This window comes from Triturus cristatus, chromosome 2_1 (assembly GCF_964204655.1).
Source record: "Triturus cristatus chromosome 2_1, aTriCri1.1, whole genome shotgun sequence".
Lineage (NCBI taxonomy): Eukaryota > Metazoa > Chordata > Amphibia > Caudata > Salamandridae > Triturus > Triturus cristatus.
In genome coordinates this window covers 440,667,212-440,739,300 of record NC_140581.1, presented here as the reverse complement: position 1 = coordinate 440,739,300, position 72,089 = coordinate 440,667,212, and the positions used below count along the sequence as shown (strand labels likewise).

Sequence of the window (72,089 nt, the reverse complement as noted above, 5' to 3'; positions counted from 1 at the left end):
AACATCAAGGACACAATCAAAACCATGGGCACAATCCACTCCGGCTCCCCATCAGACCCTTTTCCACACCACATCTTCAACAAAGCCAGTAGCTCCATTGCATCCCACCTGCGCAACGTCATCAACCTCTCCTTCGAGACTGCGACCTTCCCAAATAGCTAGAAACACGCCGAGATCAACGCCCTACTAAAAAAACCCAAGGCGGACCCGAGCGACCTCAAGAACTTCCGGCCCATCTCCCTGCTTCTATTCCCAGCTAAGGTCATCGAGAAGATCGTCAACAGACAGCTCACCCGCTACCTCGAAGATAACAGCATCCTGGACCCCTCCCAGTCAGGATTCCACAGCAACCACAGCACGAGACCGCCCTCATCGCCGCCACAGATGACATCAGGATCTTGCTGGACAACGGCGAGACGGCGGCCCTCATCCTCCTGGACCTCTCCGCCGCCTTCGACACTGTCTGCCATCACACACTACGCACACGCCTCCACGACGCAGGGATCCGAGACAAGGCCCTGGATTGGACCACCTCCTTCCTCTTTGGCAGAACCCAGAGCGTCAACCTCCCCCATTCCGATCCGAAGCCTCCGAGATAATCTGCGACGTATCCCAGGGATCTTCCCTCAGCCCGACACTGTTCAATATCTACATGGCTCCACTCGCACGCATCGCCTGACAGCACGACCTCAACATAATCTCCTATGCCGACGACACTCAACTGATCCTCTCCCTCACCAAGGACCCCCTCACCACCAAATTCAACCTCCACGAAGGAATAAAAGCCGTCGCCGACTGGATGAAGTGCAGCCGACTTAAGCTGAACACTGACAAGACGGAGATCCTCATCCTCAGCTCCAACCCATCAGCCTGGGATGACTACTGGTGGCCCTCATCACTAGGGGCACCCCCGACACCAACCGACCACGCACGCAACCTGGGAGTCATCCTCGACTCAAAGCTCACCATGACCAAGCAAGTCAACGCAGTCTCCTGCTCCTGCTTCAACACCCTCCGCATGCTCCGCAAGATCTACAGGTGGATCACGACAGACACGAGAAGAACTGTCACTTAGGCCCTCGTCAGCAGCAGACTCGACTACGGAAACGCCCTCTACGCAGGAGCCCCGACCAAGCTCATCAAACGACTGCAAAGAATCCAAAACTCATCTGCACGCCTGATCCTCGACATTCCACGCCACAGCCACATCACCCCCCACCTGAAAAACCTGCACTGGCTCCCCGTCAACAAGAGAATCTCCTTCAAACTCCTGATCCACGCACACAAGGCACTCCACAAGACCGGCCCAGCCTACCTCAAAAGTCGACTCTCCTTCTACGTTCCCAACCGTCACCTCCGCTCCGCCGACCTCTCCCTCAGCGCCTTGAGACCCTCTCGGGTAAGTAGTGCGCTTTGCAAATCTTGTGATTGATTGAAGAAAGTCCCACATAGTACTTTATTAATGTACTCACTCATGGGCCCTATTTCCTGAAGTTGTTGCAGTATTTCCACATGTCCCAATTTAATCCCCTCAGTCACTATCTCATGCTTCTTCACTGAACAATCCCACCACTCTGTAACGAGTTTAAAGAAATAAACATAAGGACTTTACCCAACCATCAACTAGATATCGTAATCTCCCTAAGATCTCACATACCAGACACCAACTTGGCTTCAAGATAACTCTGCCCCTGACATCATTTTGACACTTCCATCAGGGTATTTTATTTTTCACAGATATCGTCCAGAGAAAACTGGAGGCAGACTGGCAACTATCTACTGCGCAAGCTTCTTGTGCACTCTCCTAGACTCACCTTCCATTGCTTTGGTGGAATCCAAGTTATATACATTGAGCTTTAGCCCCACCAGCTCTTTCTCTGGTGAATCGATTTACAACCCTCCAGGATCGCAATCTAAGTTCAGTAATACTGTGGCTGACAACCTTGTGCAATGCATCGCAAAATTTGGGTGAACTTAATTTTCATCATGATCAGTCTTCCAGTGTTGATACTATTACCCTCACAGAATCACTATGTAGTCTGGGAATGACACAGATTGTTTCATCTCCCATGCACACTACAGGTGATTTGTAAGACCTTATTCTCATGAATCTAAAAACTATTAAATTGTTTGATCCTATTCCTTTGGTGTGAACTGACCATCATGCAATACCATTTTATGTCCCATATCTCTAATTCAGACAGCTACACTAAATTAATTTGCAGTAGATAGAGGCTGGTCCAAAATTAAGCATGGTAAATTGACCAACACCCTCTCTGCCGCATCGCTAATGATAAAAATATTTCTTCCACTTCTGACAATAGAGACCAAGACAATAGTGGTCCAGGCCTTGGTGACGTCAAGACTGGACTCCTCTAATATCTTGTATCTGGGCCTTTCTAGCTGCCTTATCCAGCACCTGCAAGTAGTGCATAATGCTGCGGCCAGGGCGATCCTCAGACCCAAACCAAGGTCTCATATGTCCCCCCTTCTTAAATCCCTCCATGGCTGTGAGTGAAAGAAAGGATCAAATTCAAAGCCCTTGTTTTTTCCAAGGCCCTTCATGGAAAAGGAGCAAGCTATCTTAGCAAACGAGTTAACTGCTACACTCTAGCACGATCTTTAAGATCTTCCTCCTCTTGCCTTGCCCGTACTCCCAAAGTACGTTTGGCCTGGATGGGCGGCAGGTCATTTCTTTTCCTGGGTGCACAAGCTTGGAACAGACTCCCTGCTACTCTGAGAGCCATCCCAGAACTTTCAACTTTCAAGAAACACCTGAAAACATAGCTTTTTAAAACATAGCTGCGCATCTAGCTCCCTGCCTCACGTTTCTGTCAGTGCCAGGACACTCATTTTGAGTAGCTGTCACGTTTAACAAACACGTTTCATTCATTGCTTCTTCACTGAAAACTTCTTGTGATTTAGCATCTATGGTAAATAATTTCAGTGGCTGGAATTCTTCGACGCTAGATGTGATTTTTCCTCAAAATATGACATCATCTGTCCCATTTATTCTCTGATGAGTTATAAGTGATAAAACACCACTGTAAATGACTTGAACATAGATGCCGCATATCCTCTGATGATAATCCCAAAAGAACCTACAAAAGAGCCATAAAGGAATGTCAATGCTTAAACAGTGCTATGCACAATTCCCATTATCGTTCAAAAATTTGACGGTTCCATTAATTCTCCTCGCACCCTCTTTTCCATTGTCAAAATCTATCTTCATCTACACACATGTAATTCCATCCTGCTCTCAAAGAATGTCTGCTCTAGCATCTTGTCTTTCTTCCTGAATATAACCACCACTATATGCACACTGCTTTCCCAGCCTTCCTTAGATGTGTTCCCTTTCTTGGAGACTTCCCCACTTTCACAAACCTCTGTCTTGCACTCTTCTTTGATCTTTCTGCTTGTGAAACACAGGAGCTTCTTACCACCGTTAACTCCTGGTCTACAGTTGACCCAGGTCCATCTCACATTTGACAGCTTGTGAATTTTTATCTCTTTGTACCTCAATGGTACCAGATTCTTGGAAACACTCTTAAGGCGCCCAATCTCTCAAGAAATTATCCACGCACTCAAACACCCTTAGCAACTACCAGCCTGTTTATTGGATGTGTAGACAGAATATCGAAAACAGAAATATCGTGGGACAAAATATTGTGTCAAGAATATCGAGGACAAAAATATTGTGAAGGTAAATTTCTATAGGCAAGGAAAGTTTTGCTATACATAACTCCCCATATTTGTTCTTCGACGATATATATATATGTTCAAGGTACGTAGATGTGGAGTTAAGAATAGTAAATCTATACTTACCTATTTGCACTTACATTCTCGATTTTTTTTGGCCCTCAATATTTTTGACACAATATTATGTCCACACATTATTTCTGTTTCCGATATTCTGTCTGTAATCTGTTTTGCTGCTATCCCTCTCTTCGAAAATTTTAGAGAAAGCTGTTAACATCCAGCTCTCTAACTTCTTAAAACCAATGGTCTTCGTTGATCCCAAAGCACAGAAACAGTTTATCTGTGATGGCGGCACTGCTGCCTGGTACCTAGTTGATCCCTCAGTTTCTTTTGACGCAGTCTCTCATTCTGTTCTAATCTGTAGTCTTTTCAAACTTGGCATCCATAAACATGCACTCAAATGGCTATTCTCCTTCTTCACTGTCAGAACCTACAGTGTAACATCTTCCTTCCAGTACCCAAGCTACAACACTTTTCTGTGGGATTCTTCTGTTACACCACTTTATTTAGCATTTACATTACCCGTCTCAACTCTGTAGTATGACCTTTCGCACTTGACATCATTTCGTACATAGACACAACTCCAATATTTGTCTCTATCATAAAGAATCCTTGTGAAACTCAAACCAAATTCTATATGATAATTGAATGAAGACAAATTGCATTAATTATTGATAATTCTTCCATTTGGGGTCACGTCAATGATGGCCCACAGAATTTGGCGCTGCGCCGGTACACAGTAAATCAGCAAGAAATCTTAGCTTTCTACTTGACCATAACCTTTTTTTTTTTCCTGGCAGATCAAAGAGGTCTCAGCCATCTGTTAAGAGTACCTGGGCCAAACAGTAATATCTAACGTCCCCCTTAGTGAAAGCGTAATGGAGCCTGTATTGCTGGTTTAGGATAAACCATCCTGCTGCACAACTGTGCGCGTAAGAGGAGAGAAGAACGTGGCCTAACCTCCACTGACCCTAATTGTTGCACTTTGCAACACACTCCGATGAACCTAGCATTACATGGGTCTTCCTTTAGGACCGTGAGTTGAAGACAGTGAGTTCCTTGAGGTGGATTCGGGTAGCCCGCTTCTCAGAACTCGACAAGTTGTCTAATGTTTCTTAAAAAACGCTTCCAGATCACCTGCAGCAAACTTTCCATAAAATGGTTTTGTATGGGTTGGATGCCTCCAATATCATACTCAGGATCGTTCTCAATACACCGTACTGGCTGTATGTTTGGCAGTATTGATCCTGTTTAGGGGCCTCAGCAGGAAGCCAGATCACCCAAAGCACCAACTTGGATAGACCAAAGAAGGTTAGATTACAGGTGGAGAACCATGCTTTGCTCCCTGCTCTGTGATCTATAGCTGAACATCTTTGACAGCTTGTGTTTTGCATTTTGCTGACTTTGATCATGCTTGTAGTGGCTTTAGTTACAGCCACATGGCATTGTTATCCAACTTTGTTAGTGACAGGAATTGGTGACTGCCCCATAAGGTACCCATATGTACAGTAAAGTGTGGTTCCTTGATAAAAGTGTGGGCTGGATTGTCATATGGAAAACTTTAAACCACCGGATTTCCAGCCCTGAAGAATTACCTTTCACCACAAAACAATATAAGTACTGTTCCAAGACCTAATTTATTCTGTCTGTCTGTCTGTCTACACAAAAAGCCTTCCAGAAGTGAGAGGCAAAGAATGGCCCTCAGGCAAATAAAAGGCAGGGGGATACTAGTCATGGGATAATCCAAAATGATCTCCTTGGAGATGACATGTATTGGTTTGGGTGGGGTTAGTAAAAGCATCAAGGTGGGTACAAATAGGTACAACGACAGTAGACCTTCATTTATTTCATGGTTACTGTTACCATCTACCCAATGGTGGAGTTGCTTAGGAGCCCTCACCTCGGTGAACTTGTTTGAAATGCCATCAAAGAGTTGACTGACAGAGAACGATTCAGAGGCATGATGGGTTCTGCTCTCAGGTACTGACCTTCTCTTTCTGCCACTATCATGACCCTATTGGTTGCCCGCCCCTGTATAATAGGAAATAAAATTCAAAGAGGCACTATACAGGATAGCTTATACTGATGTTTGTGGTGTTCTGCATACACCGTCGCTTGATGACTAGCACTAAGAGGTGTCACCTTTCTGAGGAGGTGCCGGAGACCAGGCAGGCCTCCTTCCTGCAGGGGTAGTCCATGGTTATTGTGCACTGAATGGACAGGGCTTCATGTGGCACACTGACCGGAAAATGACAGCTCTGGAACTGGGTTGGAAAGAGTCAGAAAACAAACCCAGGCAACTAAATAAAAGTGACTTGATTAACAAATCAGATAGCTAAAAAAGTGGCCTGCGTGTGGAAGTCAGGGCAGTTGTGAACTTGTAAAGACGCACTGTACTGGTGTTTTTCAAGGTATAAGAGACTGCTTGCATTTGTGCTTTGAGCAGGCATGTTAGTGCTAATATCAAGGAAATCAACATGAAAACCTGGTCCACCAGACATTAACACCAGCACATAGACATCCAGAAAACTGGCCGACACACTGAGCTGTCAGGCCAGCCCTTCTGGCATTGCTAGAGTGTCCCATAGGCCAGCCCAACCCTGCTCTGGAAGGGCATTTGAAGAATGGGAAGGCTGCACTTCTGCAATTGAACACAGGGAGGGAAATCGAATTGATGATGATTGCATATGGGAGATGCTGCACAGAGCCGCGAGGATCATGCCAGCAGACCCAGCCCAAGCAAAGCAGGGATTATACTATTGTGTCAATTGCCGCCCTAGAGTCTAAATAGAGTTTCTGAATAACAAGTACTGAGTCGTTCGAATCCGTATCTTGGCGATGTTCTCTTCGCTGCCAAAGGTGACTCAAAGACCGATGGAATAATTGTAGTGGAATAAAGAGACAAGCGTGTGTCTGTTCGGGGGCCTCAAGGTTTCCACAAAGAACTCTGCAGATATAGGCAGGAGGGAGGGAACAGGGCTAGTGTGGGTCAGAGAGTAGATGTAACGAGGGTGGCAGCAAAGGAATGGTCTGCTTTACTGAAGAGCTCCAGGATCCATAGTTTCCAGGCCTCAACCATGATACTTCATTGTAAAGGTAAGAACTGCAATGGATGGAAACAAGGGGGCATGCTTGGTCTGGAGTCTTCCATGTGGTTCCCGCCCAACAGAGGACTCACGAGGGAGGAAACGTGTTTGCAGGGATCTATACCTTGAATGTAAGCTTATACGAATGTGTGTTGTCTTTTTGGTTAGGTAATGGTTACTTGTGTAACAGCCTTATACTGTTTTATAAATTGCGTGCTATGTGTGAAAAGAGATTAGCGGCTAATCCTTCTAGAAGGGGGTCACCCTCTCTCTTGTGCGAAGCAACAAAGAGGAAATATGCAATGTGACAATTATTTACCTCCAGGGATCCTTAAAACAAATCTAATATGTCCCTGCTACACCAGCTCCCTTTGGAGTACAAGGAGAGAAAGCATGCGTAATTGTTGGGAAATCATAAAATATTGATTTTAAAATACAACCTCATTTGTTTGGCTAAGAACTAAACTAAAATCTTTGTTAGAGCCAAAAGGAAATACAGAATGGGGGTTCAGGAATGCTTATAAGTGTATTTTTGCTGCTGTAGGTAGAAGTTAGAGTGTATTTGTGTATTTAACCCCTTCGCTGCTAGGCCTTTTCCCCTCCTGTGCTAAGCCTTTTTTGGGCTATTTGGGGTAGTGCACGCTTAGGCCCCTGTAACTTTTTGACCACATTAGGTATCCACGCCAAATTTGCGTCCTTTTCTTCCAACATCATGGGGATTCTAAAGGTACCCAGGGAATGTGGATTCTCCTAGAGGGTTCCCAAAAATTAGTCAAAATACAGCAAAATGTTTTTTTTTGTTGAGAAAAACGGGCTGCAAATGAAAGCGTCTGGTTTTTCTCTGCCAATGGTATCAAAAAAGGGTTTGTGGGGCTGAAATCACCATTTCTCCAGCTTTTAGGGAATTACAGAATTTTGTCAGAAAACCAACATTTATTACACAGTTTTGGCATTTTTCTGGGACATACCCTATTTTTGCTATTTTTTTGTGCTTTCAACCTCCTTCCAGTTAATGGTAGAAATGGGTACAAAGCAATCATGGATCCTGGAAAGCTATAAATTTTTTAAAAGTGGACAAAATTCTGAATGCAGCAAGGGGTCATTTGTGTAGATCCATCAAGGTTTCTTTATAGAAACTACCAGTTAAATATAGGAAAATGTAAAAATTAGTTGAAAAAGCAGCCTTTTGTGTCAACGTTTTCACCTGTAACTTCTTCTAATTATGACATCTCTTTGAAAGCAATGTACTGTTACATCCGCTGGACCTTCCTGGTTGTGGGTATATATAGGACTTGTAGGTTCACCAAGAGCCCAACGAACCCAGAGTAAAAAACTGAGCAGCATTTTGTAATGGTTTTTTATTATGTTCCGGGTATATAGCATTTATTGTGGGAAAATGTATACATGGAAAAATCGGTATGAAAGACACCTATGTATTTCTGAAATGGGAACAAATTACAGAGTTTAGAAACAGTGCATATTTGCACATTTTCGAAATTGCGAATACTCGTACTAGCATGAGAATTATTGGTCATTTTTCAAAATTACTTTTTTTTTTTACACAATGTCTTTCATTTGGAAGGGAGAAATGCATCAAAAATCAATAGGTAATAACAGTTGCTTTACATATCTGAACTACCCGAAGTCTCCCGATAAAAATGGTACCTCACTTGTGTGGGTAGGCATAGTGCCCACGACAGGAAGTGGCTCAAAACCTAACGTGAACACACAACATTTTCACAATGAAAATCTACAAATTTTTTGCGAAGAGTCTAGCTGTAGTTTTTGAACCCTAGCTCTGCCGGCACCTAGGGAAACCTAGCAAACCTATACATTTTTGAAAACTAGACACCCAGGGGAATCCAGGATGGGTTGACTTGACTGCCTCCCACCATGATCTGTTACCCAGAATCCCTTGCAAACCTAAAAAATTGACAAAAAAAACACATTTTCCCCACATTTCTGTGGTGGAAAGTTCTGGAATCTGCGTGGATCCATAAATTTCCACCCACCCCGTGTTCCCCAAAGTCTTCCGAGAAAAATGGTACCTCACTTGTGCGGGTCTGTCTAGTGCTCGCGACAGGAAACGGCGCAAAACGCAACGTGGTCACACCTCAATTTCGCAGTGAAAAATGACCCTTTTTTGGCAAAGTGCCTAGCTGTAGTCTTTGAACCCTAGCTCTGCCGGCACCTTGTGAAACCTAGCAAACCTATACATTTTTGAAAACTAGACACACAGGGGAATCCAGGATGGTGTGACTTGACTGCCTCCCACCATGATCTGTTACCCAGAATCCCTTGCAAACCTAAAAAATTGACAAAAAAGACATATTTTCCCCACATTTCTGTGGTGGAAAGTTCTGGAATCTGCGTTGATCCACAAATTTCTACCCACCCCGCGTTCCCCAAAGTCCTGCGAGATAAATGGTACCTCACTTGTGCGGGTCTGTCTATTGCCCGCGACAGGAAACGGCGCAAAACGCAACGTGGTCACACCTCAATTTTGCAGTGAAAAATGACCCTTTTTTGGCAAAGTGACTAGCTGTAGTTTTTTAACCCTAGCTCTGCCGGCACCTAGGGAAACCTAGCAAACCTATATATTTTTGAAAACTAGACACCCAGGGGAATCCAGGATGGGGTGACTTGAGTGCCTCCCACCAGGGTCTGTTACCCAGAATCCCTTGCAAACCTAAAAAAGTGTAAAAAAGAACACATTTTACCCACATTTCTATGATGGAAAGTTCTGCAATCTTCGTGGATCCACAAATTTCCCCCCACCCCGCGTTCCCCAAAGTCCTATGAGAAAAATGGTACCTCACTTGTGCGGGTCGGCCTAGTGCCCGCGACAGGAAGTGGTGCAAAACGCAACGTGGTCACACCTCAATTTTGCAGTGAAAAATGACCTTTTTTTTGCAAAGTGCCTAGCTGTCGTTTTTGAACCCTAGTTCTGCCGGCACGTAGGGAAACCTACCAAACCCACACATTTCTGAAAACTAGACACCCTGCGGCTTCCAGGGAGGTATGGCTTGTGTGGACCCCCCAACGTTTCCTTACCCAGAATCCCCTGCAAACCTGAATTTTAGCTGAAAAAATCACTTTATCACACATTTTGGTGTGGGAAAGTTGTGGCATCACCGGGCTCACACAAATTTACCACCACCCAGCGTTCCCCCAGGTCTCCTGGTAAAAATGGTGCCTCACTTGTGTGGGAGGCCCAAGTACCCGCGACAGGCAAGGGCCCAAAACGTAGTGAGGCGACATCAAAAGGGCCTATCGCAAAACCACCTGGTTTTGCAAGGGGTGTCACTTGGGTTTTTGGCCAGGTGCTCGGCGGCCATCTAGAGAAACCTACCAAACCCATACAGTTCTGAAAACTAGACACCCGGGGGCTTCCAGGGAGGTATGGCTTGCGTGGATCCCCCAACGTTTCCTTACCCAGAATCTCCTGCAAACCTAAATTTTAGCTGAAAAAATCACTTTTTCACACATTTTGGTGTGGGAAAGTTGTGTAATCACCGGGCTCACACAAATTTACCACCACCCAGCGTTCCCCCAGGTCTCCCGGTAAAAATGGTGCCAGACTTATGTGGGAGGCCCAAGTACCCGCGACAGGCAAGGGCCCAAAACATTTTTGATAGGCAATGTTGATTTCGCCTCACAACGTTTTGAGCCCTTGCCTGCCGCGGGTACTTGGGCCTCCCACACAAGTGAGGCACCATTTTTACCGGGAGACCTGGGGGAACGCTGGGTGCTGGTAAATTTGTGTGAGCCCGGTGATGCCACAACTTTCCCACACCAAAATGTGTGAAAAAAGTGATTTTTTTTTCAGCTAAAATTGAGGTTTGCAGGGAATTCTGGGTAAGGAAACGTTGGGGGATCCACGCAAGCCATACCTCCCTGGAAGCCCCCGGGTGTCTAGTTTTCAGACATGTGTGGGTTTGGTAGTTTTCCCTTGATGGCCGCCGAGCACGGGGCCAAAAACCCAGGTAACCCCCCTTGCAAAACCAGGTGGTTTTGCAATAGGCCATTTTGATGTTGCCTCACTACGTTTTGGGCCCTTGCCTGTCGCGGGTACTTGGACCTCCCACACAAGTTAGGCATCATTTTTACCGGGAGACCTGGGGGAACGCTGGGTGGTGGTAAATTTGTGTGAGCCCGGTGATGCCACAACTTTCCCACACCAAAATGTGTGAAAAAAGTGATTTTTTTCAGCTAAAATTGAGGTTTGCAGGGAATTCTGGGTAAGGAAACGTTGGGGGATCCACGCAAGCCATACCTCCCTGGAAGCCCCCGGGTGTCTAGTTTTCAGAAATGTGTGGGTTTGGTAGGTTTCCCTTGATGGCCGCCGAGCACGGGGCCAAAAACCCAGGTAACCCCCCTTGCACAACCAGGTGGTTTTGCAATAGGCCATTTTGATGTTGCCTCACTACGTTTTGGGCCCTTGCCTGTCGCGGGTACTTGGACCTCCCACACAAGTTAGGCATCATTTTTACCGGGAACGCTGGGTGGTGGTAAATTTGTGTGAGCCCGGTGATGCCACAACTTTCCCACACCAAAATTGAGGTTTGCAGGGAATTCTGGGTAAGGAAACGCTGGGGGATCCACACAAGCCATACCTCCCTGGAAGCCCCCGGGTGTCTAGTTTTCAGACATGTATGGGTTTGGTAGGTTTCCCTAGATGGCCGCCGAGCACGGGGCCAAAAACCGAAGTGACCACCCTTGCAAAACCAGGTGGCCATTTTGATGTCGCCTCACTACGTTTTGGGCCCTTGCCTGTCGCGGGTACTTGCGCCTCCCACACAAGTGAGGCACCATTTTTACCGGGAGACCTGGGGGTACGCTGGGTGGTGTGAAATTTGTGTGAGCCCGGTGATGCCACAACTTTCCCACACAAAAATGTGTGAAATAAGTGTTTTTTTCAGCTAATTTTCAGAAATGTGTGGGTGTGGTAGGTTTTCCTATATGACGGCTGCGCTAGGGCCCTAAATCCACAGGTAGGCATATTGCTAAAAACAACTATGTGCCTAGTTGACTTTCTGCCACCCGGGGGTGAGGGGGTTGCCCCAATATGCCCCCAAGGGGGGCAGAAACACAGTGGCTATTTTTTGGGGGGTGGGGGCATTGGTATGCCCATTCTGGGCAGCCCCCACACATAAAAAAAGCCAGCGGAATCGTTGGCGTCCAGTGGGCTTTTTGCCCCCCAAGGGGGGCAGATTGAGGGCTACTGCCCCTATCTGCCCCCCCCCCCCCCCCCCGGGGGGGCAGAAAGTCCACTAGATGCCAGGGATTTTTTTGGGAAAATTTTAATTAGGGTGGGGGTTGTTCAAAACGGGAAAGCCAATGCCCCCCACCCTAATTAAAATTTGCCTAAAAACATCCCTGGCGTCTAGTGGGCTTTTTGCCCCCCGGAGGGGGAGATTGGGGACTACTGCCTCATCTGTCCCCCGGGGGCGCAGGAAGGCTGTAATTTTTGCGGGGAGGGGGTGGGGGCATGGGCATGGCCATTTTGGGCAACCCCCACCCTAATTAAAATTTTCCCCAAAAAACTCCCTGGCGTCTAGTGGGCTTTTTGCCCCCCCGGTGGGGCAGATTGGGGGCTAATGCCCCCATCTGCCCCCCAGGGGAGGCAGAAAGTCCATTAGATGCCAGGGAGGTTTTTGGGCAAATTTTTATTAGGTTGGGGGCTGCCCAAAACGGGCATGCAAATGTCCCCACCCTAATTAAAATTTGCCTAAAAAATCCCTGGAGTCTAGTGGGCTTTTTGCCCTCCTGGGGGGGCAGATTGGGGGCTACTGCCCCATCTGCCCCACAGGGGAACAGGAAGGCTGTTATTTTTGCAGGGGGAGGGGGGTGGGGGCATGGGCATGCCCGTTTTGGGAGCCCCCACCCTAATTCAAATTTGCCCCCAAAAAACTCCCTGGCGTCTATTGGCCTTTTTGCCCCCCCTGGCATGGCAGATTGGGGGCTAATACCCCCATCTGCCCCCCAGGGGAGGCAGAAAGTTCACTAGGTGCCAGAGAGTTTTTTGGGTAAATTTTAATTAGGGTGGGGGTTGCCCAAAACGGGCATGCCAATGCCCCCACCCTAATTAAAATTTGCCCCGAAAAATCTCTGGCGTCTAGTAGGCTTTTTGCCCCCTGGGGGGCAGATTGGGGGCTACTGCTCCATCTGTCCCCCACGGGGGGGCAGGAAGGCTGTAACTTTTGCAGGGAGGGGGTGGGGGCATGGGCATGTCAGTTTTGGCCAACCCCCAACCTAATTAAAATTTGCCCCAAAATTATCCCTGGCGTCTAGTGGGCTTTTTACCCCCCCGGGGGGGCAGATTTGGGGCTAATGCCCCCATCTGCGCCCCAGGGGGGGCAGAAAGGCTGTACATTATGCGGGGTGGGGGCATGGACATGCCCTTCATGGGCAGCCCCCACCCTAATAAATTATGTGCGCAAAGTAAATATCCCTGGTGTCTAGTGGGCTTTTGGGGGCTACTGCCCCCATCTGCCCCCAGGGGGGGCAAAAAGACTAAATGACACTAAAAATATTTGGGGGGAGCAAAAGCCCTTGCCTAAGGGGCCGCTCCCCCCTCCCTGGTGTCTAGTGGGTGGATCCCTGCTTGGGGATCGCCCTCCTGGGATCCACTGGGGAGGGGTACCATTGGAAAGGGGAGATTCTCCCCTTTCCAATGATACCTCTCCCGTCTTTCTACGAGCCCGGGGGGCTGAGATAGCCCCCTGAGCACATACAAAGTGAAACTGAAATGAGCCTAAAGGCTCATTTCAGTTTCGGTTTCTGTGCAATGAAGACAGAGCGACGTGCGCAATAATCTTCATTGCACAGGAACCAGGGAGGGGGCCTCGGGAGCTGGGAAAGCTCTTCCCCAGCTCCCAAGGTCAAAGGGATTAAATAGAAATCCCTCTGCTGTCTGCAGCAGAGGGATTTCGTGCCCCTGGCCTCATGACGGAATGGTTCCGTCATGAGCACAGGGGCACCGATGCTCATGACGGAACCATTCCGTCATGAGCATCGAAGGGGTTAACCAAAATGCACAATATGCATACACAGAAGTACCTATTCCTCAATACTGCATATTTATTTGGGAAATTTGTCCAAATTCATGCACGTTTAGTAAACAAAGTTTGAAAAATATAAAAGATCCTGTAGGTTATCCAATTGGCATTTGCCTTACCATAGCGTTGAACATCTTTTTTCCTTTGACTTTTAGGGGTGTGTGATGTTTTAGGATCCTCAATATACCCTTGATCCTTCTTTCAACCCCACTAGGTTGAACATAGTTGAGGTTTGTTAAAAATGGGGGTCTCTAGTTGGCAGAGGTAGGTACCTTTGACCAAATAGGGACCCTTGCTTCTAGTCAGGGTAAGGGGGATACACACTTTAGATAACCCCTGCTCACCCCCTTGGTAGCTTGGCACGAGCAGACAGGCTTATCCCAAAGGCAATGTGTAAAGTATTTGTACCAACACTCACAGTAACACAGTGAAAACGCCACAAATGGACACCACACCAGTTTAGAAAAATAAAGTATCTTTATCTAAACTAAACAAGACCAAAACGACAAAAATCCAACATGCAGAAACTCAGTAGAATGTCTTTAAAATGGTTGTTGCAAAAATAAACTTGTAGATGATGAAATGCGACACTTTACTAACAAAGTACCTGGGATGTGTAACGCAAAACAAACAAAAGGGCCGCAGAGAAGGCGATGCGTCGATTCTTCCTGCACTCCGGTTCCGATGCGTCAAGAGGGCACCTCGATGCGTTGCGACGATCCGGTGCGATGCGAGAAAATGGCGTCTTCACTGCGATGCGACAAGATGGACGCCCGACAGCCGTGCAGCAAACTCAGTGGTTTCCTGAGCCGCGACAGGCCCTGCGACACGCTTCTCCGGTGATGCGACGGCACCCTCTGTGCGGTGGCATGCTTCTCCGGTGATATGACGGCAAACAGCAGCAGCGGCAACAGACACGCTTGCTCGATGATGCGACAGCAGCTGCTGCGGCGGCATCACGATTCTCTCTCGTTGCGTTGCGCTTCCAGCTTCCAACAGCAAAAAGGCCTCACACACAGTTACAGGCCCTCCTGGCAGACTGGAACTCCCAGCAAGGAAGTTCAGGGATTTGGGGTTGAAGTCCTTTTGTGCATGGGACTTCAGAAACAGGAGGCCAAGTCTTCTCAGGCCCTTGAAGACTTTTCTTCAGAGGGACACAGCACACAGCAAAGTCCTTCTTCAAGCAGGGGACACAGCACACAGCAAAGTCCTTTAGATCTCTCCTTAGTAGAAACAGCAAACTGCAGGCCAACCCCAGACACACAGCAAGGGCAGTACTTCTCCTCAGTCTCTTCAGCTGATCTTCGTTGTCAGGGATTCCTCTTGATCACAAAGTAGTCTAACTTTCAGGGGTCTCATTTCTCATATTTATACCCCTAAAGTCTTTGTTCTCTATGTGTGAGGGGTCCTGGACCCAGTCCAAACCAGTTCTGGGTGTACACTGCCAGTGCACAACTTCTTCCTTTGTCAGTGTGGGCCAGGGTCATCAGACGCACCGCAGGAGGTGGAGCCAGCATTGTGGAACGCAGGCACAGCCCTATTCAGTCCCAGGTGCTACTCCTCCTACCACTCCAAATGCAGATAGGTCTATTCAGCCTAGTGCTGACTCACCCAGCCTCCTGGAGCCATTCCAACCCCTGTCACTCTCAAACCAGACAGTCAATCCACAAACAGGCAGAGGCACACAGAAAGGTTGAACCAAAAAATAGCCACTTTCTAAAAGTGCTATTTTCAAACACTGAATTTAAAAACCATCCTTCCTAAAATTTGTGTTATTAAATTCTGAGTTCAGGAATACCAGATTTCACATTTCTATCTTGCTTCTATGGGAAGATATGCAGGTAAACATGTTACACAGCATTCCCCATTCTGCCCTATGGGCAACATAGCCTTTCAATAGTGAAAAACGAAATTGGCAGTATTTCACTATCAGGACATGTTACCCACACTAGTACATGTCCTACCTTTCACATACACTGTACCCTGCCCAGGGGGGTACCTTGGGCCTACCATAGGGGTGTCCAATGTGTAAGAAAAGGGAAGGGTAAGGCCTGGCCAATGGGTGCACTGACCAGGTCGACATGGCAGTTAACAAACTGCGCACAGGCACTGCGGTGGCTGGCCAGAGACCTCTTTTCAGCGCTACTCATGTGGGTGGCCGAACCAGTGCTGCAAGCCCACTAATAGCATTTGAATGACCAGCCCTGGCACACTCAGTGAACTTTACAAGGGACCTACTGGTGAAACTAATAAGCCAATCATGGATAACCAATCACAATCATAATTAGGGCTCCCGGTTTTCAATTATTACGGATTTTTACATATAAATACAGACGGAAAACTATATTTCCTTTGTCTGTATTTATATTTAGAAACGGCAAAATACTAGCAAATGTTGCCACGCTGCCGTGCTCCAGTGCACAAGACCATGTACATCACGCGTGACGCCAGACACAGGAAATGCGCTCAGTGCAGGTCTTTAACAGAATCATCCCGGAGCATGCTGTGGCCAAGGGGCTGTGAAGGAAAGCTTGAGGGCAGGAATGAGGTGCTCGCTGCCGGGTATATGGGGGGTCGCTAGCCTGATGCAGGGCAGGTAAGAGACAGTACGGAAACCGCATCTGAGGTTACAGCACCGCGGAACTACGCTCAGTGCTGAATTACCGCCGCTGCAACCAATGTCCGTGTATTTTGCTACCGACGTTACTTAAGGAAAACAATGTGGTGGTTTGAGAACAGGATGTGTCTCAGCAGAAAGCATAGGTGTGTGAAATACATCCGCTGATGTTTCAGCTGAGGAACATGTCGTTTATTGCAACCCGAGTCACCCACATTCCAAATAAACAATTCTGCTGTCCCGTGTAAAAGGCAGCTCTTTACGTTTTGGTGTTTAAGCCACTGAGCACAGGGGGGGGTCCTGTAGACACTGCCCGCAGTCTAGAGGGAGATGCGCATCCCTTGCTTAAATGACACTCCCCGTTACCGTAAACTTCTGGCGGGTGCGAGGAGTGCCGCCTGGCAGCCTCGGGGCTTTACCGCCACCTGAAGAGCCTGTGGCACTTGTGTCTTATTGCACCCCAGCATGTTACCGTCAGGCGTGCAACAAAAGAGGTAGAGACCTGCAATGTGTGTATTGCCCCCCTCAGCACAGTACACTGCCTGGGTCTGGGACAAGTAAGTGTTTTGATACACTCAAGTTTTTGGCAGTGGGACAACGTGGTAGGTGGGAGGCCGGGGATAGGTGCCTTCATGTACTTTGCAGGGGGCTTCCCCTCAAGTTTTGCTATGCCACTGCCCCACCACCACATGCTTCTCTCACCCTGACTTGCCCCTCTCACTCCCATTCAACCACCTCAGCCCTACTCTCTCTAATTTTAGTTCATTGGTCTGGAAAGTGTTACCGAGAGGTTTACTGACAAGCATTCTCAGAAGTGGCATTATATCTCTGTCTCAGAAAATTGCAAGGTGGTGGGAGACAGAGGCGCAACTAGAGCCAAATTTAGGGGGGGGGGTACTGATAAAAATTTTGGGGGGCCTACTTCTTCTAGCCATAGGCAGAGTGGAGATGCAGGGGCTCTAACAAGGGGTGAAAAAAACAACAAAGCCTCGTTAACAAGTGAATGGTCTTTTTAAAGACCTGTGAAGTACTTGGGTGCAGCTGGCAGCTCAAACACTGTTTGTGTGTGTGCCTGGGAAGCTGTCTCAGCCAGGGCTGACACACACGAGGGGGGGGGGCCCTTTGAGCCAAATGGGTGTTGCGCGCCTGGTGGGAGAGATGGCCCCACTGTGCAACCCGGGAACCTGTACAATCCATGCTAATGAGGTCTGATCACTTGGAAACTAGTCAGTGCAATGTGAGTGCTTGGTATGGATGTTTTGACTGGTTTGTGAAACAATGCAGGGGAGACAGCTACCTACAGATCTGTACATTCATCCTCACAGTTCGACCAAATAGAACACTAATCCCCTCCAGCAGCGCCCTAGCCAAGCAATTGATTGAAATTCCTCAAAATGGATTCCCTCATCCATGCAAGCAGCTATTGCCCTCCGAGGTCTCCCCTCTTGTACATTGACTGTGGCAGTAGCCTCTCATATAACAACCGAGCGCATGTGTGCATTGTCAATTTAAATAAATGTGGAAAAATACTAGCTGTAGCGTCGTCTTTTGCTTGTGGCAATAATAAATGTGGATAAATACAGAAAAGAGCCCTAATCATAATTTAACTGGGGAGCACTTGCACTTTGGCACTGATCAGCAGTGGCAAAGTGCCCAAAGCATCTAAACCACCAAAAACGAATTCCAGCACAGTGTCAAAAATACAGGAGGTAGAGGCAAAAAGTCAGGGGAAACCACGCCAAGGATGCTAGGTCTAACACGGTACTATTTCACTTCTTTTACAAACGAAAATGTATGATTGGCTACAGCTTTGGCACTTCTAGACCAACTGAGCGTTGGCTCAGCATCCTGTGATCCTTGGCAAATTAATTAATCCCCGGGTGTAATTAAAAAAATCAGCAGCCCGAGCTATAGTGTAACGTAAAAAAACAGCGCAGGGGTTGAGAGAGGAGGGTGGGAAACAATAGAGAATGGGAGAGGGTGGTGGGAGAAATGGGATGGCTTAGAAACACCTGGAAAGCGAGAGGGGTGGGGAAAAGTAAAAAAAAACAAGAGTACATGCAGGAGCCTGCTTTGGGAGGACTCTGGCCACCGGAAGCAGTTCTTGGTCCAGACTCCACGGCAGGATGAAGATTTGAACAAGGAGGAGATGCTAAGCAAGGAAATGAGTGACATGGGAGCCAGCCAATGGTAAGTAAAGGTAATTAATGGGCAGGCTCTAAGCCCGTTTTAAGATTTTTATTTTTAATACTAGAGATTTTAGCAAACACAGTACAATAGCTGTGCAGGCAAAACCTAAAAAGGAGGACTCTTTTAGCTGGAGTAATAAAGTAGACTTGGTTGGGCATCAATATCTAACTGATGTAGCACACCTGTCACAGGGCTCTTAATGATGGTACAGTACACAGAAAAAAATACCGGCTCCACCAGAATGGTTATGTTATGTTAAAATAATTTATTAAGCGCACGTTGACCAGACGGTTTCTTGGCGCTGAGCGGGATGGGTTACTAGGACAAAGGCAGTGGAATTAATTGTAAGCCTGCGCAAATAACCATGTTTTGAGAGATTTCCTGAATTGGGAGTGTTAGACCTGGCACCTTGGCGTGAGTCTCCCTTCCACTTTTTGTCGCTGTGCCTTGTGTGTTTTTGCTGGTGTTAGCTGCTCAGAGCACTGTGCCACTGCCAACCAGTGCCACAGTGCAAGTGCTCCCTATTTAAAATGTATATGTTGGTTGTATTCCATGATTGGCTTATTTGGTTTACTGCCAGACCCCAGTAAAGTGCACCAGGAGTGCCCAGGGCTTGTAAATACAAATGCTGCTGGTGGGCTTGCAGCACTGGTTGTGCCACCCACAGAAGAGGCCTAGTAAAATGTGTCTAAGGTCTGCCATTGCAGAACCTGCGTGCAGTCTGGTACTGTCATGCTGACTGGGCAAGTGCACCCACTTCCCAGTCCCTAAACCTTCCCTTAACTTCATATTAGTCACCCCTAAATTCGAGTTGTGCAAAAGTAGGTCGCACACTGCTCGTCACACCAGCAAGTTGCCCCAAAGGACTATGGGAAATGTAGTGGCGACGGCGGGTACGCCTATGCCACGATATGTAAATAGAACAGTATGTGTTGCGTTAGCCATCCCTGGACACGTGTTTCGAGGTAGTTGCCTCTGGTCAGCAGGGAGCAGGTCAGTGTAAGGGGGTGCCGTGTGGACTGCCAAAATGTAATTAAAAACAGGTCAAGTACCTCTCCTGGCGCGCAGGTGCAGATCCAAGGCTCGTCAGCCCGTTGGCTCAAGGGAGCCGTATTAAATTGTGCAAAAGTAGGTCGCACACTGCTCGTCACACCAGCAAGTTGCCCCAAAGGACTGTGGGAAATGTAGTGGCGACGGCGGGTACGCCTATGCCACGATATGTAAATAGAACAGTATGTGTTGCGTTAGCCATCCCTGGACACGTGTTTCGAGGTAGTTGCCTCTCGTCAGCAGGGAGCAGGTCAGTGTAAGGGGGTGCCGTGTGGACTGCCAAAATGTAATTAAAAACAGGTCAAGTACCTCTCCTGGCGCGCAGGTGCAGATCCAAGGCTCGTCAGCCCGTTGGCTCAAGGGAGCCGTATTAAATTGTGCAAAAGTAGGTCGCGCACTGCTCGTCACACCAGCAAGATGCCCCAAAGGACTGTGGAAAATGTAGTGGCGACGGCGGGTACGCCTATGCCACGATATGTAAATAGAACAGTATGTGTTGCGTTAGCCATCCCTGGACTAAATTCGAGTTTAGTATGCTTGAACTCGGAATAATAAAATACATCTTTTAGTAAAGTTTATTTTAATATTCTGTGTTTGCAAATACCACTTTTAGAAAGTTGGTATTTGCTTGCCTAACCATTTCAGCCCGCCTCTGCTATGATGTGTATCTGCCTGTCTGGTTTGTGTGAGTGACAGGGCTGGGGAAACCCAGAGGGGCAGGGCAAGGTAGCCTGGTGGTGAATAGAGAGATTGACATCCATATGGGTGGGAGGAGTGCACCTGGACTCTGAATAGGGCTGTGCTCTGCCACCACAATGCTGGCTCCACCTCCTGTGGAGCGGCTGATGTCTCTGCCCTGCACCCTGAATAGAAAGTCAGAGTCATGTCAACAAAGTGCTCAGGAACTGGTTTGGACTGGGCAAAGGCCCCTCTTCCCCAGAGGAACAAAGGAATTAGGGGTATAAGTATTGGGCCCCTGCTCCCAAGAAATTAGATCCTGCTTGACAAGAAGAACCTCTGCCTGAGGAGAAGGAACTGGGAAAGCTGTAAGGAGGAGTACTGTCCCTGACCTGGGGGATTGGCCTGCAGTGGTTGCCTTGCTGCTGAAGGAGAGGAGAAAGACTACAAAGACTTTATTTCAACTTGTGCTTAAAAAGATCTCCAAGGGCTTGGAATAGAGCTTGCCTCCTGCTGAAGTCTCAGGAACAACAGACTTCACCACCCCGCTCCCCAAAATTCTTTGGAAGTGCCTGCTACTGTTGTTGGGCCTTCTGTGTGTCGCAAGGAGCTGGAAGTGCGACTCAAGAAGGAGCAGCGTGCCGCCGTCGGAGCTGCTGTCGTCGCATCTCGTAAAGTGTGTCGCCGCTGCAGCATCGCATCGAGCGGAAGCGTCTCGCATCATCCAAGAAGTGTCTCGCAGCGCTGAAGAAGCGTGTCGCCATTGCAGCCATCGTAGCTGATGCATCGCACCGCATCAAGAGAAGAGTCTCGCATCGAGGAAGAAGCGTGTCGCCATCGCAGCCATCGTAGCTGTCGCATTGCACCGCATCAAGAAAAGCACCTCGCATCCACGGAGAAGCGTGCCGCCATCGGAGCTGCTGTCGTCGCATCGCGTAAAGGGGTGTCGCCGCTGCAACATCGCATCGAGCGGAAGCGTCTCGCAAACGTTGGAGAAGAGTGCCGCTGCCAAGGCCGCTGTCGTCGCATCACGTAAAGGGTGACGCCGCTGTAGCTGACGCATCGAGTCGAGTCTTCTCGCAACATCGGAGAAGCATAACGCATCTGGAAGATCTTCACGTCTTTATTTCTTTGCACCAAAAACTTCATCGCGTCAACATCGTTGCAACCCTTTCGTTGCCCTGCGTGTCACATCTAAAAGGTACATTGACTTAAAGTGTCGCATTTAAGAACTTAAGAGAACTAAGCAAAATTCTACCATCTAAAGTAACAGTATTGTGTATTTTTGTCGTTTAATGGTCTTGTGGTAACTTTATATAAAGAATCCTTATTTTTAATATAAAACCTGTGTGGTGTCCATTTGTAGTGTTGTCACTGGGTAACTGTATGTGTTCACAAATGCTTAACCTATAACGCTCTGAGATAAGCCGTGTCTGCTCGCGCCAAGCTACCTAGAGGGTGAGCAGGGGTTATTTTAGGAGTGTACCCCCTTGTCCTGACTAGAGGAAAGGTTCCCTGCTTGTCACAAGTACTTACCTGTGCCAACCAGAGAACCCGGATTCTAACAGGGAGTAGGAGGTGGCCAGACGCAATTCAGGAGGAAGGGAGTTCCAGAATTGAGGTGCAAGAGTCGAGAATCTTAAACCGCCGTGTTTTTTCCGTTTGAATGGGCAGGGGGTCAGTAAGTTCATGTTGGAAGAGCATAGATCACTGGAGGGGAAATAGCGCTGTATTTTGGTGGCGATAAAGGCCGGGCCGAGATCCTAAAGGGCTTTGTAGATCGTACAGCCTAGTTTGAAAAGACAGCGTTGAGTCACGGGGAGCCAATGGAGGCTCTTCAACAAGGGTTTCACATGGTGAGATTTTGGCTGACCATAAACAAGCCTTGCGGCTTGGTTCTGCATCAATTATAGCCGGCGTAATTGGTAGGCTGGAATGCCGGTATACAAAGAATTAGCGTAATCAATACACGACATTACCAGGGCAAGAATGACTTGGATCAAGGCCTCAGTGATTAGATATCTGCTTATTTTCCGAATTCTTCGCAAGTGGAAGAAACAAGCAGAGACCACTGAGCTTATCTGGGCCTTCATGGTAAGATTATTATTGATCAAGATTCCCAGGCTTTTAACAGAGCTGACTGGGAAGCGGGGGCAACCCAATGGTTGAGGCCAGAAATTGGAATTCCAGGGGTTGTCTGAGCCCCCAGTGAGAATCAGCTCAGTTTTATCGGGATTTAGTTTGAGCTGATGAATGTTCATCCAGTTGCTAATGAAATTCATTGTAGACTGAAAGTTCTCCCTAGATGAGGGCGATGAATCGATGTTAAACACTAGCTGGAGATCGTCAGCATAGTTAAAGGTAATGACCTCTCTCTTGCGAAGCACCAGAATCAGGGGAAAGATATACAAATTAAAGAGGAGAGGGGAAAGGGGAAAGGGATGAGCCCTGTGGTACCCCGCATGTCAGTCTTCTTTTCTCAGCAGAAAAACTGGCAAGGCGGACTGCTTGATAGCGGTCACTGAGGAAAGAAGAGATCCACTTCAATGAAAGGCCCCGTATCCCAGCGCTTTCGACCCGGTCGACCAGCAGATGGTGGTCGACGATGTCGAAAGCGGCCGATAAAACTAGGAGCACTAGGGCTTGTGTGGTGTTCTGGTCTGCCCACCTTCTTAATTCATCGAGAGCTGCTAAGATGACGGACTCGGTAGAATAGTGAAAGGAAGAGCAGGACAGCACATACCACTTTTAAGCTTTAAAGAATACTGCCTTGTCTACCCTTACCTGTTACAACAGATTCACCATTAATACATTGCTGTTAGAGAGCAGTACAGAAGGGAAATGCTTGAGTGTCTGCCCTACAAAGGAAACCACCATCTAGAATTGCCATTGCAAATGAGTGCCTGAAATGTACACTAATGTTAATACAATTCAAAATCACCACTGTAAATACAATTCAAAGCAACCCTTGCACCAAAAAAGGAAAATTGGAACTACACTCTCTCCTTCGCCTGTTTTCAAAGTCACCAGGGCACTCAATCTCTTTTGTGACATGAATCCTGCTGCCTTGACTTATAGAGGAACTAATCACCACAAAACGTTCAGAGCAAAAAAAAATAAACGAGTTATACTGCTCCGTGGGTGCGCACTTCAGAATTTGAAAAGGATGGGGCCCCAGACCATGGTACACAAACATGATATGGGTGAAAGACTACATGAACCACCCTAGGCTTGACTATGATCAGGAAACTTAGGAATTATTCTACATATATTGCAGGGAACTACTGTGCCCGAGTTTTATTAGCTTATAAAAGAAAATTTTGAAACAAACACACAAAAATAATAAACAAGCATAAAAGAAAGAGGGTCATACAGAGTTTGGACATCTACGAGAATGGGAGAGAGAGAGGGGGCAGTAGAGGATGAAGAGTGAAATAGAGAGAGTGGAGGAAGAGGGGAAGACAGGAGAGGGCAGGGAAACAAGACAGACACCAATGACAGTTTACACAAATCAGAAAATGTAACTAAAAACCTTCAACACCTACCTCACGATGCATTAGGCATAATTGCATTTTCTCACCAGATATAGGAATATCTTCACATGTGCATCTTGGTAGAATTACTGGGTGCGTAGATTGAAAGAGTGCATAAAGACAATACTGCAGATGGACGGGCTGCAGGAGATGACGCGACCGTGACACAAATGCAGGCTGTGTGACTCTCGGCAATAGAATGTGTTCACGGAACAGTCACAGCTCAAAGAATAACTGAAAAACACCGTTAGCTGTCTTGAAAGCCTCAAATAAACAAGCAAGCTTGAAATGCGTACAGACACAAAGACATTAAATAAAAGACTTTGAACAAGCCCCCAAAAAAAGATTAAGAAAAGATAAACAGTAAAACGCTGTGCAGGCAAACCAAATAAAAGATGTTCCACACACCAAAGCAGATGCAAAGGAGTAGTTGGGCCATGGGAAACTGATAAGAGAAATACACAATTAAAAAATAGGAAATAGTATGCAACAACCAATAGAAATGGAGGAAACGTAAGCGGCAAGCACAGCAACAAATGAGCAGTAAGGGCAGGATGTAAGCCCCTTTTAAGATCTATGTAGGAAGCTGGCTCTCTATATAGTGTACTACAAAAGAAGTACACTGTGCAGAGAATCCAGTGGGTCCTCAATTGGTTTACAGAGGATAAAGTAGATACTACTAACGCTCTCTTTTGTGCTGGTGTGGGTGAGCAGTTAGGCTTATCGGAGGAAAGTGCTAAGCATTTGTTGTACTCAAAGAGGCAATAAATGAGACACACGCTCAAAGAATAAATCTGAGGCCAAATTAGAAAAATAACACTTCTTTTTGTATATGTTTTAAACTCAAGAACTTTGTTTAAAGGTAAGTACAGTTTTCAAAGTGTTCAAACCTGTGTGCGTTTACACACAATGCAAACCTATGGGAGGAAAAGTCAAAGATGCATAAAGGTAGGTATAGTCAGTTTCAGGGGTTCACCTTCTTGGATCACAATAGTAGTGGGGCAAGGTTCAAAGTACCACCAGCAGTTCTTCACGAACCACCTGGGTTTTACAGTGAGCAGGGTGCTGCTGAGGCTTGTAGGTGGCGCGCTACAGAGAAGGGGGGACGCCTGAAAAGAGGCTGCACAGGGGGACTTGCGGGCAAGTCCAAGCGCTCCCAAACATGGGCTCAGGTCACAACGGGTCTTGGAGCACGGGAGCACAGCAGGTTTGTTGGGACCCAGGCTGGGGGGCTCGGCCCCAGAGTGGTTTGGTCAGCTGGGTTGGGTGCCCAAAGATTCACCCTGGGTCAGGGACAAACAACTGGCAGGAGCAAAATCAAGGCAGCTGGGCCACTTTAAAAGTGGGCCTCAGTCATTCTGATGTCCCTCGATGGCTGCTTGGTCCTGGTGCAGGAGAATCCGGACTAGAGGCTCGCCATTGGTGTTTGGTGCAGGGCGTATGGTACCCCAGGGGTTGGTACTGCACGGCTCCGGTTGGTCCTGGTGTCTTTACACTCGTGGGGAGACAGATCTGACCTTCCTGAGCATGAGTGCCTTCTCCTGATCGTCTGCGGCGTTGGTCGGCTGGGGAGGCGCAAGGCGGTGGACCGGACTCTGCTTGTCGGTGCCTGCAGACTGCAGGGGCGTAGCTCCTCTACTTCAAGGGAGACTGTAGGCAATTTTCGAACTGCTGTCAGGCTACCCAAGGCTTTGGTAGTTCTCCAGCTTACAGGATGAGTCACTCTGTCGCAATTGTCCAGAGAGGGCTGAGGATGGCAGGGTTTCAGTCCAAAGTTCTGCTGCAGTTCTCGCCATGCAGTGACTCTTCTTCGTCCTTCAGCTGATCCATCGAATCTGTGTTCTTGGGTTCAGGGGTGCACTTAAATACTCAATATAGGGACGTTTATAGGGAGTGACAGGTAGTAGCCAGTGGGTACCTACCTTTAGGGTGTCTAGACCCTCTATATGACAATTTCCTGTGGTAAGTGGAAATTACCCTGACCCTTGAATGCTAATTCCATCAAAAACAACATGGAGGAATCTGAAAAGTGGGGTCCACATCAGTTGGTCCACCCTAGGGGTGGTGCTGGGTGAATGTGGGCACACCTCCTAATCTCATTAATTCTCTCGCCTGTCTGACGGACAAAATGTGGGGTCAGGACAGGAGGATGGGCACTTCCACTATCTGGAGAGGCCAGGGGTCGTGTAACAAAGGCGGCAGGCTCTTTGAAGCTTCCCTCTCTGGAATGCCCATTCTGCTTGGAGGAGGTGTGAACACCTCCGCCTGGAGCAGGCTTTGTTCCTGTCCTCCGAGACCAAAGGCTCTCCCCTCAGGAGGTCAGAAACCTGTCTATGGTGGCTTGCTGGTCGAGACCTGTCAGTCAACACACTGGTATTCAGTAGGTTTTCAGGGGGCACCTCTAAGAAGCTCTCTGGGTGCTTTTATTAATAAATCCAGCTCTGGCATCCGTGTGGATTTTTCAAGACCAGGTGTTTGGTACCAAAAACCTTGGAGTACAGTGAAGCCATCATGTAGCTGGGGAACTCCTAATCACAAGTTCCAGCCCATGTTCTCGTCATGGCTTTCCTGCGCACTCGTAATATCTAAGGGTGAACTTAGATATCACGGGGACACATCCACTCAGGTAGATATGCCCACACATGGGTATAGTGCACCTTCCCTTTGGGATTTAAACCCTGCTGTAGTGTTGACTTACCTATACCACATGCAGTGTTCTGCTGGCATGGCACACAGGGATGTGTGCCATGTTGACTTCGGTTTCCTCTGCACCAAGACACGCTGCTGCAGTCGCAGTTTGCATGAGCTTGGTGAGGGTCCCATAAGGTGGCACAATGTGTGCTGCATGCTCTTAGGGACCCTCTTTAGTTCCAAGGCCCTGGGTACCAGGGGTACCACTTACTAGGGACTTACAATGATCCGAAAGAGGTGCCTATTGCGGGGCAATCGTACAGTTTTGTGAAAGAACACTAGTACTGGTGACCTGGTTAGCAGGAACCCAGTACACTTTCAGTCAAAGTTTCACCAGATGCCAGCAAAAAAGTGGGGGTAACCATATCAAAAGAGGCACTTTCCTATAATATATTAAATACAATAGATTTCACAAGCACAGCACAAGCGCTGTGCAGGAGAAAACTAAAAATGAACCTCTGTTAAAGGCCTCATTATCACCTAGTCCCTTTTTTGAACTCCCCTGATGCTACCTGGGATAGCTACAGCACCTGCCTACCACCCCTGCTACTGTAAACTTTTCTAGGGATACAGGTTATGAACTAAGAACTTCCTAATTGCATGTGAGTGTGTGTGTTTTAAATGGTGAACATCCAATATGAGGTACTTGAAACATTTCCCTTCCACCCCAAATAATACGTAAATATATTTAGTTACCCTAAATTTAAAAAATACACACCAATGTACATCTGGTTGATTCAGAACGCTAAGTTTTTTTACTAGTGACTCTGAAACATATGACTACCGTCCTATTTCCATAGTGATAAGTCCATTTACGACCATCAAAATCACCTACTTTTGTGAGTCGGAATCTGTGGTTTGTAGATGTGAATACAACGTTTTATACACTTACATTTTCATGTAAACGAACAAAAAGGTTTGATAATCGGCCACGGACTGAATAGTTGCACAAGCGGTGAGACTATTTGTTCTGCCAGTCCTCATTCCCCAGAGTAAACTCAGGAAGTACTAACAACATTATTAAAAGTGTCTACTGGCAGTGCCAGACCAAGCCGCTGGGAGGGGCTCTTCGTGTTACTGTTCCTTGGGTACTTGCCAACATTCCTGCAAAACTCGATAATCATAAGACCCTGTGCTGTGTCTAGGGTACCGGAGGAGGTACCGACAGCTCACCATATTGAATCACCAACTGCAGCTTATGGCCTTCTTTAAAAGCATCTACTTCAGAAGGATGAAAGGCAGTCTGCACCTTTCAGTGACTTGCTGTTTGCTGACAGCAGGGGGCCTGCTTACACCTTCACAGTAGCAGTTGTTCCTTACACAGGCCTTACAGTATGCGCTGTTTGGTACATGTGGATATATTAGCGTAAAATCTGTTGCTCCTGTTGTGTTTGTTTCTACACCAGCACATGTGGACCCTCAGTCTTAGAGTGTGCGGGTATTTAAATTTAAATTTCATTTATACAGCACTTACTACCCCTGATGAGGCGTTGAAGCACTTTACGGCAAGTAGCACGCTACCTGGGAGCCCAAAGTTAGTGGTAAGTCCATTAGTTATTGGAGTTAGTTTTTCATGTATATTCCATGCATTCACTGCAGTTTCTTTGTGGTACGTTATTGACACAGATGTGATCATTAGAGGGGGCAATGTGAGAAGCAATTGCTTGCTGCAATTAATAAGATAGTTAAGGTTTCCAGAAAGAGCGTAACGCGGATAGGCATGATATATGGAGTAAACAGTGGTGGTAAATTCTAAATTGTGTCGGCGGTGGTGGGATGGTCTTTGCGCTCCATTTCAGATTCCGAGTACTGGAAAATGACCACATTCCAAGGGCTGCATAGGGAATACAGATCCATAATGAGGCCCGTGTGTGTATTTGGAGGGGTAATATCACATCTGCATCTTTTTTGCGATTCCATTGTTAAACTTGGTATAAGATTGCAAAATGGGCCCGGGTAAAACTTTAGGCACTCCAGGTATTGACTAGGTGCATAGTTGATTCAGAATGTTCCTGCTTCGCCTCCCCAGGACTCCCTGTGTGGGTCCTGGGACAGTTAAACTTTTTGGTAGCATCTTTCCCTGATAGAGTCACGGTCAATTTGAATCTTCGGTGAAGAGGTCACTTGTTGACTTTTATGTTAGGCTTTCAACGTTGCTAATGTTTACTCATATTGACCATATTTTGTGGTTCACCAACGCAAATTGTATAATAGAGTGATCACGATCAATTTATAAAGGAAAAACAAGCCTTTACAATGCAATGGTCTCGACATTAGTAAAGTTAGAGCTATTGGCATTGTTTATGACATTGTTTTTGGGTAAGTTTTTGTTGTTAAAACATTTAAACAAAAGGTATTGTTATTTCCAATGTTAATACCTTAATAAGTCTTAAATGCAACATTTATTGCCTTTGTACTTACAGACAGAGTTAGCTACACATATATTGAGTTAGCTATTGATACAGTAAATACTAATGGTTTTTTTGTACTGTTTTCTAAAGATAAGCAAACCATAATGTCATTAGCAATTCGAATAGCTGTAACTTTAACAATAGTAGTATTGTTGGGTGACCTACTGTTTAGATAGTGTACTATTAGTTGTGAAGAGAAAGGTTTGAATAGGACGTTCTATATTCTAAATGGAGGAGTAATTATCCTTATCCAAGTGCATTAAGTAATATTTAGAAATTATATATATTTTTTTTTTAGTAATACTAGTACCCAATTCTTGCCAAATGTATACATAAGTCATTGTGTAATTATTTATCCGAATGGCGCATATAAATACATGCAAGTACATATCAAACATTATTTCGTAGAAAAAATAAACAGTAAGTCAAATGTGATTTAAGATTTTTATTAACTAAAATATTTATTTTGTATGTATCCATTTTATTCAAAGTTACAAAAGTAGTTATCTTTTTGCATATTGCATAATTTAATCTTCGTCAAGAATTTCGACAATGTGTTCATTTTGAAATATTATATTTAGTGTTTTCGGTAGGTGTGGCATAAGAGCCTCTGAAAAGTCCTCAATATCTGCTGGAATTTGTAGGTGGTCCATTAAAAGCGCATTGCTTATTTGTACCGATTTTAAATGTTCATTATCTTGAATTTGTATGGTAATGGTGCTTTTTTCCTGAGTTGTATTTTCGAGTCCATATATAGTTATCTGCAGTTGTTCTTGGGGTGGCTCAATTTTCTGCAAATAGAAAAAAGCATCAGTTATAAAACCCATTTTTTACTGTCTATTTTTTTTTTTCTATATTTTAACGTGCTTTTCAGAGAAATAAAAAATTTCTTTAGATGCTGAAGGAATTTCTCCAAGATTTTTCTGTGAATTGCATTTGTTCTGCGCGGTTCAGAGAATGTGAAAAATGTAGTTGAAGGCAAAGACCCAAAGTGCGTACTTATGTGTTCTTACCTATGGAATTTATGAAGGCGGTGTTGTATTTTTTTTGATGCAGAGTGTTTCTAAATGTAATGCAAGATGATGTAAAGGTGTCAGATATTTATAGAAATGTATGTTTATATGGCACATTTTGTGAAAAATTTGCAATAGAATTCGAATATGCACAGGAAAGTAGTGAGAGAGTGCAAATAAACTCCAAGTTAAGTAATAGGTAATGTAAAATCGAAAAGTGCATTTAAGGCAGTTTTTGATTAGTATGTATTCCAAAAAGGTAAATATAGACATAGATAGAGAGTTGGATGTTGCTTTGCTTGAGATGTAGTAATGTATGATTCTGGTGCTATTCTAATAGTAAGTTAGTGCTATATATAAAGTAAGATATTTTATGTTTCCATGTGTTTGTAGGTAAGGTGTAGATATGGACAAAAATAGTTTATATGGCATGGTTATGGACTAGCATTTTAAAATGTGTGCAAAATTATTATAATGAAAGGTGTAGTATGATTTGCAATGTATTGACCTACATGTTTTGAAGTTTGTCGTTAGGTGTTGAGCTGTAGGAAAGGTAAACAGAAAAGTTGTTTGTGATATTTCGAGAGTGTTTTGTATGAATGTATATGCATGTATTTAAAGGCGATATAGTATTTTGGTGTTTCATCTATGTGTATGAGATTTATGTGTAGAATTCCAAATTGTATGCTGAAAAAAGAGCAACTGATGTTACTACGTGTGATATAAAAATGGTGAATTTAATGAGTCTTCTGTTCTAGATGTGTAAGTAATTTCTTTGCAAAGAATACATTTTTTGTTTTTCGCATTGTCTTTTTACTTTGTACTTACTTGCAATTGTGTATTCCGAGTAGAATTTAATATTTTTTCGTTGTTAAATTCATGCATTGTCAGATGGGTTATTTTTATGTAGCTCCCAAGTTCGATGGGAAAGTCCGCTGCGTCCCTCCACAGTGTTATTTTCACTGAGTCTGTTGCATCGTTTACTGTTATTGATTTTAGTTTTGTTTCTTGTCCTCCAATGAATACAGTTTTGGTTTCTTCCTCCTGTCAAATTTGATAAACAATCATTGTTATTGGTTCTTGCATAGATAGTATACACTTGTGCTGTATCTTTGTTTATTGGAGAGAACATGCGAGTGAAAAGTTTGTTGATTGTTGTGGTGTATTAGTTGTGTAATAGTGTGTGCTACAGTGTGTATGTTAGAGAGTGTGCGTTAGAGACTTTTGTATGGAAGTATATATATGATATAATTTGTAGGAGAGTGCACATAAAAGAGTAGATGATGATATTTTGTATAGCTATCATTTTTACAAGTGTTTGAAATAAATAGTAAAAATACTTTACATGTTTGAAACTTGTGGGACTGTTCCATGTAATCAACACTTTACAGTGCATTTAGTGTCCGATGTGTATTTTTACAGATGTTAATGTTTTTTTTCGTAAATTATATTAGTTAAATATAATTTAGATTGTAAAATGAGCGAGTAGAGTTGCTAGGATATTGTATGTGTTGTGCAGTAAGTATAGTGCTATTAGCAGCAATGTTGTGTATTCTATTTGAGTTTCTACATCGATTAGTCCTAAATATAGCCTTTAGATGTTATTTCTCTATAAAAAATTGTTGTATGCTTGTAGTAGATTGTACTACAGAGTATTGGCAAAGTTTAAGTAGCAATGAATGAGATGGAGAGTGTCCGTTTTTAACTATATGTAACCTTGTGGTGTGTGTAAAAGGAGTAAGCAACAGCTATTACTTGAAATGTTTGTAGATAGTATGTGTGTTGGAGTGAGTGTTGTATATAGTTTATAGTAAAGTGTGCTGCTAATAGTGTGTGTTTTAAAGAGTTGCAGTTACTAAATGGGTTTTGAATGTATGGTATAGTGGTTTGAAGAGTGTGATTACAAAGTGTGTGTGGCAGATAGTGTTGCTGATAGTATGTAAGTTTACAGACTACTACATGCAATAGTTAAGCACCTTAATTTTTTTATGATACGTACCTCTGATATTGTCCCTAATATGCTCATCAATGTCCGTAAATTAGCTTTTCTTATAGTTTTTATTGGAGAAACTGGGGGTGCAGGCGGCTGTAGCAAATATACTGCTTCTTGGGTTATTGTTTCCGGGAGCGTTAATGGTGGCATTCTCGAAATCTTTGTTTGTTTCGTTAAGATGATGACATTGTTCTTGTTTATAAAATTCCGAATTATAATTCCATTCCCTTCTTTTGTTAGCTTGAAAAAATCATCATTGTAGCAAGTTCCTTTAATGGACCCACTTTCATCAGCAAGAGCAATGTGGAATAAAATCTTATTTTCTTGCTTAGCGTTTTTGTAGTGTGTTTTTGCAGAGCATTTGACTATGTTTGCTCGTATTGCTTTTTGATACGGTTTGCTTTCCTCGTGTTTGGTTTCCTTAATTTCTTGTATAGAAATCATCTGCAACGAGACAAATAATGTAAGTAGACCTTCTGAATCTAGCATGTAAAGAAAGGAAATTCCTAAAGCAAAATAACATACAAATTGATAATTTCAGCTTATTAAATAGCTACCCATAATGCTTTGTGATCGCTATAGTAGGACTCTAGTATACCAAAGTGAGTTATCTCTTCATTAACATATATATGGTCTAAGGTTGAATTGTAGTCTGTTGTGTAGTTTTGTATTTTTTGGTGACATTGAAATTGGTTTTGCATGTATTCTAAAAGTAGTGTTGCATTATGTGATACTTGTGCTAAATCTATGTTGAAGTCGCCCATTATTATATATTTGTAGTTTGGGTAAAAGCTCAATACGCTAGTTAACACTTGAAAAAGTTTTTGTAGTTGTACATGTGGTGGTTTGTATATTATCACAAATAAGTAATCACAATTCTTTATAAATAAAGTAAAATGTAAAATGTCAATTTCGTGCTGTGTTTCATAAATTGGCAAAAGGCAAATATTTTTCTTGTAATAAACAGCAATCCCATGCTTGGTATTTTGATTATGGAATTTATCAAATAGCATCAGATGATAGTGGTCAATATATAATGAATGACTGTTCCCTTCCCTAGTTGTGTTTATTTCATTGAGACATATAATATCTGCCTTCATGATATTTGTGTCGGCTTGTATAGCTTTGTGATTTTTTTGTAGTGAACGTATGTTGTGTACAATAACATTAAAGTTTAGCAGATAATTACATAATTGTGGTACTGATATTTCTAATAGCATATCTGTCCTTAAGCGTGCCATTTCTTCATGAACCTTTGGGTGGACAACTATTTTGTCCTGCTGAAAGTTTTTAATATATATGTTTTCTAATGATTTTGCTCTGCTTAAAGCAACATAATGCAAATGATGTATTTTACTATTGTTAAAATGGATGTAAAGTGGTTCAATAGTTTCTCCTTGTGTTCTATGTATAGTACGTGCAGATGATTGGCGTAGTGGGAATTGCTTGCGTATTATTGTTATAACTTTTTGTGTAAATTGAAAATGTCTAGAGATAACATGAATTGGTGTCCAATGAGGTGAAATGTTACTGTGATATATGTGCCTATTTTCCTGTCTTGTTAATTTGCCAACATTTTCTTTATCAAAAAGAATCCATATCCCATTTGGAATGCTATTGATAGTTTCTACTAATTCAACTGTACCTGTTGCACCATTTGTTAAGCCATCGTTAACATTGATATTGCATGTTAGATCGTATCGTAATTTTAATGCAATATGCAATATAAATGGCAGGCCCATGGTCTTAGTTGCATCTGCAGGTAATTGCATTAGTATTTTTTTTTTTTACAATTTCGCTTAGGTCAGATGCAACTGTATCTATTGCGGTTGATGTGTATACAGGGTATTTTGTTATATGTTGTAACAAAACTTCATTATTAATATTATTAACCTCTTTGTTTGTTGCCATTATATAAGGGATGGTTTTGGTAATGTTTTGGGGTGGGTCTTGCTCGCGTGTTTGTATTTGTATAATATCGTCATTAGTTTGTTTTCCTTCTCTTAATCTATTTAGTAATTGAGCAAATGGTAAGTCGTTTAGCTGTCTCATAATTTTTGTTAATTCAAACAACTTAGTGTGTTTGCCATAAATTTGTACTTACTGGTCTGTATGAATGCCTAGAATTTTCAAATATGTATGTGTCAAATACTGGTTTTAACTGATAAAAATCTCCAATAGCTAATATGGATATCCCACCAAAAGGGAGTTTGGACATTTTAATTTCTTGTAACCTGTTATGTATAAAATTGAAAAGATTTGCCCCTACCATTGATATTTCATCAATTATCAGCAATTTAAGATGCAATAATTCATTTTGAAGTGCACTCCTGTTCTCATGAGTGAGTGGTTTATGAGATAGCGATTGCGAAACTGGTATTTTGAATGTACTATGTAGCGTTTTACCATGGATGTTATGTGCTGCTTTGCCTGTTGGAGCTGTAAGCAATACATAAATGTTATCAGGATTTTCCCCTGCTTTGGTATTGTAATAGCGTAGTAATGTTTGGTAAAGGGCTGTTATAAGGAAGCTTTTCCCTACTCCTGCACCACCTGTGCAAAACGTATAGCAAGGTGTTTCTTTGGTTTTTATCCAATGCAAGTGATGGTATATAAAGTTAAGTTGCTCATCTGTAAGATTTTGCATCAAACTGTGATATTGGTCATCTGGCATTATATTATTGGTTAAAAGTTCATCATTACTTGTACTTCTAATGCCTAAATCAAATGATAAGTCATATAATAGTGGTTCATTTGTTTGAACTTCAGGACAAATGTTTTCGTCAGTTTCTATATCCATTGGAGGTATAAGTAATGCGTCCAATGTACAGTCTCCATTGGCATTAGGTGTTAAAGGGGTATTATGCCTATTATACTTAGTATGATTAGCGTCAACTATATTTTGAAGTTCTAGGTATTTTTCATAATATGTTTCCTTATTACCAATAATTTGATTTTCTACTCTCCAGGGATAATAAAGCATTAGCAATTCTCTGTAATAATTTTCAGGGTCATTTTTTTTATTAAACCTGCAATACCGAATTATTTTTTGTTTTTGCCGCTTTGTATAATCTGTTTCTGCAGTTTTATTTGGTATATTAATTTCAAGTTCTTCCTCATCCGAGCTATAAAAGTTGTTTTCGGTGAGGAAATTATCATGGTCTGTTGCATTTTTCTGCTTTCTATTTTTATGATTTCCATGATACATAGATGCATAGTCAGCTAATGTACACGTTTCCAAATCTGTAGGACGTTTGCTGTACTTTACTATTACATTATCATATTGTATTTGATTGGATGTATCAGGTAACAAATTTATAGTCTCAATGTCTTTTAATAAGTAGGTACGCTTTTCTGGAGGGCTTGTATTAATGAAAACATACGATCTAGAACTTTTGCGTAAAGGAATTTGAAGTATAAGATAGGCTGCTTCTTGCGCGCTTATTTCTGTACAGTTTAGGAATTTGTTACCTATATGCTTAAGCTGCTCTTTTATGCTTGGATTGTGATAAACTTCTTTTGCTGCTTGTGCAATCAACTTGCTCATTCCACGCTGTGATTTACTAATATATGATACTATATATACGGCACATGCATATGCGTCTAAGATGTATTGTATATCAATGTTTGCTTGCCATGCTTGTAAAATTGTCGTATTGTAGTTATTAATAAAGCATTCAGCTGGTGTTCTTTTTAGGAAAATTGTATTTTTTTCTATAATGCAGCGTATACATCTAACATATTGACTTAGATCTAGTTTCATTGTATCTAAAAACTGTTCAAAGGAATAATGTGAGAACTCTTGCGTGTTCATAGTTAGGTGGATTAGTTCGATTTTCTGTAAGAGCTCTTGATCAGTTTTGTCTAGTGGTAATGGTTCCAGTATAAAAGTTTCTGGCATTGGATATTTTGGGTACTGGTATTTGCATGTTCTTTTATGTTTAATACGACAATTTTTGGTATGTCCATGCTTTTGTAGTGGCAATAAAGGCTCGATATTTGTATCTTGTTGTTTTGCACAGGTTATATATTTATCTATAAAAGCTGTAACAGTAGTAACTTCTGAAGTTTCATACTGTGGAGCTCTTTCAATCCATATTATAGCATGTATATGTGGTGATCCTCTTTGTTGAAATTCTACTCTATAAAAGTAATCTATCACCTTGCCAATTGGGTTACTTTTATGCAGTAATATACAATTAAAGAATTTTCTAACTTGAAAGTCAAAATGTCGGGCACAAGTAATGGGATTTCTCTGTATTAATTTGCATTTTTCCTCCCATGACATTTTTTTGAATTCTTCTTCTGTACATTCTTTTTTTTTCTCAGTGCGTAATAGTATGTTGATTAAATGATACCATTTAGTTTCTGCTGCTGATAATGTTAAAAAAAATGTTGGTATCCCTAATTGCCTTATCATAGCAAATAAGTCTTTTTTGCATTGCTCCCAATATGGTGGTGAGCCACGTATTGTTTTTAGTATTTTATATCCCTCATTAAATTGGAAAATGCTATCTAATTTTTGTTTGATGTCTTTTGCTGTAATAATGTTACCATTGGTAAAATATTTTCTAAGTGAGATGTATATTTTGCTCTGTATTTGCTTAATATGCAACTTTTTCAATTTGAAGAAAACATTTGTCATGGACTTTGCTACTCTTAAATCATAACTTCTTAATTCCCATTGACATATTGTACTGTAATGTATTGGTACATGCCTTTCTTTGTTTGTTGGCCTTCGCTTCCCACAAAAAATAGTGGGGAAAGCTAAATATTCAGAATCTTTGTCTTCATATAGACCCCTTGGTGTGTTATATTCTGCAGGTGCCAAGTTAATAATGTTAATGCTTTCTGTAGTTATAGTTTCATTAGTTAGCATAGTATCTAAATTCCCAGCTGCAATGTTGTCTGATGAATCTGATGTATTGTTTGCATCAGAAGTGTCATTACAAGGTGGCATATTCTCTGGTGTATATTCCCAATCTTTATTAACAGTGACTCCATATTCTTGGAACATACTGCTAGTAGTTGCTAAATATAGAGCTGCACGCTTTACTTTGTTTGGCCTTACATTTTCGAAATGGGTATAGGATTTATAGCTTAATTTGCGTTTTAATTTTATTGGAATCGTCATGTTATCATTAATTTGTCTTGGTAAAACAGTTACAGTTGTCATAACATCGCCAGGAACGTTAACTACTGCACCTGAGAGAGATTTTTGGAAGCCTCGCGGCAGCGTTCTGATTTGTAAAAAAGGTATTCTTGGCGATACTAGTCTCTCTTCTAAATTATGCAAGTGTAATTCAGGTGGGATATCAGGAAATGTCATCCCATTATAGAAAGAACATGGTGGTATTTTGTCCTTGGCAATATAGTTGTAACATGTCCAGCATATATCTTCTGTTTGATATTGACTAATGTTACATTCTATGAATTTAGCCCTTTTTTTTAACTTGTGCGTTGTTTGCAAACTTTGTTTATGCCACAACTGATTGCAAATAGTGTAAGCATACTCTGGGCCATATTTAATTTGTGCATGGAAAGTACTAATTGTGGCATTTGTCAAAGATGTTATATTTGTGGCATTAAGTGTATTTTCTGTTTCTTGTTCATGCAATCTTTTTCTGTTACAGTTATTTGGTTGTACTTCTATTGCATTTGGTTCATTGTGAATCCCAGCATTATGTGTAAATGTGTTTGTTATTGGATTGGGATTGTTAATAGCTATGATAGATTCAATATGACTTGTGGTTGTGGAATTCTCTGTATGCATTTGCCTATCGCTGTTGAGTGTTTCTGTAATTGTATTTTCTAGTTGTAACTCTATAGGTGTGATATGTATAGAGGCATGTAGAGTTAACTTAGTAGTATGGATATACATGTCTCTTATAGGTGTAACTTTTTTCTCTCTATGTTTTCTTTGTGTTGTCTCAAGTGACAATTTGCTAATTTTGCGTACTGTAACTGGAGTGAAGTATAAAGTAAAACTTAACGAATGTGGTACTTTGTTCTGGAGAGCCAACGTTCTGATGTAATCAATAACCTGCTCAGGTGATTTGATTTGTAAAGCAATAGAGGTCCCCTTAGCAGGAGGTATTATTTCCTCATTTTGGCTATTTGAATTAAATACAAAGTATGCATGAATCGTTTTGAATATTGAAATAGTGTATGCATTAAAACAAATCAATATACCACTGTTCAAATGCATTGAAGTAAGGGTTCTCAAAAGCCTTGCATTTTGCATTTCTGTTTGCTTTTCCTCCAACGTTATGTTCTTTTTTTGCTTAATTGCATATATAACGCCATTGTGCTCTATGTAATTGGGTAAATATTGTGGTTGCATACAATTTTCTTTATTAATTGACTGCATTTCAATATATAGTGCATTTCCAAGTCCCATAATAGATTGCAAGTCTTGACTATCCCAACTATGTGCGGGTTTACAGTAGTTATGTAGAATAGCAAATAGACTATTTTGTATAGATTGTGTACACCTTGATGGTAGTGTAAGATTTGTTTGTGTTTGCTGTTTGTCTGTACTATTTACGACATTTATATGTTGTTGTGTTTGTGGCCAAAAAGTTTGTTCTATGTTGTTCCTGATGTTAATATGCATTTTGGACAATATAGTCTTGGGGTTATTTTTTGGGCTAAGTATTTTGTTACCCTGAGTGTTAGGTTTGTTTGTAGGATGGGAGCTTTGTATATATGCGTTATTATGCAAATCACTTGTTGAGCCTGTGATGTTTTGTGTCTGTATGTTTTTTGTATCACAACTCGTGACTCTTGTGTTGTGTCTAAGTTATTTCTAAGTATATTTGCGTATGTCGGAGTATTATGTGAGTTACTTGCATATTCTGTTGTATCTATGCTAGTGCAGGTAGGTAGCGTCAGTTGTGCAGTTGTTATAGGCACAATGCAATTTTGTGAGGGGGGAATATGCTGATCACTAGCTAATGATGCTGATGGCTGAAGAGTACCTGCCTTTGATCTTTGGAGGCAATCTCTTTCATTTTGTATGCGAGTTCTTAATGTGTGTGTGAATAAATCTGTACATGCTTTAGTAGAATGCACATAAATATGCTTGTGTAATATGGCACTTGCATTTTTCTCTGCTATGAGCATTGCCTTATGTAGTGAATCTTTTTTAATTGGAATTATATCTATTGGAGTTAATTCATATGGTAAGTAATTACTATTGGGTCGCTTTAGACTATATGCCAGATTTGTTATGTACTGTATAAGCCCTTCAAATGATATTTGTATGGTAATACATGTCCCATTTGGGTGAGGCATTCCTGTGGTGTCGCGGCTATGCGAGTCAAATACAAAGTATGAATTTTCACTGTGCATAATAGCTATAACATACATATCCATGCAAAGTAAAACACCGCAATGCAAATTGAGTGCAGCTCTCAATACTGTTTGCATATTTGGCGAAGATGGGTCAAACTGTTTCAGTATATCCCCATAAGAAGGTTGTTTAAGCTTAAGCGAATAGATAGTGTCATTGTGTTGGATATAATTTGGTAAATCATCAGGATGCATAAGCTGTTCTTGATTTATGGAATGCATATCTATATATAAAGCATCCCCTAAGTCCATAATGGCATGTAAATCTTCTACAGTCCATGTATTAGCAGGTTTGTAGCTATTGTGTATGATTGCGAATGTGCTGTTTGGCAAACATTGTTTGCCCCGCGAAGTAGGAGAAAATTTGTTATGCCCTTGATGATAAGCTGCCTGCAGTATTTCCATGATATTAATAGCGACACCAAAATATTGTTCAAATAAACTGCCGGTATTAAACTACCTATTATAGGTTTGTATTGTAGCGTTCTTTGGATGCTGTATTTTAGTGTTGTAAGTTTCTTGTATGGACTATATATCTGTATGCTTCTATACAAGTATAATGCTAACTAGCATATATTAAAATTTATATACACTTTCTAACTTTTCTGAGTAGTTACTATTTATTTGTATAGCTATACAAGGTTCATGCAACTTCCCTTGTGCTGCTAATAACAGTAAGTAATAAATAGATGCTGTTCAGCAAACTAATTTCTGTGAGATAGGTTAGATGTATACTTTATTAAATTTATGCTATATGCATAGGATTCTAAAATGAATAGAAGTGTTTTCTAAGCATGCATTTGTTGTGTGTTTCTATACGCTTGTAGTGTTTCCACGAATGTTGTGCTTTAAGCAAAGGTCAGTGTTTTTTAAATAGTCTGTGAATGATGTTTACGGATTTGTAAGCACTAGACTTTCTCAACAGCCTATAGGTATCGTTAACAGAGGTTATGCATGCTGAAAACAATGAGTATGTTTCAAAAAAAATATATATATATTCTAATGATCCCAACTGATTTGTTTTCACCATAGGCTGGTGTATCAACAATAAATTAAGATACTTTCACCTTGATGCCTTGAAAAAGAATGCGCAACTTCTCACAGTTATCTATGGAAGAATAAAAACAAGTATTAATGTTGATTTAGCATAGTAATATACAGTAAGTTGTCAATAGTAACGAAATTAAGTAATTTTTGCATGGCTCATAAAGTTGGTAGATGTAATGGAGGGAAAACACAAGTAGAAATTGTATCCCAAAGAGCAATACAGATGTAATAATATGGAGATGGTTTGTAGTGTAAGGTTTCTGTCGAGTATGGTAGAAAAAGTGTTGTAAAATGTAGCATAGTGTAGACAATGTGTAGCCAAAAAAGTGTACATCGAGAATGTGTAGCAGAATGTGAAGAAAAGAGTAGTAGAGTGTTTTTCTTAGAGTATAATATTTAAATAGTTTCATTAAAAAAGACAAACAGTACGGTACAAAAACAAAGGCAATAAAACTTGTCAGTGCTTCACATAATTCATCCCATGGTAGTCTGCAGCACGGAATTATGCAACATATTGGCGCATGCGCTAAGGTACAGGGGCTAAGGCAGAGGCGCAAAGTAACACGTGTCATGCCACATGTGTGAAGTCACAGAATGTGTGTGCTGTAAAGAGTAGATGGAAGAAATTGTGAATGAGAATGTATGCTAAAGAGTGTGTGGTACAGAATGTGTAATAGAGAATGCATGGTGTAAAAAGCATTGTGGCCAGTGTGTGCTATTACAGTTGAAAACAGGGACAGCAAACTGAAAAACTTTGAGAAAAAGTTGACAGAGCCTCACGTAAGTAACCCCATTGGAGTTTGCAGATTGGTTCTCACCTGCATGCTCACTTTCTCATCATCAGCTATTGTCAACTTAAAGGTTTAAAGTTTGAAAAAAGCTAGGTAAACAAAGAGGAGAGTAAAGAAGAGGCAGTGTGTCATACGTCAAGGAGTAGCGAGAGGAGTAAGAGTAATGTATGTACAGTACAATTTTAAAGGATAGTAGTGAGGATAAAGACAGTAGAGATGTAACCATTAGCTCTGGTGCATGTTGTGAAGATGTACACAAAAATGCGTGCAACAGGTAGTATGGTAAACATTATGTATAATCATAGTGCATGAGAGTGTGCAACAGAGCGCGTGCAATAGAGCGCATGCAACAGCATGCATGCAACAGAGCGCATGGAAAGGAAAGAGGGCGCGTGGAAAGAGGGCGCGTGGAAAGAGGGCGCGTGGAAAGAGGGCGCGTGGAAAGAGGGCGCGTGGAAAGAGGGCGCGGGGAAAGAGGGCGCGGGGAAAGAGGGCGCGGGGAAAGAGGGCGCGGGGAAAGAGGGTGCATAAAGAAATAGTCTATTAATGGCGCAAACACTGAGCTATCTAAAGGATAAACTTTCTTAAAAATTTGACAGTGCCTTACATAAGTAACATCATTGCATTGTGCAGATTGGTTGTCATGTGCATTCTGACTTTCTCATCATTAGTTATTGCCAACAAATAGGCTGGAAGTGTGAAAAATTTGGCGGAAAATAAAGTGAGAATAAAGAAGAGCCAGTATGTAGTATACATGGAGTAGAAAGAGCAGTAAGAGTAGTGTGTGTAGTGTTTGCTTGATAGTAAAGGCTAGGAGGATAATAAAGGTAGTAGAGTTGTAAGCATTAGCTAGGGTGCATGTAGAGGAGATGTGTATTATAATTTGCACAGTAGCTAGTATGTTAAAGTGCATACCAAAAGACAGCGTGTAGTATTGCATAGAGCGTGTGGCAGAGAGGCTGTGGTAAAGAGCTGGTAGTACAGAGAGTGCCATAGAGGCTGTAAATATAGTGCGTGCTATAGAGTATATGCACCATGTTGTTATATGCGCTAAGTTACACGCGCTAAGTTACCTGCGCTAAGTCACAGTTGCTAAGCCACATGTGTTAAGTTACACAATGAGAGTACTGTAGAGAGTGGCTAAAAGAGTGTGAATGAGAATGTGTGCTAAAGAATGTGTGGTACAGAATGTATAATAGAGAATGCATGGTGTAAAAAGCAGTGTGTGCTATTACAATTAAAAACAGGGATAGGAAACTGAAAAACTTTGAGAAAAAGTTGACAGAGCCTCACGTAAGTAACCCCATTGGAGTTTGCAGATTGGTGCTCACCTGCATGCTCACTTTCTCATCATCAGCTATTGTCAACTTAAATGTTCAAAGTTTGAAAAAGCCAGGAAAACAAAGAGGAGAGTAAAGAAGAGGCAGTGTGTCATACGTCAAGGAGTAGCAAGAGGAGTAAGAGTAATGTATGTACAGTACAATTTTAAAGGATAGTAGTGAGGATAAAGAGAGTGGAGATGTAAGCATTAGCTGTGGTGCATGTTGAGAAGATGTACCTAAAAATGTGTGCAACAGGTAGTATGCTAAAGATTATGTAAAATCATAGTGCATGAGTGTGTGCAAAAGAGTGTGTGCAAAAGAGTGTGTGCAAAAGAGTGTGTGCAAAAGAGTGTGTGCAAAAGAGTGTGTGCAAAAGAGTGTGTGCAAAAGAGTGTGTGCAACAGAGTGTGTGCAACAGAGTGTGTGCAACAGAGCGCGTGCAACAGAGCGCGTGCAACAGAGCGCGTGCAACAGAGCGCGTGCAACAGAGCGCGTGCAACAGAGCGCGTGCAACAGAGCGCGTGCATGCAACAGAGTGCATGGCAAAGGAAAGAGGGCGCGTGGAAAGAGTGTGCGTGGAAAGAGTGTGCGTGGAAAGAGGGCGCGTGGAAAGAGGGCGCGTGGAAAGAGGGCGCGTGGAAAGAGGGCGCGTGGAAAGAGGGGCCGGGAAAGAGGGGGCGGGGAAAGAGGGGGCGGGGAAAGAGGGGGCGGGGAAAGAGGGGGCGGGGAAAGAGGGGGCGGGAAAGAGGGGGCGGGGAAAGAGGGCGCGGGGAAAGAGGGCGCGGGGAAAGAGGAGGCGGGGAAGAGGGGGCGGGGAAGAGGGGGCGGGGAAGAGATTGCGGGAAAGAGGACGCGGGAAAGAGGGCACGGGAAAAAGGGCGCGAGAAGAGGGCGCGGGGAAAGAGGGGGCGGGGAAGAGGGGGCAGGGAAGAGGGTGCATAAAGAAATAGTCTATTAATGGTGAAAACACTGAGCTACGTAAAGGAAAAACTTTCCCAAAAAGTTGACAGTGCCTTACATAAGTAACATCATTGCATTGTGCAGATTGGTTGTCATGTGCATGCTCACTTTCTCAAAATTAGTTATTGCCAACAAATAGGCTGAAAGTGTCAAAAATGTAGGGGAAAATAAAGTGAGAATAAAGAAGAGACAGTATGTAGTATACATGGAGTAGAAAGAGCAGTAAGAGTAGTGTGTGTAGTGTTTGCCTGATAGTAAAGGATAGGAGGATAATAAAGGTAGTAGAGTTATAAGCATTAGCTAGGGTGCATGTAGAGGAGATGTGTATTACAATTTGCACAATAGGTAGTATGTTAAAGTGTATGCCAAAAGACAGCGTGTAGGAAAGTGGGTTGCATAGAGCGTGTGGCAGAGAGGCTGTGGTGAAGAGCTGGTAGTACAGATAGTGCCATAGAGGCTGTAAATATAGTGCGTGCTACAGAGTATATGCACCATGTTGTCATATGCGCTAAGTTACACGCGCTAAGTTACCTGCGCTAAGTCACAGTTGCTAAGCCACATGTGTCAAGTTACACAATGAGAGTACTGTAGAGTGGCTAAAAGAGTGTGAATGAGAATGTGTGCTAAAGAGTGTGTGTTGTGGAGTGTGTTTTGGAGAATGCATGGTGTAAAATGCATGCTGTGGTGTGTGCGCAATTTCTGTTGAAAACAGGGTTAGTAAAAGGAAATAATTGTATAAAAAGTTGACAGAGCATCGCGTAAGTAACACCATTGTAGTTTGCACATTGGTTCTCACCTGCATGCTCACTTTCTCATCATCAGCTATTGTCAACGTTTAGGTTTAAAATATGAAAAAGAAACGAAAACAAAGAGGAGAATAAAGAAGAGGCAGTGTGTCTTTTACGTTAAGGAGTAGCGAGAGGAGTAAGAGTAATGTATGTAGTGTTAAATTGTAAAGGATAGTGTTGAGGATAAAGGTCAGTAGTGATGTAAGCATTAGATGTGGTGTATGTTGAGGAGATGTACTTAAAAAGGTGTGCAACAGGTAGTATGGTAAAGAGTATGTAAAAGCATAGTGCATGATAGAGCGTATGGCAGAGAGCATTTAAGAAGTGCATGCAACAGAGTGCGTGCAACAGAGCGCGTGCAATAGAGCGCGTGCAACAGTGTGCGTGCAAAAGAGTGTTTGTAGAGGATTAAAGTATATTATTGCTGGAAAAATTGACATAGGCAAAGTCCAAATCCCCTGGTAGTGTTGAGTGTTTAATGTCAGTAACACTATTGAGGTTTGCCAAATACTTTACTTGTATCTTCACTTCTTCATTGTTAAAATTCGGCAGCATATAGCTTGAAAGTTCCCCAAAAAAAGGATTAAAAAGAGGCGCGTCTAACGACCAACAGTAGTCTTAATGTAGGCATTAAGTATGATATATGTAGAGGAGGTGTCTCTAAAAAAGCGCGCTTTAAATTGTATTCTGTAAAATATAGCATGTTAAAGAGTGCATGTTAAAGATTGTATGGTAAACAGTGCAAACGCAAGACTGTTTGTAGAAAACTAAACTATATTGCTATCTAATAAATTCAACTGCTCTAACGTAAAAGTTGCCAGCGCCTCATGTTATTAACACCATTCGAGTTTTCCGATTGTTTTGCATGTGCATGCTTACTTCCCCATCAACAGCTAATGCCAAATGTGGTTTATATTCACATTTTCACGATGTCACACAGGCATTTACATAAACCTACACATACACACTGCTTCATTCAATCGTGAATTTAAGTACTCCATGCAAACTTCCCATTTTGCTAATTTCTTTAAAAGCAATAATACATTATTTGATTGTGCACAGCCATCTATGTATTGTTTTTTTTGGCCCAACTCTTTTCTCTCCCCTTTCCCATAGCAAGCATTTGTTGAGGAAGTTTCCCTCAGCCTGCCCCACGCTCTTCAGAATCATGGGTGTCTTTTTTTGCAACTTTTCTCTTTTGCCCAGCCGGACCCATATTTGATGGTGGGCATGTTTCTTCTATTTTATCTTTGGCCTTTTCCGGCTTATGTTTATGGCTGTGAGGCAAATTCTTCCTGAAGCAGTATGGCAAGCAATGTGCTATGTTTTTTGGCTGTTTTGTTGTTTGCTTGCTTTTTATCTAACTTTTTGTTTCTCGAGCTTAAGCGGTGTGGGTCATTCCGGTGCAGCGGCGTGCAGGGAGTGCTTTCCTCGGTAAGTATGGTGCTGTTTGTGGGACTTAGGTAAGGCATATTGTAAGTAACTCATTTTTTTTTTCTGTTTCGTTACAGGTCTTCAGCAGTGAGGGTCGTTCCAGTGCGGCGGCATGCAGGGAGGCTTTTCCTTTGTAAGTATGGTGTTGTTTGCGGGACTTAGGTAAGGCATATTGTATGTTTTGTAACTAACTGTGTATCTTTGTTTGTTTACAGGGCTTCATCGTTCTGGGGTGCTACGGTGGAGATGCCTACATGGAGCACTTTCCCCAAATGTATGGTGCTGTTTGGGCTATGCATCTATTAAAAAAAGCTAGCATTAGCTACGATGTTTAAGAGGTGTGCTACAAATGGTGTGCAGTAAAGTATGTGTATTGAGAGTACGTGTGGAAGAGGGCGCGGGGAAGAGGGCGCGGGGAGGAGGGCGCGGGAAAGAGGGCGCGGGAAAGAGGGCGCGGGAAAGAGGGCGCGGGAAAGAGGGCGCGGGAAAGAGGGCGCGGGAAAGATGGCGCGGGAAAGAGGGCGCGGGAAAGAGGGCGCGGGAAAGAGGGCGCGGGAAAGAGGGCGCGGGAAAGAGGGCACGGGAAAGAGGGCGCGAGAAAGAGGGCGCGGGAAAGAGTGCGCATAAATAAATAAATAGTGTATTAATGGTGAAAACACTGAGCTAGCTAAAGAAAAGTTGCCCACAAAGTTGACAGTGCGTTACATAAGTAACACCATTGCATTGTGCAGATTGGTTGTCACGTGCATGCTCACTTTCTGTTTATTGGTTTTTTTTGACAAATAGGCTGATAGTGTCCAAAAAGAAGTGGAAAAAAAGGTGAGAATAAAGAAGAGACAGTATGTAGTATACATGAAAAAGTAGTTTTGAGCAGTAAAAGTATTGTGTGTAGTGTTTGACTGATAGTAAAGGATAGGAGGATAATAAAGGTAGTAGTTGGAAGCATTAGCTATGCAGCATGTAGAGGAGATGTGTATTACAATGTGTACAGTAGGTAGTATGTGAAAGCGCCTGCCAAAAGATAGCATGTAGAAAAGTGTGTGGCATACAGTGTGTGGCAGAGAGCCTGTGGTAAAGAGCTGGTAGTACAGAGAGTGCCATAGAGGCTGTAACTAAACTGCGTGCTACAGAGTATATGCACCATGCTGTCATATGCACTAAGTTACATGCGCTAATTTACCTGCGCTAAGTTACCTGCGCTAAGCCACATGTGGTAAGTTACACAATGAGAGTACTGTAGAGAGTGGATAAAAGAGTGTAAATGAGAGTGTGTGCTAAAGAGTGTGTGGTGTGAAGTGTGTTTTTGAGAATGCATGGTGCAAAATGCATGGTGTGGAGTGTGAGCAATTACTGTTGAAAACAGGGATAGGAAAAAGAAAAAATTTCAGAAAAAGTTGACAGAGCCTCACGTAAGTAACACCATTGGAGTTTGCAGATTGGTTCTCACCTGCATGCTCACTTTTTCATCATCAGCTATTGTCAACTTATAGTTTGAAAGTGTTAGACCTGTCAGCCCTTTGGGTGGTCCCTCCTCATCATTATTTATTTTGTCCCACTTTTGCCTCAACCCCTGTTTGAATTTTTTCCCTTTTGGGAACCACCAGACTTTTTAGTGTTGCTGCAGATTCAGGGAGCCATTTTAGCTACCCCTGAAACTTCTGTCTGAGGGCCTGGAGCACAAAATGGTGGCCACCTGTGACATCACCAGCATCCACTGGAACCTACCAGCACCTTCCAGAACATTCCAGGAGATTCCAGAACCCTGTGACAGTTGGAGACCGTTTAGAATGTTGGGAGGATAAGAGAGGCAGTTGGCAGTTGGAGCTGGCAGTTGGCACCTGACTGGTGAAGAGAGAGGAGCACAACAGTGAAGGAGGAAGGAGTGAAGCAGCAGGGGTGGAAACTTGTGCCTGGAGTGGGGTCCATAAACCCACCCTTGATACTTGTCCCTACTGATGGATCCCAGCCTATAGCCCTGTGTGGGAAGAAGACAGAAGAAAACCATCCTAAGGACCTGGACAGCAGGAACAGGCCTTAGAACCAAGAAAACAGCAAGATTCTGACCTGAGAACTGGTTTCCCTGGAGTCCGGCGTCGAGTAGCCTGAAGACCTGGAGCCCGAGGTGGAGAAGCGGCGCTGACTGAAGTAGCAGACGTCGTACCCGGAGCCGCCTGAGGTCGTGAGAGGGCGCCGACGGGGGTCGAGAGGAATACCAGAGGTCGAGGAGGGAGTGAACCGAGGTCGAGCGAGCGGCGTCATCGGAGGAGTGAAGTCCGCCCTCCGGAGTCGTCGGAGACCGAGGTAGAGGAGCACCGGAGGTCGGGAGTGAGGATCGCACTCCGGAGTCGCCCGGAACCTGTGTGGAGGAGCACCGGAGGTCGGGGGTGAGGATCGCACCCCGGAGTCGCCAGAAGTCGACATCGAGGCCAGGCCGGCCGACGTCATCGGAGCCGAGAGCGCCATCGGACCGGAGCCGCCCGAAGTCGACATCGTGAGGAGACTGCCCGACGCCGTCGAATCGGAGGTCGAGATCGAACCGAGGCCACCGACATCGGACCGGAACCGCCTACCGGCGTCGTCAAAGAACTGACATTGTGCCGAGGCCGCCGAGACCGAACCGGAACCGCCTCACGGCGTCGACACGACTCCAGCGGCGTCGGAACATCAGAAAAAGGGCAGTAAGTGGAGTAGAGGGCGCCTAAGGCCCTGTGGAGACCTGAGAGACTGCTCTAAGGGGCTAGGGAGGTGCTGAAACCAACCTGACTGTGCAAGGGGTGAACTGGGACTAACCTAGAGAGGTTGTGTGGAGAGAGAAAGCCAGGGCACTGGTATTCCCCCCTTTGATCTACCTCAGCTTAGGCCTCAGCCTTGTCCCAGCCAGGGAGTAGCCCCCCTCAAGCCTTCCACAACCCTACAAGCTGTGCCTGGGCCAAATCAGCCCTTAAGAAGTGAAGTGTCATCTGATTATATGAGGGGTGCTGTATACTTGTAATTATTTATTGGGGATACTGTATTTATTGAATTTTTATCTATTTATTGCTGCACTATATTTATAGGTCCACAGGACTTGATGGTGTACAATATTTATTGGTACAGTATTTATTGCCTCAAAGTATTTAATTGTCTGTATATATTGCACTTGTATTTATGCCCTGTTATTTATGATCACCCCTATTTATTTCATCAAACAGCCAGTATTTATTTGACCTGCACTATTTAAATTTGTATATTGTGATTGTCTTATTTATTTTTCCAATCAGCAACTAAGAGAAAAAGATAAAGAAGAATATTTTCATAATTTTTACGGTGTAGAGTCGTTTTTGGAACGGATGCACGCATGGTTATTGTATGGGTATATTGTATGCTTAGCACTGTGCCTGTTTCCTGACCACTCGAGCCAAGCTACCACAGTGTGTTCGGGGAGTCCACCACCACCCTGCGGAGTGGGAGTGGGCGTTTCCAACAGAAAGTATGAGAAAAGCAAGGGAAACAAAGAGGAGTATAAAGAAGAGGCAGAGTGTAGTATACATAAAGGAGTAGCGACAGGAGCAAGAGTAATGTATGCAGTGCACAAATAATAAAGGATAGTAGTGAAGATAAAGGCATTAGAGATGTATGGTACTGTTTGGGCTATGCATGTAGTAAAAAAAGCTAGCATTAGCTACGATGTTTAAGAGGTGTGCTAAAAATGGTGTGCAGTAAAGTATGTGTATTGAGACTACGTGTGGAAGAGGGCGCGGGGAAGAGGGCGCGGGGAAGAGGGCGCGGGGAGGAGGGCGCGGGAAAGAGGGCGCGGGAAAGAGGGCGCGGGAAAGAGGGCGCGGGAAAGTGCGCGGAAAAGAGGGCTTGGGAAAGAGTGCGCATCAAAAAATAGTGTATTAATGGTGAAAACACAGCTAGCTAAAGAAAATAGTTGCCCACAAAGTTGACAGTGCGTGACATAAGTAACACCATTGCATTGTGCAGATTGGTTGTCACGTGCATGCTCACTTTCTGTTTATTATTTTTTTTTGACAAATAGGCTGAAAGTGTCCAAAAAGAAGGGAATAAAAAGTGTGAATAAAGAAGAGACAGTATGTACTATACATGAAGAAGTAGTTTTGAGCAGTAAAAGTAGTGTGTGTAGTGTTTGACTGATAGTAAAGGATAGGAGGATAATTATGGTAGTAGTTGGAAGCATTAGCTATGCTGCATGTAGAGGAGATGTGTATTACAATGTGTACAGTAGGTAGTATGTGAAAGCGCCTGCCAAAAGATAGCATGTAGAAAAGTGTGTGGCATACAGTGTGTGGCAGAGAGCCTGTGGTAAAGAGCTGGTAGTACAGAGAGTGCCATAGAGGCTGTAACTAAACTGCGTGCTACAGAGTATATGCACCATGCTGTCATATGCGCTAAGTTACATGCGCTAAGTTACCTGCGCTAAGCCACATGTGGTAAGTTACACAATGAGAGTACTGTAGAGAGTGGATAAAAGAGTGTAAATGAGAATGTGTGCTAAAGAGTGTGTGGTGTGAAGTGTGTTTTTGAGAATGCATGGTGAAAAATGCATGGTGTGGAGTGTGAGCAATTACTGTTGAAAACAGGGATAGGAAAATGAAAAAAATTCAGAAAAAGTTGTCAGAGCCTCACGTAAGTAACACCATTGGAGTTTCCAGATTGGTTCTCACCTGCATGCTCACTTTCTCATCATCAGCTATTGTCAACTTATAGTTTGAAAGTATGAGAAAAGCAAGGGAATCAAAGAGGAGTATAAAGAAGAGGCATAGTGTAGCATACATAAAGGAGTAGCGACAGGAGCAAGAGTAATGTATGCAGTGTACAAATAATAAAGGATAGTAGTGAAGATAAAGGCATTAGAGATGTAAATTTGCTGTGGTGCATGTTGAGGGGATGTATATAAAAATGTGTACAAAAAGTAGTATGCTAAAGAGTATGTGAAATGATAGTGCATGAGAGCGTGTGACACAGTGCGTGCAACAAAGCGCACGCAACAGAGCGCGCGCAACAGAGCGCGCGCAACAGAGCGCGTGCAACAGAGCGCGTGCAACAGAGCGTCACACGCGCTAAGTTACACGCGCTAAGTTACACGCGCTAAGTTACCCGCGCTAAGTTACCCGCGCTAAGTTACCCGCGCTAAGTTACCTGCGCTAAGTTACACGCACTAAGTTACACGCACTAAGTCACACAATGAGTGTGCTGTAGAGAGTGGATAGAAGAGAGTGAATTTCAATGTGCGCTAAAGAGTGTGTGGTGTAGCGTGTGTTTTGGAGAATGCATGATGTGAAATGCATGGTGGCGAGTGTGCGCTATTACTGCTGAAAATAGGAATAGCAAAAGGTAAAACTTGTACAAAACGTTTGCAGAGCCTCACGTCAGTCACACCATTTGAGTTAGCAGATTGGTTCTCACCTGCATGCTCACTTTCTCATCATTAGCTATTGTCAACTTTTAGTTGTAAATTATGAAAAATCATGGAAAACAAAGAGAAGATTAAAGAAGATAAAGTGTGTAATAAACATAAAGGAGTAGCGAGAGGAGTAATTTATGTAGTATTCAAATATTAAAGGTTAGTATTGAAGATAAAGGCAGCAGAGATGTATGCCAAACAGTGCATGACATTTTTAAGCATAGAACCATATGTTCTGAATGAAAAAATGCATTTTTTTCCAACGCGTGATTCCCCAAAAACAATTGCACAGTAGTATCTGCATTACTGCGGGTAATACATACATGAACGCCAATGTTTGTACAGCAAACACTAAAATTAAGTAACCTTCGAGGAGCGATGAAATAATTTAGAAAAGGATACCTCGTCCCGCTAGCGTATTTTGTGAAACCCCTCCCACCCCCTCCAAAAGTCTAACAAACATCACATGACAAAATGTCACTGCTAGTATAAGCTTAACCCCCCTCCCCCCCTTTTCGCCCCCCTCATCACACACTTGTTTCAGTTGGTTCCATTAGCATAGAAGCCTTAGAGATTTAAGTAAGGTAAAGACGCGTTTTAGACGGTACCTATACGTAAACAATGCACCTTGAAAGCATATGCAAAGAATTCCAACCGGAAGATGGTAAATGTATTCAAATGTCAAGAAAAACGAATAGAAATAAAGCCAAATCTATAGAATGCGCACACCATAACTGCTATCATAGGCCAAAAGTCAGATCCAAAAGGAGGCATGCACATGAAAGCATTTCACATAAATGTTTCGCATCACAAAACACATTTTGCCAACAAAAGTAAAACAGTCGTAAGACATGTAAAAAGTAGCAAGCGCATTAATATTCCACTGGTGCGAAATTTGTATAATAGCATATAATTGCAGATGACTTGCAACAGTCGCAAATTTGCAATGCAATCGATGTTAAAGTATCTTATGCATAGAGTGTTTCAGTGAGGATGAAATAAGTGGCAAACTAAAGCCAAACGTTACCGTAATAAGGCTAGCATTAGTGCACATGACAAAATGTCACTGCTAGTATAAGGTTAACCCCCCTCCCCCCCTTTTCGCCCCCCTCATCACACACTTGTTTCAGTTGGTTACATTAGCATAGAAGCGTTAGAGATTTAAGTAAGGTAAAGACGCGTTTTAGACGGTACCTATACGTAAACAATGTACCTTAAAAGCATATGCAAAGAATCCCAACCGGAACATGGTAAATGTATTCAAATGTCAAGCCAAACGGATAGAAATAAACCCAAATCTATAGAATGCGCGCACCATAACTGCAATCATAGGCCAAAAGTCAGTTCCAAAAGGAGGCATGCATATGAAAACATTTCACATAAATGTTTCGCATCACAAAACACATTTTGCCAACAAAAGTAAAACAGTCGTAAGACATGTAAAAAGTATCAAGCGCATTAATATTCCTCGGGTGCGAAAATTGTATACTAGCATATAATTGCAGATGACTGGCAACAGTCGCAAATTTGCAATGCAATCGATGTTAAAGTATCTTATGCATAGAGTGTTTCAGTGAGGATGAAATAAGTGGCAAACTAAAGCAAAACGTTACCGTAATAAGGCTAGCATTAGTGGTGCAAGCAAAAAGAGCAAGTCAATGTACTGCATGTGCATTCGTTAAAGTTGGCCTAATATGTTTCGAAAGCTGTTCGGTTTTAAGCTAAAAACAAAATGATGGCATCTAAACGTTACGCTTACAAATCAAAATAAGCAGGATACCCAACTATGGCGAAGCGGTACCGTAATGTATACCGAAATACTGGCGAAAGCCAAAAGCATCCAGGTTATGTGCTGTCTATGTGTGTCCCTTCTAAATTCTGCCCAATCTACGCTCACCAAATATTTTATTGCAAACTTGACAAAAAAGCGCGGGTCGGAAGTTTAAATGCATTCAGATACGAAGCGCACTGTGGTAACTACAAAGCGCCTAACATGTTGCCAAAGGTTGAGATCGCAAAACCACTGCACTTGTCATTAGCCAAACACGACAGAAAACGTTCAGTGAGTTCATTGTGTAAACGGAAATACAATAGAAGCTGCTTACCTTATAGCAATAGAGATCGTTTTGGTCGTACTGGATGACCCACGAAATGTCTTGAATGTCTGCTCTCCCAGTTTAGGTCAAGGAAAAGAGAAATAAAAGGGAGTTAGTTCAAATGTCTTCTGAAATCTAGCCATCTATTCGAAAGGCAAATGCATTGTAAGTTGTATTTTAAGTAATAATTGTACGATTTCGGACAACAGAGCAAGTGTGCAATGCAATCCAGGGAAACGTTTGTAATGCAGTGTGCGCCTCACAAAGTATGCAATACACGCGTACCGTAATGTGTATAGTAAGAGTGGCAAACACCCAAAAACTGCAAAATAACGTGGTGTGCGTGCGTGCTCCTTATAAATCGTGTTAAATCTTTCCTAGCAAGTGATTTATTTTCAACGATTGTAATCGCGGCTCCGAAACTTAAAGTCAGCAAGATACCAAACGATGGCGAGCCGGTACCGTAATGTATATATAAATCGCGGCGAAAGGTAAAACATTAATGTAATGTGGTGTGTGTGCGTGTCCCTTGTAAATTCTGCCTAACATATGCTAGTAAATCTTTTCGTTGCAGCTTTTAAATAAAAGTGCGGCTTTGAAAATTTAAAGCCATAAAGACACTCAGCGAACTTTGCTAATAAATAAAGCACATAACATGTTTGCAAAGGTCAACATTGGAAATTTACTGTACTTGTCATTAGCAATCCACGATAGAAAACGTTCGTTGAGTTTATTTTAAAAAGGGCAATACAATTGAATTTGCTTACCTTTTTGCAATAGAGATAGTATACTTCGTACCGGATGACCCACGTAATGTCTAGAATGGCTGCTGTTCCAGTTCAGGTCGAGGAAAAGAGAAATGAAGCGTATTTAATATAAATGATCTCAAAAATGTAACCATCGATTCGAAAGCAAAAGGCATTCTAAGTTGTATTTTAACTAATAAATGTACGATCCCTGACAACAATAGCAAGTCTGAAATGTAAAGCATGGGAAAGTGTATTATGCAGAGAGCGCTTCACTAAGTATGCAATACACGGGAAACGCTAGCAAATCGGTACCGTAATGTATTTATTAATAGCGGCGAACACAAAAAGCATGCAAGGTAATGTGGTGTGTGTGCGTGGTCCTCACAAATTCCGTCAAATATTTATTAGCAAGTGTTTTTCTTTTTAAAATGCAAGTAATCGCGGCATTGACAATTAAAGGGAGCAAGATACCAAACGATGGCGAAGCGGCCCCGTAATGTATATAATAATCCCGGAAAAAGCATAAACATTAAGGTTATATGGGGTGCGTGCCCCTTCTAAATGCTGCCCAATATAAGTTAGTCAATTTTCCCGTTGCCGATAGTAAATAAAAGCGCGGTTTTGAAAATTTAAAGGCATCAAGATACTGAGCGGACTTTGCTAACAATAAAAGCGCCCAACATGTTGGCTAAGGTTAACATAGTAAAACACCAGCACTTTACATTAGCAAAACACGATACAAAACGTTCAATGCGTATATTTACAAAACGGCAATACAAATAAAGTGGCTTACCTTTTCGGAATAGAGATAGTTTAGCTCGTACTGGATGACCTGGAACCAAGCAATGTTTTCGAATGGCTGCTCTTCGAGTTTAAATACAGTCAAACCGGAGGAAAGGGGAGTTACTTTAAATGAATAACAATAGAGAAGTAACACTTGTTTACGAACAGCACGCGTGTGAAATCTTCTTGTTGTCTAGCCGTATGCTAATGTTTGGGTGGTGGTCTTCCTTGGATGAAAGGAATGTCTGCCTGAGAGTGTGTGCTATCGTTAGCGAGGAGGTGTGAATTCCTGGTGAATTGAATGTGAAAGCATGCATGAGACAGATAGCGATCCAGCAAAAGGAAACGCGGCTCCAACCTGTCTGACCGCGTTCAAAGTTTTTATCAAAGAGAATTCACCGCAAATGCGCTGTAAAGCTCAAACCTCCTTTACGAACACAAAACATTCTAAATACAGGCAAAATACGAAAATAAGTAAACAGACTTACCTTTAGATGCCTTACCTTAGACCCGCCAAAAGATTAATACCTACAGAGTAAAGCTCCTAAAGCACGATGCTGCCCGGGATAGTCAGGCCCGCGGAAGTCCCTGTAAAACCCCCCCAAAAAATGTCTAAGTGAAATACGAATCAGACAAGATGTCTTATGAAAGATCCGCAAACACCAGCATACATACCGGCTGAAGTAATCTTTGCATGACGCTTCCCAAGGACGGATCGGCCCGGTGAATCCCTGTGAAAAAAAAAGTAAAAATACAAGCGTTAGATAAGGGACAGACAAGATGCTTTACTACAGAGGCGGCAAACGCATTATACATACCCATGGAAAGCAGTGCAAGCACGTTGGTTCCCGGGAACGGGCCAGAGAGAGGCATACCTGGAAAACAAACAGAAAGTAATTTATTCCAATAACAACCTGAGGTAATGCCTACAATTGGTGAACAAACTTCAAGTGACCCGTTTATAACTGCGTAGCACCTACCATGCGATCTGCAAAAGACTGTCACTCTCCCCCAATAGCAGATTCTGTTAAAAAACGTGCCCTTATGATAACTTCCAAGCATTACAATCAAAGTAAACGCAATTTTACATTGAACATATTACGTTTCAAATAATTCAATTTAGCTGTCTGTAGCTGCGTCCGCCTACCGTGAGATCTAGAAAAGAGTGCCACTCCCACCACATCGGATCCAACCCAAAAACGTGCCCCACCCTCACCGTACGCAAATATTGAATTGCACACAATACACGTGACTGTACTTCCGTTAAAAATCCTGTATTCCAAAGAAATAAACCGCCTAACATACAACCTTAAAAAAGTGAACACATCCCCAAAAATTACAGCATCGATAACTCTCCAACATTCTAATTATCGTCAAAGTAATTTTAGAATGAACCTAAAAAGGAATAAAAGATTCGCACTTACCTGTCTGTAGCTGCGTCACTCCTACCGTCCGATCAGAAAAAGGATGACACTCCCAATACAGCAGATTCATCACAAAAACGTGCCCCACCCTGACGTAATCACATATTGAATCAAACACAATACACGTGACAGTACTTTCGTCACAAAACCTGTATCACAATCAAATAAACGTTCTAACATCCAGCAATAATTAATTCCCAAGAGAACATAACAGGTATAAAAGATTCGCACTTACCTGTCTGTAGCTGCGTCACTCCTACCGTCCGATCTTGAAAAAGATGACACACTCCCAAAACAGCAGATTCATCACAAAAACGTGCCCCACCCTCACGTACTCACATATTGAATAACACACAATACACGTGACAGTACTTTCGTCACTAAACCTGTATGACAATTAAATAAACAGTCTAACACCCAGCAATAAATACGACAAAGCTTTGAACCAAAATACATAATCAATCACACAAACACTATAATCACATTATAAATCATTCAAAATCGAACATAACAGGTATAAAAGATTCGCACTTACCTGTCTGTAGCTGCGTCACGCCTACCGTCCGATCGGAAAAAGGATGACACACTCCCAAAACAGCAGATTCGTCACAAAAACGTGCCCCACCCTGACGTACTCACATATTGAATCAAACACAATACACGTGACAGTACTTCCGTCACAAAACCTGTTTCACAATCAACTTTACAGTCTAACACCCAGCAATAAATAAGATAACCTTGTATTACAAATACATCACCAATAACGCAAACATTATAACCACATTAAAAATACTTTCAAATCAAACATAATAGGTATAAAAGATTCGCACTTACCTGTCTGTAGCTGCGTCACTCCTACCGTCCGATCTAAAAAAGGATGAGACACTCCCAAAGCAGCAGATTCATCACCAAAACGTGCCCCACCCTGACGTACTCACATATTGAATAACACACAATACACGTGACAGTACTTCCGTTACAAAACCTGTATCACAAGCAACTAAACAGTGTAACACCGAGCAATAAATAAGATAACCTTGTATTGCAAATACATCATCAATAACTCAAACATTATTATCACATTAAAAATACTTTGAAATAAAACATACCAAATATAAAAGATTCGCACTTACCTGTCTGTAGCTGCGTCACGCCTACCGTCCGATCTAAAAAAGGATGAGACACTCCCAAAACAGCAGATTCATCACAAAAAAAACGTGCCCCACCCTGACGTACTCACATATTGAATCAAACACAATACACGTGACAGTACTTTCGTCACAAAACCTGTCTCACAATCAAATAAACGTTCTAACATTCAGCAAGAAATACGAATAAACTTAGAATAAAAATACATCAGCAATAACTCACAAACATTCTAATCACAGTAAAAGTAATTTCCAAAAGAACATAACAGGCATAAAAGATTCGCACTTACCTGTCTGTAGCTGCGTCACTCCTACCGTCCGATCGGAAAAAGGATGACACACTCCCAAAACAGCAGATTCATCACAAAAACGTGCCCCACCCTGACGTACTCACATATTGAATCAAACACAATACACGTGACAGTACTTTCGTCACAAAACCTGTTTCACAATCAACTTTGCAGTCTAACACCCAGCAATAAATAAGATAACCTTGTATTACAAATACATCACCAATACCGCAAACATTATAATTACATTTAAAATACTTTCAAATAAAACATAACAGGTATAAAAGATTCGCACTTACCTGTCTGTAGCTGCGTCACGCCTACCGTCCGATCTACAAAAGGATGAGACACTCCCAAAGCAGCAGATTCATCACAAAAACGTGCCCCACCCTCACGTACTCACATACTCACATATTGAATAACACACAATACACGTGACAGTACTTCCGTTACAAAACCTGTATCACAAGCAACTAAACAGTGTAACACCCAGCAATAAATAAGATAACCTTGTATTACAAATACATCCAATAACGCAAACATTATAATCACATTAAAAATACTTTCAAATCAAACATAATAGGTATAAAAGTTTCGCGCTTACCTGTCTGTAGCTGCGTCACGCCTACCGTCCGATCTAAAAAAGGATGACACACTCCCAAAACAGCAGATTCATCACAAAAACGTGCCCCACCCTGACGTACTCACATATTTCATAACACACAATACACATGACAGTACTGTCGTCACAAAACACCAGTATTACTATAAAATAAACAGACTAAAAATTAATCCTTGCTAATAAGACCTGTAACTTACCTTGATACGAGACTAAAAAACAGTAAACGTATACAAACCATTCACTTACCTGTTTGTAGCTCTCTTCCGCCCAATGTAGCATCTAAAACTCAAATTACAGCCAACAATCGCAGATTCACAAGAAACCGTGTGACGAAAAGAGACATAACAGACAAGTCGAAAACAATCCTCAACATATTATTTGTACCTCCTAATTACTCGCCAAGTTCTACTTTAAACGTATAAAATATATACACTTACCTGTTTGTCGCTTTTTTCCACCTGCCGTCGCGCCGTGAGAACAATGAACAGTCAACATCTGCAGATTCGCAACAAACCCGGGCACAACGTCCCTAAAAATACACAACCCTTTCGACACCCAAAAACCCTATTGCTATACTACAACAATCCATAACAAACAAAACTACTTAAAAACAAATCGTCTAACACTACACCCAAAAGCAATTAAATGAAAAGATGTAAATTTGCGTACTGTTACCTAATAGCCGAAGTGACGCCGCTGCACCGGACCAACCGTACAAAAATGGGCACCTAACAAAGAATTAGATATTACGCATAGACATATTATATTTACCTACAAACAACTCTGAAAGTCCAACTTTAAACGTAGATACAAAATGCACTTACCTGTTTCTAGCTGCCTTCCGCCTTCCGTAGCATCTGAAAAACAATGAACAGTAAACATCCGCAGATTCACAACAAACAGCGGTCCAACCCCACCAAAAAGTTCCCCACACTTCCGACGCCAAAAACCCCTATTGCTATCCTACTAAATCCATAACAAAGAAAACGACATAAAGATAAAACGTCTAACACTACACCAAAAAGTTAATGCAGTGATGTAAAATGGCATACTTTAGCTATTCGTTGAAGTTACGCCGCAGCACCGGCACGACCCTACAAAAACAGACACATAACAAAGAATGAGATATAAATCATACCATATTCTATTTACCTCCCACTAACTCTCAAAGTCTATCTCTAAACGTATATTAAAAATTCACTTACCTGTTTGTAGCTCTGTTCGCCTACCGTTGCATCGTGAAAACAATGAACAGTCAACATCCGCAGATTCAGAACAAACCCTGGCCCAACCCCACGAAAAAGAGCCCACACTTGCGACGCCAAAAACCCCTATTGCTATACTACTAAATCCATAACAAAGAAAACGACATAAAGACAAATAATCTAACAGTACCCCAAAAACTATTTAAATAAAACGATGTAAAATTGCGTTCCCTTACCTAATAGCCGAAGTTACGCCGCTGCACCGGGAAGACCCTACCAAAACAGACACATAACCAAGAATTAGATATGAGACATAACATAATCTATGTACCTCCCACTAACTCTCAAAGTGCAACTTTAAACGTAAAATACAAATGCACTAACCTGTTTCTAGCTGTCTTCCGCCGACCGTTGCATCGTGAAAACAATGAAAATTCAACATCCGCAGATTCACAACAAACCCTGGGCCAACCCCAGTCAAAATACACAACACTTCCTACGCCCCAAAAACCTCTTGCTATACAACAAATCCATTACAAACAAAACTACCTAAAGTTAAAACGTCTAACAGTACCCCCCAAAAATCGAGAAATGAAATGAAAAAAAAATGGCGTACTCTTACCTAATCGCCGAAGATACACCGCTGCGACGCCACGAGCCAGACCGCTGAAGCCCTGTAAATAAACAGAAAACAAAACAGAATTACTTCAAAAACATACAATATGCCTTACCTAACTCCCGCAACCCCCACCATACTTACCGACTAAAGCGCTCCCTGCAGCCGCTGCACCGGTACGAACCTCCTAAAACAGAGACATAACAAACACTTTAAAAAAATCACAAACATATTTTATTTGCCTCATAATTACTCTCCAACTGCAACTTGTAACGTATAAAATATATACACTTACCTGTTTGTCGCTTCCTTCCACCGGCCGTCGCGCCGTGAAAACAATGAACAGTCAACATCTGCAGATTCACAACAAAGCCTGCCCCAACCCCACTCAAAACACACACTTTCGAGCACCCAAAAGCCTTTTGTTCTACTACAAACCCCATAACAACCAAAAAAACCTAAAAATAAAAAGTCTAACAGTACAATCAAAAATAATTGAATTAAATGCTGAAAAATGGTGTACTCTTACCTAATAGCCGAAGTGACGCCGCTGCACCGGACCGATCTTTCAAAACTGGACACATAACAAAGAATGAAATATTACGCATAGACATATAAAATTTACCTACCAACAACTCACCAAGTCTAACTTTAAACGTATAAGAAAAATGCACTTACCTGTTTCTAGCTGTCTTCCGCCTACCGTAGCATCGGGAAAACAATGAACAGTAAACATCCGCAGATTCACAACAAACCCTGGCCCAACCCCACGAAAACGACCCCACACTTGCGACGCCAAAAATCCTATTGCTATACTACGAAATCCATAACAAAGAAAACAACAAAAAGATAAAGTGTCTAACACTACACCAATAAGTTAATGAAGTCATGTAAAATGGCATACTTTTACCTATTCGTTGAAGTTACGCCGCTGCACCGGAACGACCCTACAAAAACAGACACATAACAAAGATTGAGATATAAATCATAACATTTCCTATTTACCTCCCACTAACTCTCAAAGGCTATCTCTAAACGTATATTAAAACTTTCTCTTACCTGTTTCTAGCTGTCTTCCGCCTACCGTAGCATCGGGAAAACAATGAACAGTCAACATCCGCAGATTCACAACAAACCCTGGGCCAACCCCAGTCAAAATACACAACTCTCCCGACGACAAAAAAAGCCTATTGCTATACAACAAATCCATAACAAACAAAACTACCTAAAGTTAAAACGTCTAACAGTACCCCCCAAAAATCGAGAAATGCAATGAAAAAAAATGGCGTACTCTTACCTAATCGCCGAAGATACACCGCTGCGACGCCACGACCCACACCGTTGAAGCCCTGTAAATAAACAGAAAACAAAACAGAATTACTTCAAAAACATACAATATGCCTTACCTAACTCCCACAACCCCCACCATACTTACCGACTAAAGCGCTCCCTGCAGCCGCTGCACCGGTACGAACCTCCTAAAACAGAGACATAACAAACACTTTAAAAAAATCACAAACATATTTTATTCCCCTCCGAATTACTCTCCAAGTGCAACTTTTAACGTATAAACTATATACACTTACCTGTTTGTCGCTTTCCTCCACCGGCCGTCGCGCAGTGAAAACAATGAACAGTCAACATCTGCAGATTCGCAACAAAGCCTGCCCCAACCCCACTCAAAACACACACTTTTGAGCACCCAAAAGCCTTTTGTTCTACTACAAACCCCATAACAACCCAAGCAACCTAAAAATAAAAAGTCTAACAGTACAATCAAAAATAATTGCATTAAATGCTGAAAAATGGTGTACTCTTACCTAATAGCCGAAGTGACGCCGCTGCACCGGACCGACCTTTCAAAACTGGACACATAACAAAGAATGAAATATTACGCATAGACATATAAAATCTACCTACCAACAACTCACCAAGTCTAACTTTAAACGTATAAGAAAAAATGCACTTACCTGTTTCTAGCTGTCTTCCGCCTACCGTAGCATCGGGAAAACAATGAACAGTAAACATCCGCAGATTCACAACAAACCCTGGCCCAACCCCACGAAAACGACCCCACACTTGCGACGCCAAAAACCCTATTGCTATACTACGAAATCCATAACAAAGAAAACAACAAAAAGATAAAGTGTCTAACACTACACCAATAAGTTAATGAAGTCATGTAAAATGGCATACTTTTACCTATTCGTTGAAGTTACGCCGCTGCACCGGAACGACCCTACAAAAACAGACACATAACAAAGATTGAGATATAAATCATAACATTTCCTATTTACCTCCCACTAACTCTCAAAGGCTATCTCTAAACGTATATTAAAACTTTCTCTTACCTGTTTCTAGCTGTCTTCCGCCTACCGTAGCATCGGGAAAACAATGAATAGTCAACATCCGCAGATTCACAACAAACCCTGGCCCAACCTCACGAAAACGACCCCACACTTGCCACGCCAAAAACCCCTATTGCTATACTACTTCATCCATAACAAAGAAAACGACATGAAGATAAATCATCTAACAGTACCCCAAAAACTAATTTAATAAAACGATGTAAAATTGCCTACTCTTACCTAATAGCCGAAGTTACGCCGCTGCACCGGGAAGACTCTACCAAAACAGACACATAACCGAGAATTATATACCAAACATAACATAATCTATGTACCTCCCACTAACTCTCAAAGTCCAACTTTAAACGTAAAATACAAATGCACTTACCTGTTTCTAGCTCTCTTCCGCCGACCGTTGCATCGTGAAAACAATGAACATTCAACATCCGCAGATTCACAACAAACCCTGGGCCAACCCCAGTCAAAATACACAACTCTCCCGACGACAAAAAAAGCCTATTGCTATACAACAAATCCATAACAAACAAAACTACCTAAAGTTAAAACGTCTAACAGTACCCCCCAAAAAGCGAGAAATGCAATGGAAAAAAATGGCGTACTCTTACCTAATCGCCTTAGATACACCGCTGCGACGCCACGACCCACACCGCTGAAGCCCTGTAAATAAACAGAAAACAAAACAGAATTACTTCAAAAACATACAATATGCCTTACCTAACTCCCGCAACCCCCACCATACTTACCGACTAAAGCGCTCCCTGCAGCCGCTGCACCGGTACGAACCTCCTAAAACAGAGACATAGCAAACACTTTAAAAAAAATCACAAACATATTGTATTCCCCTCCGAATTACTCTCCAAGTGCAACTTTTAACGTATAAACTATATACACTTACCTGTTTGTCGCTTCCTTCCACCGGCCGTCGCGCAGTGAAAACAATGAACAGTCAACATCTGCAGATTCGCAACAAAGCCTGCCCCAACCCCACTCAAAACACACACTTTTGAGCACCCAAAAGCCTTTTGTTCTACTACAAACCCCATAACAACCCAAGCAACCTAAAAATAAAAAGTCTAACAGTACAATCAAAAATAATTGCATTAAATGCCGAAAAATGGTGTACTCTTACCTAATAGCCGAAGTGACGCCGCTGCACCGGACCGACCTTTCAAAACTGGACACATAACAAAGAATGACATATTACGCATAGACATAAAATTTACCTACCAACAACTCACCAAGTCTAACTTTAAACGTATAAGAAAAAATGCACTTACCTGTTTCTAGCTGTCTTCCGCCTACCGTAGCATCGGGAAAACAATGAACAATAAACATCCGCAGATTCACAACAAACCCTGGCCCAACCCCACGAAAACGACCCCACACTTGCGACGCCAAAAACCCTATTGCTATACTACGAAATCCATAACAAAGAAAACAACAAAAAGATAAAGTGTCTAACACTACACCAATAAGTTAATGAAGTGATGTAAAATGGCATACTTTTACCTATTCGTTGAAGTTACGCCGCAGCACCGGCACGACCCTACAAAAACAGACACATAACAAAGAATTAGATATCAAACATAACATAATCTATGTACCTCCCACTAACTCTCAAAGTCCAACTTTAAACGTAAAATACAAATGCACTTACCTGTTTCTAGCTCTCTTCCGCCGACCGTTGCATCGTGAAAACAATGAAAATTCAACATCCGCAGATTCACAACAAACCCTGGGCCAACCCCAGTCAAAATACACAACACTTCCTACGCCCAAAAACCCTCTTGCTAGACAACAAATCCATAACAAACAAAACTACCTAAAGTTAAAACGTCTAACAGTACCCCCCAAAAATCGAGAAATGAAATGAAAAAAAATGGCGTACTCTTACCTAATCGCTGAAGATACACCGCTGCGACGCCACGACCCACACCGCTGAAGCCCTGTAAATAAACAGAAAACAAAACAGAATTACTTCAAAAACTATAATATGCCTTACCTAAGTCCCGCAACCCCCACCATACTTACCAACTAAAGCGCTCCCTGCAGCCGCTGCACCGGTACAACACACACTGCTGAAGACCTGTAAGAAAACAGAAAAAAAAAAGTTACTTACCACGCATACAATATACATCACCTAAGTCCCGCTAACCCCACCATACTTACCGAGGAAAGCGCTCCCTGCAGCCGCTGCACCGGAACGACCCACACATTTACCTCCCACTAATTCTCAAAGTCCAACTTTAAACGTAAAATACAAATTCTCTTACCTGTTTCTAGCTGTCTTCCGCCGAGCGTTGCATCGTGAAAACAAGAAAAATTCAACATCCGCAGATTCACAACAAACCCTGGCCCAACCCCAGTAAAAATACACAACACTTCCGACGACAAAAAAGCCTATTGCTATACAACAAATCCATAACAAACAAAGCTAACTAAACTTAAAACGTCTAACAGTACCCCCCAAAAATTTAGAAATAAAATAAATAAATAAATAATGGCGTACTCTTACCTAATCGCCCAAGATACACCACTGCAACGCCACGACCCACACCGCTGAAGCCCTGTAAATACACACATAAAAAAATTATTACTTAAAATACATACAATATGCCTTAGCTAACTCCCGCAACCCCCACTATACTTACCACTTAAAGCGCTCCCTGCAGCCGCTGCACCGGTACGCCCCACACTGCTGAAGACCTGTAAGGAAACATAAAAAAAACACAGTTACTTCCTCACATACAATATACATTAACGAAGCCCCGCAAACCCCACCATACTTACCGAGGAAAGCGCTCCCTGCAGCCGCTGCACCGGTATGCCCCACACTGCTGAAGACCTGTAAGGAAACATAAAAAAAAACACAGTTACTTCCTCACATACAATATACATTAACGAAGCCCCGCAAACCCCACCATACTTACCGAGGAAAGCGCTCCCTGCAGCCGCTGCACCGAAACGACCCACACTGCTGAAGACCTGTAAGGAAACATAAAAAAAAAAACAGTTACTTCCTCACATAAAATATACATTAACGAAGCCCCGCAAACCCCACCATACTTACCGAGGAAAGCGCTCCCTGCAGCCGCTGCACCGGAACGACCCACACTGCTGAAGACCTGTAAGGAAACATAAAAAAAAAACAGTTACTTCCTCACATACAATATACATTACCGAAGCCCCGCAAACACCACCATACTTACCGAGGAAAGCGCTCCCTGCAGCCGCTGCACCGGAACGACCCACACTGCTGAAGACCTGTAAGGAAACATAAAAAATACACAGTTACTAACAAAAGCTACAATATACATTATCGAAGGCCCGCAAACCCCGCCATACTTACCGACTAAAGCGCTCCCTGCAGCCGCTGCACCGGAACGACCCACACTGCTGAAGACCTGTAAGGAAACTTAAAAAATACACAGTTACTAACAAAAGCTACAATATACATTATCGAAGGCCCGCAAACCCCGCCATACTTACCGACTAAAGCGCTCCCTGCAGCCGCTGCACCGGAACGACCCACACTACTGAAGACCTGTAAGGAAACTTAAAAAATACACAGTTACTAACAAAAGCTACAATATACATTATCGAAGGCCCGCAAACACCACCATACTTACCGAGGAAAGCGCTCCCTGCAGCCGCTGCACCGGAACGACCCACACTGCTGGAAACCTGTAACAAAACAAAGGTCAAACAGTTAGTTCCCTAAGTCCCGCTAACCCCACCATACTTACCGAGGAAAGCGCTCCCTGCAGCCGCTGCACCGGAACGACCCACACATTTACCTCCCACTAATTCTCAAAGTCCAACTTTAAACGTAAAATACAAATTCTCTTACCTGTTTCTAGCTGTCTTCCGCCGAGCGTTGCATCGTGAAAACAAGAAAAATTCAACATCCGCAGATTCACAACAAACCCTGGCCCAACCCCAGTAAAAATACACAACACTTCCGACGACAAAAAAGCCTATTGCTATACAACAAATCCATAACAAACAAAGCTAACTAAACTTAAAACGTCTAACAGTACCCCCCAAAAATTTAGAAATAAAATAAATAAATAAATAATGGCGTACTCTTACCTAATCGCCCAAGATACACCACTGCAACGCCACGACCCACACCGCTGAAGCCCTGTAAATACACACATAAAAAAATTATTACTTAAAATACATACAATATGCCTTAGCTAACTCCCGCAACCCCCACTATACTTACCACTTAAAGCGCTCCCTGCAGCCGCTGCACCGGTACGCCCCACACTGCTGAAGACCTGTAAGGAAACATAAAAAAAACACAGTTACTTCCTCACATACAATATACATTAACGAAGCCCCGCAAACCCCACCATACTTACCGAGGAAAGCGCTCCCTGCAGCCGCTGCACCGGTATGCCCCACACTGCTGAAGACCTGTAAGGAAACATAAAAAAAAACACAGTTACTTCCTCACATACAATATACATTAACGAAGCCCCGCAAACCCCACCATACTTACCGAGGAAAGCGCTCCCTGCAGCCGCTGCACCGAAACGACCCACACTGCTGAAGACCTGTAAGGAAACATAAAAAAAAAAACAGTTACTTCCTCACATAAAATATACATTAACGAAGCCCCGCAAACCCCACCATACTTACCGAGGAAAGCGCTCCCTGCAGCCGCTGCACCGGAACGACCCACACTGCTGAAGACCTGTAAGGAAACATAAAAAAAAAACAGTTACTTCCTCACATACAATATACATTACCGAAGCCCCGCAAACACCACCATACTTACCGAGGAAAGCGCTCCCTGCAGCCGCTGCACCGGAACGACCCACACTGCTGAAGACCTGTAAGGAAACATAAAAAATACACAGTTACTAACAAAAGCTACAATATACATTATCGAAGGCCCGCAAACCCCGCCATACTTACCGACTAAAGCGCTCCCTGCAGCCGCTGCACCGGAACGACCCACACTGCTGAAGACCTGTAAGGAAACTTAAAAAATACACAGTTACTAACAAAAGCTACAATATACATTATCGAAGGCCCGCAAACCCCGCCATACTTACCGACTAAAGCGCTCCCTGCAGCCGCTGCACCGGAACGACCCACACTACTGAAGACCTGTAAGGAAACTTAAAAAATACACAGTTACTAACAAAAGCTACAATATACATTATCGAAGGCCCGCAAACACCACCATACTTACCGAGGAAAGCGCTCCCTGCAGCCGCTGCACCGGAACGACCCACACTGCTGGAAACCTGTAACAAAACAAAGGTCAAACAGTTAGTTCCCAAACATAAAGGATGCCTTTACCAACCAACCCACCCAAAAAAAGATCGCTTACCACACAGCTCCAGGAATGCTTCGCCTCACAGCAACCAACACAAAATGACCTTCCAAACAGGGAAAACCAAAAAAAAAAAAACACGCCCATCAGCTGCAAAAGGGGTGAAAAAGGGGCCGGCCGGCACGATTGAGACTTCTCGGTAAAACCACGCCCCCCGATCCGAAAAGGACGGGGCTTCAACGGAGTGACTGGACCTCTTCTCCAGTGGCTGGCCTGCATTTAAGAGGCCAGCCAATGGAGAACAGGAGAGAAGAGGGGCGGGTGCAAGCCCCTCTTCTCAAAGTCACTCAAAGTCATTAAATCTCGCGAGCGAGACTGCGCAAGCGCAGCCTTCGCTAGCCGAGACCTAATGAAGGTCAGTAGAAATGTTAATGTTCATTTGGAAGCTTCCGACTACTCTTTCAATTAATTAGCGTCTTTCTTGCTTATTTCCGGATATGTGTGTCCTCAGAAAAGAATCCCACATTGATGCTGCAGACTGAGTAGTGGTCCTCTGTTTTTCTATGGTTTTCTGGACTGCCTGGGATTTCTCCCTTTGTTGAATGTGGTGCTTAGTTTTAGGGAGTGTTGTGGAGGGAAAGGCCACGCCCTTTGCAGACAAGCTAGGCCATCCTATTCTCTTTCAAATATTCTGGCACACCCTGACGGTGACACCACAGTCATGTCTGGGAAACTCCTGGTTGTGCTCCACCAGTAGAGCACTAGACGGCTGGAGTGGGTGTGATCGCGACCCTTCATCAACCTAATAAGAGACCAATGTTTGGTGGCTTTCTATTCAGAGGAACAATACATTTTACCTGTACCTCTTTAAGAAGTGTCTGTTCACCCAGTTAGTGCACTATACTCAATCCACCATAGTTGAGGTCCTTTACCTCCCCCACCCCCCCGCCATGAGCTGTATGCATGGTGTTCTATTTGAGGGCATCACACACATAGCTGAAGATGGAGGTTACATTCACCAGGGTTAAGGCACTTATGGGAACCTTATCTTGGCGTGGCCCTGGGACTGACACCTGAATACGCCTCTAGTGGCTTCACTGATGTCTGACGTCTGGACTTCAATTCACATTGTACCCAGTAACACCTGGCTAAGCTGGTGGAGCTCTCTGAGGAGAGCTACCCCCTTATCTGCCCGGCGACGGGTTTACCCCACTTGGGATGTGCAGCCTGTGATTTCTCATTCTACGCCCCTCTGACCCACAGTCCTGTATTCAGTGTAGGGAGCCCAGGAAAGGGCCTTCTATGAGGATCTCTTTTCTGGTTGGCTGAGGACATTTAATGTCAAGATGAACTTTGAGAGGAGGCTGTGTTGTTGCTTTCTTCAAGGGTGGGACGGAGTCTGCGACCAGAGGAGAGCTGGAGCTGTGGCTCCTGCTCAGAAGACATGGCGGTAGGCCACCTCATGTGGCGGAGCGGTGCCCTGACCAGGAGTCACAGAGCCTGGCCCAGGTGATGGACACCTCTGTTGAGGACCATCTCAAGAAGAGCTTGTCCAGGAACCTAGATGGAACCTCGGAGGATTGCATCCACAATCCCCCTTGTGCCGGGGTACCTCGGTGAAGTCACAGTTGCGCTCTATGAGTTATTTCCATTCATTCAGAAAAAAGATCTTGATCTGCACCCCAAGGAATCTGCCCTTTCACCCTGGCAAGCACTAAAGCCCGCTCTTCACCAAGCTTGGTGTGTGGTGTGTCTGCAACAACCTCCTACGTGTTCCACCCAGTCCCCGTGAAGCTGCTGCTCTGCGTTGTAACCTGCCATGCACTTCTTCCATGCGGAGATGGTGCTGCGTTTCCTCCCCGTTGTAAATTCTTCTGCTTTGCAGTGTGGCGCTGCCATACCGCCGGAGCCGCCATGTCTGTTAACGCGCTAGGACATTGACTAATGCTGGGTTACGGCTCTGGAACCGCATTCTTCTATGCAGAATTACAGATGTTAGACTACTTTGCACCAGGAAGCAGGGAGGTAGCAGAGCTGGAAAACGGTTCCACTCAGTTTGGACACCAGACTTTACATTTCTGCAGAACAGTTCACTTCAGCAGGACAAGCTTAAATGAATCTCAGATTACCGATAAATGTGGCAATGTCTCCTCATGTAGTGAGTAATATCCGAGGCCCGTCGCTCCTTAAAAACAGATGCGGAACATAACTGCGTATTGTCAGGTAATGGAGAACTTTTTTTTACAAAAGCAGAATGAGTCATTGCAGCTCAGAGAAGCCCAGCGTGGGGTGATAATGAGTTGGCACAAAGTTGATGTTGAATATAAACAGTGCACCCAGAGGTGTTGCGTCACCTCATTTCATGGCGCGCGCATTCTCAGTCTGATTGAGTCACGTGCAATACTTTGCCACATTCTGCCCTAGCAAAAAGCTTGAAGGGTCCATAGTTGCTGCGGTAAAGTAGGTGTGCATGAAAACTCAGTAACTAGATTCCGTGCTGAATTATGGGAAATTCATTCTCTAAAATCCGCAGCAATGGGTTCTGTAAACAGGTGTTTTTGCCACAAATGTTCCATTTTGACCTCCAAAGCGACAAGGGCAAAACGCGAGTGCAAGTGTGGACAGTACCAGTGGTCTCACCACGGCTAGCTGCATCAGCTTTCTCCGTTGCTGTCAAGACAAAGCCCAGGGCCTGTCTAGAGGGAACAATAGAAGAGAGGACATTTTAAAATAGCAGTCAGAGTTACAAACAGAGAGGATATATGGATACATACTATGGTTGATTAATATGTCTGACGAGCAAGTATGGAAGTTGTATTGAAAAACAAACTACCGGACCTCTTAAAGACGTTGGCCTTAGAAACAGAATTACACTTTATTCACTGCTCTCTACTGACACTACTTCCTTTCAAATGTGCACACTCTTAAACCAGGGGTTTAATGAACAGATTAGCATGACGTAACATCATTTGTATTGATTGCATTTATATAGCGCTTACTACCCCTGATAAGGTGACAAACGCTTTTTTGGCGAGTAGCACGCTACTCCGGAACCCATAGAGGATTAGTGGTGAATTAGTATAGTGACATATGAAAGTAATTTGAGTGGTGTATATGTCAGTCAGTTATTTGGATTGAGAAGAAAGAGGGAAGGGTCTAGATTTTTTTGGCGGGGGAGTTTATAGCTGTAGGGGGGTGGGGAGGTTGGGTGAGAAAAGGGGATGTGGAGGGGAGTTAGTATAGGGAAATATGAAATTAATTTGAGTGGTGGACATATTATTCTGTTTCTTGGATTGAAAGGCAATAGTGGAGGGATAGAAGGCGGAAGAAGGGAGAGTAGAGGGAAGGAGGGATATAAGAGGGAAGGAGGGATATAAGAGGGAAGAGTCTAGAATTTTGTTTTTTGTTCATAGGAGTTGTTGGACCTAAGATCCGGGGGTAGCTTGGCTTAAGGGGGAAGGCCTATACTCGTTCACATGGTGTGCTTGCACCACACTCGTCTCGCACTCCAGCGCACCATCAACAAAAAAAATGACGCTACACCAAGAAGCTGGAAAAGGTGGAAAAACTTTATCTTTCCTTATTTCTCGTTTCTTCTTTTCTTTTCTCTTCAGAACAAATCAATTATTACACCACCCACAGCAGTGGCTTAGCACTTTGAATAGAGTCAGTCGATTTAGTGCCGCACATAACAATGACCTGGCATGTTGAATTGAGTGAAGAACTACACAGTCACATATGATACTGACATTACCTGGTAAAGGGTCAATAAATAATATACCACACATAGCATGAACATTGCACTGTCAAGATAATCATTAATTACAAGGCCGCACTTAGCATGGGCACTACTTTAAATAGGGTCAATAAATAGTATGCAACACATAGCATGAACATTGCACTGTCAAGATAATAATTAGTTACAAGGCCGCACTTAGCATGGGCACGACTTTAAATAGGGTCAATAAATAATATGCAACACATAGCATGAACATTGCACAGTCCAGATAGTAATTAGTTATAGGGCCGCACTTAGCATGGGCACTACTTTAAATAGGGTCAATAAATAATATGCAACACATAGCATGAACATTGCACAGTCAAGATAGTAATTCGATCGCACTGAAACCCAGACCCTAGGAACCTAGTGCTTCACAGCATGACATGGCACATAGCGCTACGCATGGCAGATTAATAGCACCTCACAGCCGGACATGTAACCCCGCGCTGTACATAGGCCCTCCAGTGAAGCGGTGCCTCCAAATTTCCAGAGCGCTTGGGGACTGGCGCTTCAGCGGGGCCCCTAGTTCCAC

The 72,089-nt window shown here is 43.0% G+C and overlaps 1 long non-coding RNA gene across 1 annotated transcript; it reads right to left on the bottom strand.

Moving 5' to 3' along the window:
- Positions 1–31,027: 31,027 nt before the first annotated feature.
- LOC146865435 (uncharacterized) lies at positions 31,028–54,400 on the bottom strand. Its single transcript, XR_014970268.1, has 5 exons — positions 54,048–54,400; positions 53,290–53,348; positions 40,503–40,543; positions 32,089–32,526; positions 31,028–31,133 (listed from the first exon to the last, which is right to left on the bottom strand). It is a non-coding gene; the product is annotated as an uncharacterized LOC146865435 (long non-coding RNA).
- Positions 54,401–72,089: the final 17,689 nt, after the last annotated feature.